We start from the raw sequence: 72,089 nt of genomic DNA, 5'->3' as shown, positions 1-72,089 counted from the left end.
ATTACCAAGACAGCACATTCAATATAGCAACAAGAACGTAATCCCTGATTGTTATATTTCTGACCAAAACAACTAAATTGCAATGACGAGTGCCTCATGCCGATCACTGTAGTAACCCTAGTAACAAAAAATATTCATTACATCGCGGCAGATGGCATTACCAGCTAATCATTCAGGTAATCATCATCACCATGCTGCCTTTCTGAAGCATGAGTAACGTTATTTCTCTAAACCAATTCAACCACTTCAAACATACTGAACACACACTAACTTATAACTGTCACTTGAAAGACACTTTTGTTAACCAGTAGCCATAAAGACAAAGCTAAACACCAGAGTTAGCATACAAGATAACAAGCTAGATTTAGCAGCAAGCTAAGTAGCTCGACTGCAACATTGCACGGCTATATGCGCTATCGCAAGTATTACTGTGACCGCCGCCATCATAGCCTTGCGGTCAAAACAGAGAATGCAACGTATATCAAGCAGGGGTCCTTACTTGTCCAGCAGAAAAGTCCTTACAAATCCCGCAGCTCACTCCACCTCTGAAATGACGCTCCGATATTTATCCTTGTTTTCTCTCTGGCTCTGTCCAATCCTTTCTTTTTACACTGCTTTTTTCAGTCAGTCCTTTTATTTCTTCTCTTTGATGTGGGCAATGGTGGGGCATTTTTCAGCTCTGTTGTTGTTGTCTGTTCTCCACCATTGTTTACAGTTTGGGCTTGAAATTATCTGACCAGGTAAGAGCAGGCACTGCGCCTGTGCGGGGGAGGGACACTGCCCAGTATGTTCTGGCAAGAGAGGGGGACTGCAGCAGTATGCACCAGAATGACTGACACTTCTCAGACAATCCCCATGGCTCTGATTGGTTGTGTTGACCTGGGAGCAGTGGATTCTTGCAAATCAAGTTACGGCCACTGGGTGGACCCACAGACAGTGGATCTTTACACAGCTGACCTTTATCTCATTCTACTGTAAGATCAGAATGACAATATTAGCAAATATAACAAATAAAAAAGTTACAGACCACGGCTCTAATTCAAACTTGCGGTTGTTTTCTCACCCATGTAGCTCTACAGCAGAAGACAAGTGTCAGGTCACTCTAAATCTGGCAGCAGTGAAGCCACTGGCTGGTGCCGGTCGAGTTTTGAATAATAGATAAGACAAAATGTGTCTCATTAGCCAGACTCTACTTAAATCCTGCTGCCACTGGCCATTTTAAATGGAGGGAGGAATAGACAAGGAGGGTATAAAAAAGGAGATGGATAGGAAGATGGGAAAGGGTAAACATGTACTGGGTGGACAGATAATGAGAAAGCAATAAAGGAAGAAAAAGGGGGGCATATTTGTGACTGGCAGACTGCTGCATCAAAACATTGGCAAAACATAATGAGAGATAGGAATAGAGAATCGTCTCATAAATAACTTTGAATTATTTGACCAAAAATATTATTCCCTGCAAACAGAAACAAGCGTGACTGAAATTTGCACAGGTGAGAAAATAAGTGAGAATAGAGTGACACTCGAACGCTGGCAGTGCAGTGTTTTCATTATGTATTCTGTCCGTTTTTATCTGCTTATGTGTCGGCCATGTAATTCCCAAAAGGTTGTGTGATTCAAAATGGTGTTGGAAGCCGGTCATTAGTTTATGGTAACCGACTCCATTATTAAAGCTCTACCTATGGATTATTTTTGATCGAAATTGAATGAATCATTTTCAATTAATCAGTTTAATCTAATGGCACATTTTTCCATTATTTTGATTGATTTGATATGGATTGACACATAAAACAAATTGTAAAAAAAATTATAATAGTGGCATATTTCAAAACAAGCACAATTTCCATCTCAGTGTTGTGTTATGACATTAATAATGATAAACCCTGTTTGTCAGATGCCTGATGAGAAAAATTCAAAAGGATTGCTGTGACAGATACATGATAAGGCCGATCAGGAGGTCACAATCCCAGGGTTCATAGCACCACAAAGCACTGGAGGAAAGGCCTAAAAATATGATGCTACTGAGCGGACCAATCGCAATCCTTGCAGCTCTCATTGCTGCAATATGGAGATTCATTACTGGGAGGTGCCTGTGAAGCTACAGCTTAGAACACGCATCTACAAGCACAGAGGCGTAAATCAAGCTCGTATATAAACTATAATAAAGCATGATTTGCTTCCTTGCAATGCTTTGATGCATGTTATGCAAATCGACATGTTTACTCAATCGATTACGTCGACGCATCGCCCCAGCCCTATACATTTTCTAAACTGCTGTTAGCTGTTGCTCTCTGTCAGCGGAGCGTAGAGAGAGGCACTGGGATGAGGCAGTTGAGAATGTGCTTAAGGTCACATCCTTTGGACTGTTGCGGGTAATCCAGCCCAAGTCCTTCACAAAGAAATCTGCAGTCCGGCAACATCAGACAACTTAAACGAATCATCCACAGGCTTGTAAAGGCAACCAGGACAGACGGGGAAGGTCACATTTTTCCCGTCACGTTACAATCTGTTTATTTATGGCAGATAAAAAAGTGTTTGATATGTGGAAATGACTCCAAATTGTTACATAGAGCTCATTTAAAGTTATGCATCTTTTCATTTTGTTCGGTGAAATGCTCATTAAACATTCGCAGAAAAGGTCAAGAAAGAGTGAGACATGGAATCAGTAAGAATGCCAGAGAATGTGCTGCTTTTTGACACCAAGTAATAATTGACCACACAAATTGCTATGTTGGAGAGCAGAGATGTTTCTTGAGCCTATTTGGCCGGAGAGAGAAGCTCACATGGGAATCATGAATCATATAACTCAAAATTATACATACAACATATACATACACCTAAGATTAAGCCTATTTTATGTGTGAGATGAAATCTACCAGTGATTTAGCAGCTAACAGCTCTACCTGAGCCTCCACACGTCACCTGGTCCACCAGCAACACATGAGCAACCTCTCCCCCGACATTTCTCCTTTTTATGACAGACTCTCCAGCTGGAGATTTGCTTCATCCTTCCCTGCAGATTCCATTGTTAAATTGTCAATAAATCTGCCTACACTCAACCTCTGCCTCGCTGTCCAATTTTAGGTCCTGACCCGCACCACAAGGCATAACAGCCGAGCCGAGGCATTTTGGTGCCGCTGCAAACAGTCTGACCTCTTTCCTCTGGTTCTGAAACATTGTTTGCATCTACAAGGCTGTGGTGCGTACATAACCTCTCCATAGTATGAAAAACAAACACGTAGCTGCCTTTTTTTCCCCCTATTAGTCTGTCTCTGCTCCTGTAGGAACTCAACTGATTGCTCTGAATGTTTCACTATCACTCTGACTCTCTCAGCTCTAGCCAACAGATGTTACCATCACTGTTAGCAGGATATGGATCTTAAGAGTGAAAATGAAAAGTTATTGTTTCTCCCGGGTGTGATTTTGTGGCTATGTGCATGACAGCAAGTGAATTAGCTAGGTGACAGACAGAAAGCGAGAGAGAGAGTTTGTGTACCTTTGTGCTGATGTACCTGTCTGTCAGGCTTTTCTAAGCTGAATCAAAGGAAAGCAGACACACATTTGCCTCCAGGCCATGGCCAAGTGTCACACTAAACTCCTTACAAAGCAGTTTTACTGGATATGGAAAATACAGGGGGATAAAAAAACCCTCTTTTTAACTTTTGGTATATAAAAAAACATGTTTTTATTGTGTGGGCTTTTCTTGAGGCCAAAGAAACTGCATTTGCAGTAAATGCTAAGCTCAGCCCAAATCCCATCCAGCCAATATGCCCTTCCCTTAAGGAACTATTAAATACATAATTATATTTATTGATGGAGCCTGCAGTACCCCTAATGATCAATAACTCGCTGCAAGTCTAGAACTGTGTAACAACAAATGCAGGATTAATTCTATAAATCCGTCTTTTTCAATTTATGTTCCCAAGACTTTGAGAGCGGCAGCAGAGAGAAAAAATATGAATATAAAATGTTTGCAGGAGGCTACGCTTGCTGAATATAAAAGAGTAACATACATTCATCAGAAAATCACAACTAAACAATGCAAAAATATGTTACAACAGAAGCTAACAAAGATTTACTCTGAAAACCTGAAAGTCTTTGTGTGTATGAGAAGTGGCCACACGTGTTCAATCGACTCCAGCTCGAAATATCTTGTGAAGGGATATGGATACGGTTAAGTACAGTTAAGATGGTTAGAGAAATCATTATCACAAAGCATAAGGCCATTTTTTTGGTTGTACTTTATGTAGCTTCTTTGTTTGGTCTTTGTATTTTCAGCTTTTGTTATATAAGCTAGCTTTTTGTTAGCTTGTTTGCCTGTGTGTGTGCATTTGGGTCCACTTTGTTAACTTCAACAGTTTACAGCATGTAAGCTTTTATTTTTTGTTTTATTTTTTTTTAAGATTTTTTCTGGCATAGACACCTTTATTAAGCAGTAGACAGGTAGGAAATATGGGAGAGAGAGGGGGATGTGACATGCAGCAAAGGACCTCCGGCCGGAATCGAACCGGGGTCAGCTGCGTATGTGGCATGTGCCCTAACCACTCGACCACCTGCGCGCCCGCATGTAAACTTTTATGCGTAAGCGTTTATAACATTTAAGAGAAGGACATCAGGAGAGTCAGTAGACCATCTATCATTCTAACCATCCATTTTCTCTGTACTGTCGCTTTATCTCAAATACCAGCACCACTGAGAAATTAATGAGTTCACAGAGAGATCTCAGCCAAGGAGACCGTGTTTCCCCTACATCATGACACAGTTGTCATGAGTTGCTGTTTCTATGGGGAGTGCTCAGCAAAGTTATTTTAGTTAAGTCATAAAGAAAGCTTCAGAAGAAAGATTACACACTAACAGAGCCTCTTTGTGACCATCACATCCACTTGGACATGTCTTCTGGCAGCACCTTCTGCACCTCAAGATTGATACGGCAGGCGTCTATTTGGAACGTGCCAAAGTGGGCCTGATGAGATCGCTCCATTGAGGTAAGTTTTCCTCTGTGTCTCAATTATATTGGAGCCACATTTCTGCTGCATATGATGGCATCAAAAAGTGCTGCACTGATTGAGTCACTGATTTAGTCATTTGGCCCGTACACTGTAGTACACAGACAAACCATACACACTGAGGAAGTGGGCCCGCTCAAAGTATTTTAGCACAGATGTGCTGACGAATCGCAGCTTTTCTTTCGATCTTTTTACAAAGAAATCTTAAGAATGTTGAACTGAAATTAGGCAACAACGAGCAACAGCACACAAATCAAAAACCACTCTTGGTCCTGATGTTTTAGATGTTTCCCTTTTCCAGATTCAAATGAATAGGTCGCAATCAAGCTTCAGCAGAGCTTGATGACCAGACACTCTGGCTGCTCATGTCAGATTTCAAAGTGTCTTTGCTGTCACTCACAGTGCGACACTTGACAGCAACGTCAAAATCAAACTCTGACATTCTTTTGTTTGTTAAATATTATCCTGTTGGTGAATAATAATTGATTATCTGTACATTGATAATATTCACTTATATTCAATAATGCATATGCGTATGAATGTCAACTTTCAGTGCTATTACTGTGCCGCGCGAACCTGACACTGCAACATTAAAAGCTGTCCTGAACGCTGTTGAAAATATTCACCAAAACGCGTTCCTATGCAAAGTGTGTCAGGAGATGATTGGTACCTTTTTGTAGTGACACAAGTTTCACATAGCTACATCTAGGGTTGGGACTGGGTCCGAGGCAGGCCTGCAAATGGGATGGATCAGAGTAGAAACTTGACCAAGAGTCAAGGCCAAAATTATTCCTCCAGAAGTGTTTAGGAGCATGGTTCAGGCCATTTCGAGTTGATTGGGACACATTTGAATTTACACACTTTCCGATCTTGGGGTAGGGTTAGGTTAGAGGCAGGCCTGCAAAGTGAATGGGATGGATCAGAGATTAAATTTGCCAGAGATTCAGGACCAAAATTATTCCTCTGGAACTGTTGAGGAGCATGTCTCAGGCCATTTCGACTTGATTGGGACACATTTGTATTGACACTTTTTTGGATCTTGGGGAAGGGTTAGGTTAGAGGCAGGCTTCCAAAGTAAATTAGATGGATTTGAGATGAAAATTGACAAAGTGTCGGGGCCAAAAGTATTCCTCAAGAAAGTTTTAAGGAGCCCGTTTCAGGCCATTTGGATTTGATTGGTACATATTCGTATTGACCGTTTTTGTGTCTATTATTTTTGGAACACACATAGTTGGACTTATGGTTAATGTCATAGTTTTGACCTGGAAAATATTGAAAAAAACATGGGGTGTATCCACTCTAAGTGGCGATCTAAAAATAAAATATTCATGATAAATAGAAATTCCACTAAAATCCAATAAAAACAGCTGTATCTCATTCAACCAGTATAAATATATCTTATAAAGCAATGAACTGTACAAAGTTATTCATCAGATAACTGGCAGTACAGCAGACTGAATAGAATTCTTTAGACTTTCATGTCCACAATACAACCTTCATCGGTCCCTTGTCTATTTTGTCCTCTCCATCCAGTATTCTCTCTGCAGTGGGTAATGAGAATGGCGGGAAAATGTGTAAAGCCTGAGATGAAAACTGTGTAGAAATGTTTTAGTGAGCCTGTTAGGCTTTGTGTGCAGCAAACACACAGTTTATGTGCTGTGAGAGTGTTGGCTGGGAGGAGATGCTTTGCAGCAGGGTTGGATATATTGACCGCCGTAGATATAAAAGTCGTGATCATCTGGAGTTAGCACTGTGTCTCTAACCGCCTCATCATCCTGTTGTCAATAGCAACACAATCACACTGTCTTACAGATATTAATGTCACCAAAACAATCTGAGATTTTACTGCAATTGAATTAAATTGAAGAATTTCCTGAGCAGACGCAGGGAAAAAAAAAATCAATTATCTTCTCAGCTATATCTATCCTCTCCTGGCTCAACAGGCACCGACAGCACCTCTGGTATTTCACCCTGCAATGATATATGTAAATTCAATAAACTCAAATTCTCGGCTTGTGTATGCAGAGGATTACAGAGGACGAAATGACTGCGTTTTGATAATGCTGCTCCATAGTGCATGGACTATCACACCAACTTTAAAGCAACATTACGCAACTTTGCTGTACCTTAAACTAACAGCTTCAAAATCATGTTGATGGTACAGTGTCTTGTATAAAAAAGTGAATGGTGTCTCTGTCTCAACCACAACATCACCCTATAACTTTACCTTACTTCAAGATACAAGTTTTCAAACATCACATTGTTATGATGTAATGACTACATTACGTCTGACAAATTGTTGCAGACCTGATATTTACAGCGGTGGTTTTAGGGCATCAACATGTCATCAACCAAACAACCAAATCAAATTCAAGTTTCCTAAGATTTTCATATACATATATATATTTCCACAGAGCCAGCAGTCCCTTCTCTTTGGAATTGGTCTGACTTACTCACGGCTCATCTCTGTATTCTCAAGACTTATTGGTCCTGATATGGAAGAAACTACAAAAAACGAATGAAAAACAAATAAACCCCAAAACAACAAGTAAGTGGGCTTTATTGTTATGCATTTTCAAAATGACTTACACGTATGGACTGTCGGTACCAGATGATTTAACTTTGTGGACCACAGACATCCAGTTGCTGATGAGTTTGAGCAAACTATAAACAGTTAGTTGTAGGCATGGCAAGGGACAGATCAAAAGACAAAAAGAAAGAAACCCTGTCGGTCGACTCCCATCACTTCCCACCCATACTCTTGTAACTCAAGAGCTCAGACCACTGATGAGAATCGCTTTTCAGTCAGTTCATCTCAGAGATGTGATAGTTAAATAGCCAGATCCAGTTAGCCACCAGGAGTTGTGACAGTCCCATAAACTATGGTGGGTGCATTTGTAGTGTAACTACTCATGACGCAGTTTACTGCACGGTTGTGACTCAGGTCATCTAATGTAGCCAGCTTACATTCATCCCCCTAATTTGAACTGAAAACAACCTTTTGTGCATGTTGTAGACATTTTACACATCGTGCTCTATAAATTGGATTAATCAATTCCATATATTTAGCTCATTCCTGAAAGTAATTTGTGACAGTCAACAAGATCAGTCAGATGCCATTTTCACTATACTCTTATAACATTTATAATGGTCTAGGGCTGCAACTAACAAATATTTACATGATCAATTACAGGTGTTACGGCTTGTGCCATAAAATGAGGACAGAAGAAGACACTGCCTAGCTGGCTACTACAAAAGTCTGTGGCTACAACTGCTGCAAAAAATGATGTCAGGGGAGATGACAGATGAGAGTGAGACACTCTACCTGCAGTGCAGTTTGATATTGCAATAATATCCATCCATCCATCCATTGTCTGTATAACCGCTTATGTCTTTTATGGGGTCGCAGGGTTTTTTGCTGGAGCCAATCCCAGCTGTCTCTGGGCGAGGGCAGGGTACACCCTGGAAAAGTCGCCAGCTCATCGCAGGGCCCTCACTGATGGCAGAGGCCGCCATGCAAGGTGCAATTACACATCAGGAGCAATTTGGGCTTCAGTATCTTGCTCAAGGACACTTCAACATGCAGCTCAGCTCAGCCTAGAGCTGGGATTTGAACCAACAACCTTCTGATCACTAGCCGACCTGCTATACCCGCTGAGCTACAGCTGCACGCGATAATATCGCTATCAGGAATTCTTTGATCAATAAATTTCCATCATAATCGTGTGGTGACAACCTGACATCGTTTTTTTTTTTTTTTTTTTTATTAATTGATTGACCGGTTGCTACATAAAATATAGTGCAGTGTAAAGTGTTTGAAGTTTAAGGTGACATGATGTTTGGTAGTCAAGTAGTCAAAAAAACAAGACATTAAGTTCAAGCAAATCCCCATATTCAATGAAGTGAAACAGATGAATGTTTGGCATTTCTTTTTGAAAAAGTGACTCAAAGGATTCTCAAAATAGTTTTTTCCACCAATAGTTTTTTTTTCTGCCAACTGACTGATCAGTTCTTTAAGATCTTCATCATCGTAAAGCCGAGTGGATCTGAAGAGGACTGACACCAAAACAACAAACAAAGCTCTCTGCTTTGAGAGTTCTCGGACAGTCTGTGGGATCACCGGCGAGGTCTGAGGTATTATGACTCTAATTCCAGCAGGCTGGTCTGAGACTGTCAGCGTCTTTTATAACAATCTCTTTGAAGCCGGTTCCTCCTCTCTGGCCCTGGCGGAATTATCACTAATCTATCTGACAGAGGAAAGACTGAGGAGGAAAAGTGGTGACAGCTGCTCTAAATACTGCAGGAAGATGACATTTCTATCCCTCAAATACCTGCAGGCCATCTTCTTACCAGAGATAAGAAGGAGGGGAGGACAAGGAAAGCAGCTGCTATGATGGGAAAAGCTTAGCAAAGTGAGCGAATTCAAACATGCGGTGCTGACTTTGTTCTCCGGTGGTTTTGACAATGTTTACTCGTAATTTGATACCATTTAAAGAGAGCAGAAAAGCTGTGATCTGGGATTTTGACGAGCATCAGTGTCGCTTCAGACTGGAAAAGGTCACATAACATCTGAGTTCGGAGGTAACGACTTACTCTACGAGAGATGTATTTGCCTGTATATCTGGTTCATGCTTCTGAGGGAAAAATAACACTAAGCAAAGATGAATTTAGGAAACACATTTAGGTCAGATTAAAATAGATTAGTAAACAGGACAAATAAAAGTAGGCTTCAAACACTCTCAGATATTTTCTAAGGTATGAGTAGATCTGCCAGCGCATCTAGAGATCAAGCAAAAAAGAAGTTGTGGTAAAGAACTGCTCAAGGGCTGTTGTATACCACAATCATGTTTTGTATATATATTGTGATCTCTGCCCGGATATAAAAACCACAGCTGCTGTTTTATTTAATCATTTATTTATTCATGGCATAAACACACAACAGAAATGAACAAACCAGGTCACAGCTAATCGATCAGCTGTGAATTTCATTTGATTTTCCAATTAGTCTCTTTTGTTCTTGTCTCCGCATGTGTGTTCATGGTGATTTTCGATTTTGCCTTGCCTGTAAATTCACTAAGGACATATCAACATATTTTCTATGAGGCAAACTGGTTTCACAGTGTTTGGGAGGGGCGTGATTACAGGAATGCCTCTTTTGAGCATCAGAAGTTCCACCTCCACTTAGCTCACGTATTTTGCAGCATTTCAAGTTGACGCAAAATATGAAAGTACATTAATTTCTTGTGTAGAAGTGCACTGTAAAACATCACACTAAAAGCATACAGGTAGAAAGGTGGAGAAGGGGAAACGACAGGAAATCACATTCATGAAAAAAGCAGGAAACTATGATGCACGCCCGAGTTTGGAAATGCATTTTTCCCCAACAATGAAAGCTAATGCGACCTGTTTCCACGTATGTGTTTAATGCAAGATTTTGTGTTCTTTAAATTAAAAAAAAACACCTTTCTTTTTGTTTTTGTCTTAAAGTTGATTGCCAAGATATTCAAATCGCTGCAGTCAACATCTATACACACAGGTAGATACATACTTAAGTCGTCCGAATTCAGAGCAAAACCAAACGTTGGAACAAAACAGTTCAGTGTTGAAGCTGAAACAAGATCAACATTCAAAATTAGCTTTCACTGTATTCATATTCCACAGGAATAGATGCTAGAAGCATATATAACAAACCATAAAAACAAGTTATTGTCAAGTGAATCAGTTTCAGACTTCTTTTGTTGTTTTTTTCCCCCCTATTTCTCAAATTTGGGTGATAATGCAACCCACAAGCTTCCCATAGATGCATGGTTTAAATGAAATCCTGAACATTGCAGGAAAAATAATGATTCACTTTGTATGCCTAGTCCTCGAGACTCCTGTTTGTATCAAACTTAAATAATTAATATGATTAACAAATTAATATTAAAATAGAGTGGATTATTAAATTGGCATATGAACTTGAAACAGTAGAAACAACTAGCTTGGCTCAGTCCAGAAATGAGCAAAATCTGCCCCAAGGCAACTCTTAAGCAGTCAACTAATTCACATCTTGTTTATTTGACTGAATTACTTTAATTGTAATTGCAGGTTGCCAGGCACTGGTATCAATGCCTTTAAAAGCACCAGGTAAGGAAGGGTAAGTGGGAACCATCATGTGGTCTGTAAGTAGGCTAATATACACTAGGTGAGTGAGGCATCGCTATACCTAAAACTGACATGTTTTTCATTAATAACAGATTCTTTCACAACAAATTCAACAGCAGAGGAATCATGTGATGGAAACCATCTTAGATCCCACTGGCTCTGAAACAATGACAGTGTCTCTGACCACAGAGGAAAAAAATCACCAGTGACATTCAGGCTGCAGGCCAAATGGCTAATAGTCTCTGCCCTGCTTATCAGTAAACTGCACTGTCTTCCAGCCCACACACACCCACACATGCACACACGTGCACACACACACACACACACCAAGCACGTACACACACATGCACACACACACCAACAGTGTGACTCCCAGCCCTGGCTGAACCTCCCTCCCCTGCTTAGAATTGAAAGCTTTACAATTTAAGCCAGTTAAGTGGCATATTGTTGTTCACAAGGAGGAGGATGAGGGTCTGGGAGGAAGGGGCTGGAAACCAATTCAGGACTCTGTCAAAAATTTGTATGCGCGCGTGCATATATCGAGGGAGAACCTGAATGCTTGGCTAAGCTGCGAGCTTGAGTTCAAAAATGCAATTACACAGCGATTCAAAACTCCACCTGTGCATCTGAGCCTGCATGAGTGCACCTGTACCTGTACGCCTGCATGTGTGAGTCTGACTGTGTTTTACTGAGGACAGAACAAATAGCTGTGCATGTTTCTGAGTACATGTGTGAGTAAACTGTGATAAATTCACTTCTCTAGAATGTGTGAAGTGTGCGTACATGCAGAACATACATCATGAGATGTTAATTTAACAATCTCATAAGTTAAGGTCAAGAGAATGTTCAGCCAACAAGTGTTGTCCTGTTCAGCTCTAATTATTTATAAGTAAGAATGTTGTCTTGGCTACAGTTCTTCATACTTCACACTTCATCTGATATCTGACATCTGCAACCTGGTAAACCTTATCATTACGTTTTTTGTTATGAGTTAATAGCAGAGTATGAATGCTGTTGTCAAGCATGGTAAATGTGCCAGAATAAGTGTGACAGCCGACTCTCACTTTTTAGTGACAATCGGAAATGTTCATAGCAGATGACTTCTCGCTTCAAGCACCACATCATCCTATTTTCTGTATTTCAAATGTTCTGGAAGCTCAGTGCTGTGACAGAATCATTTATACCATATCAAGAGTCTGCCTTAAGATTATGGTCTCACTCTACATTGAATAAAATTAAAAATCTTTTTCAGTTCAACACATTTCAAGGATACACAGATCTTTCTTATTGGTGTGGGCAAACTTCAAATTTAAAATCGAACATAACCGGAGACGATCTCACGACCATCACCTCAAATCGGTGTGAAAAGTGCAATTGACTACATGAGAAGGGTGAACTTGGCGAAACAGGTTAACTGAACCATGGCTAAATCTCAACTGGACACCTTTAAAGTGTAGCGACAGCACTGTTTTGACGGTCCCCAATGAATTGGTCTTTAGTCTGAAATTTGTTCCAGGAAGAAGTCTATGTCTAAAAAAACACACACACATGCTCACAAGGTGAAAACCAGATGATATAGACCGGCCCACCTATTCATTGTTTTTAATTTAATGTTCAAAAGTAGGAAGCAGGAGAAAGGATGAGCGGTTAACAGAAAACAGAAAACACTTACAAAGTGGGCACGGTGACGGTTGTGGAAACAAAGCAGTCGACAGAGTTAAGTGTGAGATGTACTCTAAAGAGGTGAGACGCTGGAGGGAAACCAGGAACGGGCCTATCTCTCTAAAACATAATTAACTGAATCCACCGCGGTAATGATGCAGCAAGATCACACGTAGGACAGACCACAGACACCCGTCTCTCCCCCTCTCCGTCCCTCTCACAGTTTGATTACCATTCATTACAAACTTCACACGGCTGTTGATTGGCATCCTGTTCGAGGCGCTGTGTTTGTTTGTCTCCGTGCCGTAGGACTCATTTCTAGCGCTAATGACTTAGCTGGCACTTAATGGATGATAGAAATAATGGAGCTGTCACTGTACACGCTCAAACAAAGCAACTCAAAAACAACTGCACAGTATTGCCCCCAAAACTCTCTGAAAGTCCAGATATTCTTCGAATGAATGAATGAGCTTTAATTCTTCACCTTAGTAACGGTGTGCAGCTGCATGATCTCAGTGCAACACCTTCACCTCCCTCCCTTTTCTGAGATTCATTAGTGAATGGAGCTGGCCGAGGTGTTAAATGAAGTGTGGAACCGCGAGTGGTCGTGACCTCCTCTTAGAACGGTCTGGTGTCAGATGTGGATGGACTCTTCAACCCCTCCTACTCCCGTCTACTGACTCCTGGTCGATTAACTTGGCCTTTCCCCAGTCGATGCTGTGACCGGTTCTGAGAGCTGAATACTGATGAGGATCATAAGATGCTGTTGAAGCCTCAGAAAAAGCTACAAATTGAACCTCTGAGTTGAGATAATTTTGTCTGAAGGACGTGATGTAGTTGCACCGACGCTTGATAACATATACCCGCACAAACTGTGATTTGTTGTTGTTTATTTAAAAAACTACCTATATTTTAGTGCACCTATAGGCCATTTACTTGAAATTGCAGAAGATTTGCCGGTGGGAAAACAACGTGGGAAAGTGGTGAATGACTGCTTTTCCATTTCAAGTTTTATGAGAACATTAACTTTAAAGAGCTGCTTCATAAGCGATGGACATTTTACCAAACATAACGCTCTGGTAACCAGCTGGCCCAGTAAATCATGGTATAGTTGTGGTCTCAATTGTGCAGAGAGGGAAGAACTTCACTTTGTTCCTTCTTGTGTAGAGTTGTAACTGACAGTGTGTTTGTGAGCTGGAGATACACATTTTGCATTACTCATTATATCAGTTCATGTTTTTTATAATGTAGAGATGAACCGATCGATCGGCCAGGGACCAGAAACGGAGGGTTTAAAGCATGACCGGCTGATCAGTGTCAGATGTATCAGATCCAAAAATTTACTTTTCAATTTCAGTAACAGACCATACGAATAGCTTACAACATCTTTATTAGTTATTTAATAATCTGTGTTTAACTACAAACATACAATTTAATCTTCCATTAAAAGAGTTTCAAAAAATCCTGCTTTATGCTGTTGATTTAATTTCTTAGAAAGGAAGATAATCAGAATCAACCAAAACTTGGAGTCAGCAGGTCAGACAAAAATCAGAAATTGGAATCTGCCAAGAAAATAGCAAATGTGCGTCTCTATTATAATATACAGATAATTGTTCAAGTAAATTCAGTTGAGTGGCACCAATACAAATCTGCAGCCATACAAAAGCAACCTGACAATTCAACAATTCCTGAACAAATCTTTATGATGTTCCACCCACATTCAAAATACAAAGAACCAAAATATGTGTCACATTGTGAGTAGAGAGCACCAGTTAAAAACAAGAGAACATTACCAGTCACAGTATAAAACCATTCAGGCCTAATGTGACTTTTTTTTCTGTCAAGAAATGAAAAATGTCAGAACACATATTTATCCAAGTATTGACATTAAATTGAAGGGGAGGAAATCAAACGCACACATATCCTCCATTTTACACGAGTCCAGAAATTATACAGCCCCGCCCATTTTGCAAACAAATCCGTCTTGAGTGTGTCCTTGTGAAAAAATAAACCATTCATCAATCTGTGCAGTACAAGCAGCTCTGGTCCTCGGCCTTTCCATCAATCAAACCACTGCCCGGCCGTCCAATGTAAGGCAGAGTGACAGCGATGACCCCGCCCACCTGGTCGACTGGGTGACCTTTGAAATCCTCGTGACAATGTGATGGATATCCCGTGCCACGGGAAGAAAAACATTCCCCCCTCCAGACTGCAGGTGAGCTGGCAGAATTACATCTCTGATTAATTCGGCACTTCTTGCTGCACCCACAGAAACCTTCACCAGTAAAAAAGAAAAAAAAACTGAGAGATAAATCTACATAACCCGGATCATTTTCACAGAGTGCAATTACATTTCCAATCATATCATTTGTGACACTGAACACCCCGCCCATACTGACTTTGAGTTGCCCCACTTCCCTGAATGTGTGCTGTAAATTATGTGTGTTGTGCAATTGCTGTGGTGTGATGTTTTTATTGTGTCCGAGGAGACTAATGGTGATTTTTCAGGTCTTGGTTGGACAATAATGTTGTAAAGTAAAGTAAAATCGGAAAACGAGATGTGTAAAGTACCCAAAAGAGCTGCAACGTGCCGCTTCTTTCCAATATAAAGGAAAAAAAAAATCTATCACATGCTTCTAGTGCCTCTATTGATTAGCAGAGTCGATGGGATAACAAAGGAAACAGAATTAGCCACAGGTTCTGTAGAGGAGCGGGTTCCAGTCCAGCTACCAAGACAACTGCACACAAATCCAGTTGTTACACACATCAGATAATGATTTGTTCTATTCATATGCCGGCAAGGACTAACATTTGGTACGAAGGAGGAAGCATTACTGCTCTTACAGAGGTTTACTTACCATTACTTAAGTAATGAAAAACACTGCTTTCACAAATAAAACAGATCTATTGTGCCTTTAATATTTAATCTACTCTGAGCTGCTCCCCACACCACTGAGCCATTTACCAGTGAAACACACACACACACACACACACACCCACCCCCACACACACACACACACCAAAACTGCAGCGTCAGGTATCTGCAGTCTCTACGGTTGTTTGGCGAGAGAAATGTTTTCCAGCCTCATTAATTATCTTCTACCTTCGACTCTCTCTATCTCACACTCTTTCTTGCTTGCACACACACACACGCACACACACACACACACACACACACTATGGCGTTAAATCGATGTCAGAACAACCAGAGAGACACGCAGCAACGCACGCACGCATGATTATTTTGTTATGCGTGCTTGCCTTGTTACGTGCAGATTGTATTTCACGCGTAACAAAAAGATGCGTACGTATGAAGCAGCGCGTGCACGTCTGTCTGTTACGGTGTGTGTGAACGCCTACAACATTTGTCAAACAGTGACAGACAGACGTGCACACGCTGCTTCATACGTATGCAGCTTCTTGTTACGTGTGACAGAGTTTGCGCACGTCATTTCTGCGTATGCGCGTGACAAAAATGTTCAATCATCTTCATGCGAGCGTTAACACGTGCGTTCGCAAAAAGACGCATGAATGTTATGCGTAGTCACTACGCGTTGTGTGATTGCCGGCGTGTATGGCGGTATAATCGTTTCAAAAAGCGTGCGCACCTATCAACTGAGCGTGTCATTGCGCCTGCTTTGATGCCTGTGCAGCAAGCCGCGCCTGACGTGTAATGTAGTTTCCTCATTGACTTATAATGGCCCCCATTCACGCGCACGTTCACGCGTGATGACTGCTTCACGCCGGTAATCACATGACGCGTAGTGACTACGCTTAACATTCATGCGTCTTTATGCAAACGCACGTGTTAAAGCTCGCATTAAGATGATTGAACATTTTCTTCACGCGCTTACGCGTACGCGGAAATGACGTGCGCAAACTCTGTCACGCGTAACAAGAAGCTGCGTACGTATGAAGCAGCGTGCGCACGTATGTCTGTCACTGTTTGACAAATGTTGTTAGGCGTTCACACGTACGTGCGGTCGCAGACTCTGAAGCTTCGCAGCCGGAAGTTGATCTGCACCGTGCGCACCAGTCCGCGTACATGAACGCCTCCCGTAGTTGTTCTGTGTTCCATTTTCATCCAGTAGATGGTGCAATCGATCCAATGCGAGATACAGACATATAGGCTTTTGCATGACATGATTCATTTTAACCCCAGAGTGAGGGGACAGTCTTCCATTCCGACACAGCCTTCTATTGTTAAACAGCCCCACTCCGAAACACCGCTGTTCTGACCCTCTCCTCAAAACACCGCATTTCCGAAATTGATTTTCAAGTTTACATTACTTCCTACATCAAACACTGCCGTCCGCTCACCGGCTGCACCCACACAACTCATTGCTTTTTATTGCTAATAGGCCTACATAATTCATCTTCATTTATTATGTAGTATATTTTCGCTTGCAGCAAACACATTTAAACGTTTGTCTAATCTTTTTACACGCACTAGGTGCTGGAATCCCAACTTCCAGCCGCACCCTCACAACTCTGAAATAAACTGTGGGAATGACCCCTCTTCTCGTCCGTTTTAACATAACTTGTCTTTGTGGAAGGTTAACAAGGTATGAGTGGATCGAGCACTGCTGCTCAGTTTGTCTTTGAAAAAAAAAAGCAAAGGAGAAGACAATAGGCTACCTATGTATTTTTGATTCAATAAACATTAAATGAAATTGATTGTGTATCCATCTCTTATAGCCATAGACTATCATCTATCGACCGTGCGTGCAAAATCCAGCTGCTGACCCTCCGCTCCGCTGTCACACAACGGATCCCCCGTCCGCGGTCCCTCTCTCTTGCCCGAAAAATAATTTCCATGAGGAAAACATCGCCTGACATTTAAATTTCAGTTCCCCTTGACAGTACAAATCTCAAGAAATCTGGATGTATTGCTCATTTGTAAACACAACACTTATCAGTCTATAGGCAAGAATCTAAAGGTTTATTAATTCAATTCATTTCAAATTCGCTTTATTGGCATGAATGCAACAACAACAATATTGCTCCAAGCACCAAGAACCACGAAAAGAATACCTGGCACAGTACATGATAATAATAATAATAATAATAATAATAATAATAATAACTTTGAACATTATCACAATTAAGTTCTCAATCTGCGATGTAAACAAAATGCAAACATTAGACTTATAACCATTTTTCTACAAGTGTCTGTATTTTAATTGAGAAAAGTTTTTATATAAATTACACAAAAGGAAACGAAAATGTGATTTGTTTTACCTATTTCAGCCATAAGCGGTCATATTGAGCGCACATGATTTCGCGGGATTTCATACATTGTCTCTCTTGTCTCTGACTTTGTTAGCGGTCTCCAGCTGTGCGACTGTAACACAACATTATATGAAGAAGGACTAACACTAATAGCCTAATTGATTGTTATTTCTTCCACTTACAGAACTGTTTACGACTCGAAACAATGTTATTATACATGACGTTTCTGACCAAATGTCGCGGCTTCAAATGCATCAAATTCCCACATCCAGTTACGCAGGCAGCTGTCCAGGGTGCTGAACCAGGTCACAGACAAAGGCTGCACTCTGCGTTCTGATGTTTGCTGGGCAGATCTGTCCCCCTTGGTTTCTCTTCCACTCTGTTGTGGGAGATCTCCCACAGAGCAAAAGAAATACACATTTTTTCTCTCCCCGCTCGGCTCGAGCCCGGCTGAACTCTGGCCTGAGCCCACTTCACCCAGGCGCAAGCCTGCAGCCCCCGCTCCTGCTGACAACAGACCGGGGGAGAAAACAGACATTCCTTTGCTCAGAACCCATATCAGGCTGTGTCTGAATATACACGAAGATCGGTATAACGCATTGGAGCAATTTTCATACAATTTCGGATATTAAGCATGATAAAGTAATTTCAATTCAACACAGCCATTTGTCCAGCTGAAGCATAATGAGCGCTATGTCATTATTAATATGAAGTAGGCTTGTTTTGCGGTTAATCCGCCACATGATCCGTTTGAACCCACAAAGGAAAAAAAATATAAAAGCTTAACAATGTATGAGTGGATTGAGCAGTGCTGCTCAGTTTTTTGTTTGTTTGTTTGTTTTTTAAAGCAGAGGAGAAGACGACATGCTGACCCACAACCCAGTCGCCCCGCAGCCTTTTTGGTTATTTTTTTTTTAACAGTGGGACTATTTTATTAGATAATAGGCTACCTATGTATTTTTGATTCAAGAAAAACTACATGAAATTGATCCATCTTTTATAGCCATAGAGGGGATTATCATGACCACGGGCCCCTGCATACACACGCAAACTGTGCGCACGCAAAGGCTGTCACATTATTACATTGAATATAATAATGTCTGCAAACGTAATAAACCTCAAACACCTACTAATAATACTGACCGTGCGTGCAAAATCCAGCTGCTGACCCTCCGCTCCACTGTCACACAACGGATCCCTCTCTATTGTAATTGTTTGCCCGAAAAATAATTTCCATGAAGAAAACAACGCCTGATATTTAAATTCAAATTCCCATTGACAATACAAATCTCAGGAAATCTGGATGTATTGCTCATTTGTACACACAACACTTATCAGTCTACAGGCAAGAATCAAGAATCTAAAGGTTTATTAATTCAATAAATTTCAAATTCGCTTTATTGCCATAAATGCCACAACAATATTGCTAAAGCAATAAAGAACTAACGAAAAGAATACCTAGCACAGTACCATTATACTTACTGTGTGTGTTTATGTGAAATAATAATAATAATAATAATAACTTTGAACATTATCAGTTATCAATCTGTGATGTTAATAACAAAATGCAAACATTACAGACTTCTAACCATTTTTCTAAAAGTCTCTGTATTTTAATTGAGAATATTTTTTATATAAATTACAGAAAAGGAAAAGAAAATATGATTTGTTTTACCTATTTCGGCCATAAGCGGTCATATTGACCGCACATCATTTCGCGGGATTTCATTCATTGTCTCTTCTGTCTCTGACTTGGCTCTCATCTACGCTGATGTATATGACGTGTGTTTCGATAACCAAGAAAGTGCTTGGAGACCGTAAAGGGCATTTACAACAATATTTATTCACAGAAATTATAGAATGGGGTCTGGGGGGAAGGGGTCCGTTATTGTGGTGACTTGGTAACATCGATTCTCCACGACCACCGCTGGTCTTCCACTTGCACACTGTCCTCTGCCGGGCGCATACTCGGGAGCTGTGGGGGAAACGAGATGGCAGTCACTGCACTTTTAAACCCAATACATGCACACCACTTCATTTACGTCCTAAGATCGTTGCTCACACGATGGGGCAGAGTATCAGCTGTTCACCGTCACCTCGGGCCAACATCACTCTCGTCATTGGTACCACTGCTGTCACACCGTCCTTGGGCGCCGGCCTCTTACGCTGTCATGTGGGGAGGGGGGGGAGGACTTCAGTCACTGTACTTTTACACACATTCGCAATAACTTTCCACGAACAGGGATCACTACTACTACACAATGGAGGCAGAGTAGGGATGTAACGTATTGGTAAATACCACGATATCGTGATAACAAAAGTGTCTCAATATTATTGTGAACATGCAGGGTATGAAATGACGGCAAATACTGTAGATTTTGATCTCATTACATCCCTAGGGCAGAGTATAAACTCACATTTCAATTAGTCTGACAGTCAGTGCCCGTCTGCTGGCGACAGCTGTCGTTCTCTTTTTCCTGCTCCTTTCCCCGTGGATCTCACACTCCTCTTCCTCTGTCTGCTTGCTGCAGGTGTAACTGGGTCGGTCTGCAGGCCCCGCCCACTCTGCTGTGTTCGGTGTAGAATCAGACACTGGCAACTCTTGTCAAACCCTGGTTTAGCCCTGTATCAACAATACACCTGACATGAAAAAGGACAAGCTTAGTGTAGGTATATAAAATGGTGAAAACCAGACACAACGTTACAGGCAACACTATTTTTTTAAGCTCTCAAAACTCAGTTCTACAGGTGCTTTTCACCAGTGTGACATGTGTCTGAGTGGATCTGTTGTTAAACTATCCTTTTAGTTTCTCATTTGCTGATTAGGAATGGTTGATGGTGTGAGAGTGACAGATGAGTATGTGTGTGTGGAAGGTATATGAAAGTTGTGTGGTTCTGTAACAGAGAATAAAAAGCAGTTATCAGAACAGCAGGTACATGGTTAACTATACAGTACCAGGAATGGTAAATAACCAATAGAAATAAGAATGAATCATTCAGCTTAATTAACAACAGCCAATATACAACAATAATACAAGCACATGTAGGAGAGTTCTTACTATTGGCAACTAATAAGTATTAACGAGCTAACTGATTAGCAGCACTAACAATATACATTTTCCACCTGCTGCATCAACCCACTCTGCGGAGGCTCTTTTCGACAGCAGGGGGCGCAGTTCTGGTGCTTAATACCTTATTATCTTGTCTAAGGCACAGAATGAGTTTTATGAACCCTGTTAAAAGGTTGAGTCTTGAGTTTTTTGCCCAAAACGAACGCTAGACTTTTAAAAATGAAACCCGTCTTAATCATCACCTGGCTTCTAGTCCTGTGTGGTGGTGGCTTTGTGTAGCCCTCCCGTTGGCCCCACTAGCTGTTTCTGATGCTGCTGAGTGCTAGGCATGGATCTATTATAACAATACATCCATGCAGCAGCAGTCAGGACGGCAAAGAAAAAGAAATATAGCCTGAGTGAAGCGCTGGAGCCGCGGGCCGATTCTCGTCACTGACAACTAAAGCCTAGACTGTAGACTGTTGTGGTGGTGCGCTGACTCGATGCTAACTTTGGCTAGCGGTTAGCATCCGCCGCTAATACCGTCTTCCCAGCTGACCACAACGGCAACATAACACCGGAGGTTCCCGGTGTTGGTGACGGAGGCACCAGCGCTTCTCTCGGACTGTATTTCCTTACCTTTGTGGTCCTGGTAACTGCTGCTGTCAGGGGCAGGAGGCTAACGTTACACAGTTGAGCCCGACAGGAGGGGCCCAGTTTCAATGTTTTGTTTACAAACTGTAACAAGCAATACTCCAGACTCTACTTTTAAACTTACACAACACAAATGACCTATGTATTTATACGTAAATATTACCCCAGTCACCTTTCTCATCCTCCGTCTTCTTCTTCTTCTTCTTCTTCTTCTTCTTCTTGTTTAAATAAAAAAAAAAAACTTCTTCTTCTTCTTCTTCTTTTGAATTTCCGGCAGGCAAAGTATGGCTCACTGCTGCCTCCCCTGGTTGATTAAAATGAAAAGGCCAACTACGTGAGGCGTTCATGTACGCGAACTGATGTGCGCGCTGCAGATCAACTTCCGGCTGCGAAGCATCAGAGTCTGCGAACGCACAAACGTGTGAACGCCTAACAACATTTGTCAAACAGTGACAGACAGACGTGCGCACGCTGCTTCATACGTACGCAGCTTTTTGTTACGTGTGAAATACAATATGCACGTAACAACGCACGCACGCATAACAAAATAATCATGCGTGCGTTGCTGCATGTCTCTCTAATTGTATTGACATCGATTTACCGCCATACGGCGTGCAGCGGTCATCACGCGCGAAACGTGCGCGTGAACGGGGGGCCATTATAAGTCAATGAGGAAACTACATTACACGTCAGGCGCGGCTTGCTGCACAGGTGTCAAAGCAGGCGCGAGTGACACGTTCAGTTGATACGTGCGCACGCTTTTTGAAACGTTTTTAATGCCATACACACACACACACACAGGATTGTTGTTGGCAAAGTTTCCTTAATGCTGATTTGCTGGATTAGTTGCTTTAAGTTTAAATCCCAGAACTTGCCTTGTCTCTTTCTGTCTTTTTGCATTTTCTCTGTTTAAAAAAAATCTCGTCATCACAGAGGAATGACCCTGCAGAGTTACCATGCAGACGGTCCCAGCTGCCCACAGGCTACTCGTAGCTAACTGTAAATGAAGTGTTATCAGGGGATAAGTAACTTGCGTCCCCCATAGATAGACGCTGCTATGTCTTTTTTGGAATATAATGCATCACATTTTCTTGGGTCCTGCACGAGGTAGCCTGCAAGGAACTTTAAGAGAGGGAGAAAATTGTGGCAACAGTGTCGGGAGACCCATTCCTATATTGTTTGGTTTAATTTGTCATTTTCTAAGTGATGGTTATATAGACTGCATACAAGCAAAAAACCTTTTTGACCCAGAGGACGCCCATTGAAGATGTCTGTTAGTCTCAAGTACTGTTATATAGCCTTGAGCCCTGCTTGAAATAAATCTCAAAAACTGCGAATCATCCTTTAGTCCCTTAAATTAAGGCAAACTAAATGGATGGATGATGGATGTAATACCTCCAAGCAGGGCCAAGAATTTTGACATTTAATAACTTTTAAACTGTGGCTTCTCTTTGATACATGTCTATATTAGAGACATCAACGGTTTGTACGAGCAGGGGATCAAACACCATCTGTTAGAGATCCAGACCAGTTACAGGCAGTCTGACTCTCTCTCTCTCTCTCTCACAAACACACACACACACACACACACACACACACACACACACACACACACACACACACAGAGGTCTGGAAGGTCGGCCAGAAACATGACGTCCAGCCAGATGTTATCACATCATAGAGTGCCATCTCAGTGAGGGAGGGGCCATTAATTCTGATTAAAAAGATTAGGGCGAGCAGCGAGAAAATGGTGGATGTTAATACTAATGATCGACTTATGCTCAAAATGCATGTGTGCCAGTCATTTCATAACCTTTGTGGATTGTCATTGGATGTGCCAGTGTTGAAGCGAACACTGACCATTTAGTCGGTCGTACTGTTCTGCATCCAGATCAGAGACAGTAAACAGCAGGGACATACAATATCGCTATACAGATGACATAACATATAATAACTCATACACAGCTCACGTCAAGGTTAGGTTTGTTCAAGACCTTTTGACACTGCTACCAATTTCGGTTCTTTGACTTTGACTAATTTTTCATCACCTTGATAGTTAAAGACTGTAATGTCTCGAGGCCACTGCTCAAAATGTATGATTAGCTGTAAAAAAAAGTTGCAAAAAACTTGTGAGGTTTGCTTTTTGTAGAGATCTTTAGCTACACTGTATAACTAGCTGGCGAATGACTAATTCAGGCGACTGATTAAAGCATGCTTCCCTGGTAGGTGTTGAGGTGAACACCTGAAAGCCTGCCTTATAGCTAAAACCACTTTAGAGGAGTGTGTAAAATAATGTGCCCTAGCGAGGAAACTCTACAGTAGCTGCAGTCTACGGCGGCAGTGCTCGCTGTAAACTTTAAACTCTTACACGCATTTAGTTCTGCTTTAAAATATTCCCTCTTCCGTCTCCTTCGGGGGACCCAAGTAGGTACATGCACACTCACACGCGCACAACTTACATCAAGGCTCTAATCAAGGTCTGAAGCTAGGTAATTTTTCTAATTACGTATGGCTGACTATTAAATTTTTCACCCCGGTAACCTGAGGGTGGTTAACCGGCTGTGCCTCTGTGTGTGTGTGTGTGTGTGTGTGTGTGCGCGTGTTAAAATATGAGGCTCTTCCAACCTATCTGCTCATAAAGGTTTTACAGCACGGACACACGCACGGTTGAAACTGCTGAGAAACACTAGTTTTCCCTCTTCCCCTCGCGCGCCTTCTCCTTCCAGGCAGCTGAGGATTGTGCTCACTTATCACAGCTGACAGAGAAGTGAACGAGTAAGAAGAAAGGACAGGAAAACAGAGGAAAAGGAGGGGCAGAATAAGATTAAAGAGATGGAGTGACTGAGGTTGAAGAAGGAGGAGGCAAATTGAGAGACAGCGGCATTGGGAGAAAAGAGTGGAGGAGACGAAGGAAGGCTGATAAAGTGTGCTTGGGAGAAAGAGCAAGGCTATATGATTCATCAGTGATTAGTGAAGTATGAAACCAGCAGGGGAAGAGCTCTGAGGTTTGGAGGACGAAAGAGGAAGACGAAGAGACGAGATGAGAAAAACAGGGAAAGAGATGACAAAGAATGATACAGTGGATGTTCAGCCAAGGAGTCCTGAAGATCCTAATAAGAGGGAGGAGGTGTGTGTGTGTGCTGGTTGTACAGCCCGGAGTTATGATCTGGCTGTGCTGTAGGAGACAAAAAGGTTAGACCCCAGGAGATCTGGGAGTCCCACAAAGTCAAAGGTTTGTAAAATAGATGTTAAAATATGAGATTCAGTCAAACAGACGCTTATTCAAACATTAAGAAACCGTGATTTTAGATGCACTGTGTGCTGACACAACACACAACGTGTTGACTCTTTTCATAAATGTTGCATTGTTAAATCATGAATAAAAATCCCGGAAAACTGAGAGATTTCAATCAGCACAAGGATAATAAAGAGATATAAGACAAGGTAAAAGGACGAGCGGTAGAGGACGTGGAGGAGACATCACCAGAGCGTTTCCTTCTCTTTCTTGAGGATCAAATCAGTTCCACTTGTTCAGCAACAACACGCTTTCTGTTTCTATTTTCACAACGACAATCTGACAAAAGATGCTGAAAAAGCAGGAGAGGAGAGGAGACTGCGGTCCGTTTGGTTCAAATCTCGTCTCTCAGAAGTGCACATTCAAAGACAGGAGACTGCACAGTCATCACTACCGCAGCACACATTTCTGGAGCAAAAAAAAAAAAAAAAAAACCCACCCTGCCCTCACACAGAAACATTTATAATTACATTGTACAAGAAAAGCTCAGCTGTGAGCAGTACCAGCTGCTCCGGATGGGGACATGCCACCTATTTTAGGCCCTCCATGAGCTGTGACGGATTGACCCATCACACTCTGCTGTTAGCAGCTCAGCAGGCGGCCAAAAGTCTCTCCCCTACGTGAAAGCTGTAGTTAACTTAACTGCGTTAATGGGCTCAGTACCCTGCATTCACCTCAGCTGGGTCACTTCACTTTTCATGACCCATTTTTCCAATTAAGTGTCATACGTAGGAATCATCCTGCATTGCATCACCACAGGACAGTAAGAAAATAATGGCCACAATAAAAGGAAACAAATATCTTAATAATTATACAAATTGAATAATAAATCAATGATACAGAATCTCAAAGCGTTGATTGTGAAATATTATAATTTTTCATAATTATAGCTGTTCATACACAAACAGAATAAAATGAAATGGTGTGCAGTCTCTTATCATGAATGCTTTAAAGGTAAGAAAGGGACCGCTTGGGTCATCAATAAGCTGGAAGGGAGACAGGGTTATGATGCCCAGCCATGAATATTCAGCACTGATAGCATCACGTCACTGGAAACAGTGATGAGTTTCCTGTCTGAAGAGAACCAGAACTTCTACTGTAACCATCCACTGATAATGAAGATAGACAAAGGGCTCCTCGGACGAACCGAAGTGGCCAAAGGTCTAAAATACAAGCAGCATAACTTAAAGCAGATTCAATGCAGCTCTAGTCTACATCTCACCGATCTTAGTGTTTTTTTTGTTTGTTTTTTTGCGCCTGAGATGAAATAAATAGATCTAAAGATACACATTACTTTGGCTCTGATGTAACATCCTACTTCTGTCTGACTCTGTAACATGTCATGAGTCTTGCTAGTAACACTGAATGATCTAAATCTGCATCTAGTACCTAGTAACTCAGGTTATTAAAAAAATGTGGTGGAGTGACTCTATCACAGAGCAGGAAAAAAAAAAACCCAACCTCAAATGAAGTGTTGAGTACATCATTAAAACAAAACTTAACTTTGGTCATTATCAATCAGCAATAACCTTTTACTTACTGTCTATTGTAGTTTGTTGTTCCAGCTTCTGTCCCTGCTGTTAAGTGACAAAAAAGACAGGACAGTAACGTCAGCAGAGAGAGCATCTCCTGGAAGTAGAACGTTGGGCTTGTTTAATGAGGTGTCGAGAAAGCTGCTTAACCTAAAGAGTACAGAGGTGAGTTACAGAGCAGAAGGCAACGTGAGTCTTGCACACGTCAAGATGTTCCAGAAGTGTCAGTGATCTTCTGTTCTGTCATTAAGTGCAGCTAACAGTCAGAAGGGCAAAGCTGAGGGTTCCTTTCATTTTAGCTCTTCTAGCCTACAACTTTAGCAAAACTTTTACTGTTCTCTTTTACTTTTTTTTTTGTCTTTCAGTTTTACAGTATCTCACAGTCCTTACCTAGTGTTTTGTAGCCTATAACATCGAAAAAAAAAACCAAAAAAACATTTGCCTTGAAAAAAATCATAGAAAATAATGATTAATTTCTTTTATAATAACATGTACCAGACAAGTAACACTTGACAGTTTCTGAAATATCAAAATATTTGTAATAAAATCTATGTATGTAGGCTTTGGATCCATCTTATCTCTGCATGCACTGTAAAAAATGTCTGTAGAAATTACGGTAAAAAACTGTCAATAGCAACAGTAAAATACCGTAAAATAAAAAAATTGTATATCACTGTAGTAAATACATTAAAGAAATGTATTTACACAAAGAATTACCGTAAATCAAGAAACAGTAAATAACTTAAATTTTACGGCCTTACTAAGTAGAAAATATGGAATTTACTGTGAATGTTATAAAAAGTTTGCTAAATTCACGGTAAAATACCGTAATGTCACAAGCGTGTAATTACCCTAAAATTGACGGTATCATTCTGTCTGAATTACAGATTTTGCTGATGTTTACGTTTAAATTTACGGTACACAACCATTAAATCATACCATCATTTGTATAGAAAGTAGAATGTTAAAAAGTATGGTATATTTAAGCAATAGGCTACATCATGACAGGCCGTGGTATGTGCTTATTATATCACAGTTAAGGGGCATTGTTCGGGCCGACACAAAGCACTTAATGCAATAGAAAACTATAAATGTTGTATTATTGTCAAAACACAGTGAATTAAGATAAGATTAACTTTATTGTCCCACAGGAAAACATAGGCCTACAACAATCGTTAGAGTTTATCATATAGAGTTTTATTGCAACATTGTTAACACATCCTTTTTGAATAATATGGAAGTCCATTTCCGCCACTTGATGAAAAAAAATTATGAGATACTAAGTCAAAATTATGAGATAGCTAAGTCATAATTATGAGATACTAAGTCAAAGTATCTCATAATTTTTGTCAAGTGGCGGAAATGGGCTTCCATAAAATAATAGTATATTTTATATCTTTCTTTTGTATAGTGAAAACACAATTTCTATTTTTATTTTATTCTTGTACATGACCTTTTTTTATTATATGTAAAACATGACATTGAAAACGTTGTTGTGTTTGTAGTTGTTCGTGTCAATAAAGCTTTGAGAGAGAGAGAGAGAGAGAGAGAGAGAGAGAACCGCTGAGTTAACGGAAGCTAGAAATTTTGAATTTCAGTTCACCGCCATTGCTTCGCGCCCACAGGAGCAGTGTTTGTTGTTGTGACAGAGAGACAGACACACAGCTAGATAGATAGATACAGACAGAGAAGACAGACAGAGAAGAGAAAGAGAGAGGACCGCGAGTTAACGGAAGCTTGAAATTTCAGGTCACCGCCATTTCTTCGCGCCCACAGGAGCAGAGTCTCTTCTTCAGGTAAGCACATTCACAGCTCATTGAGACTGTCTGATTAACGTTAGCTAGCCGCAGAGCCACATTAGCTCTTATTCGTTGACTTTCAAGCAGAGGAGTTCAGGTAGCTATATCTTAAAAGTTGCTGGACATGTCACTATCTTCTTTTTGCCGAATAAAAGAGTCACTTAAGGGCTCTGAGAAGTCGCTAACGTTAGCTACAGCTAATGTTGCTAATGCTAGAAAAATGTTTAGCTGTAACTTCTGTAGCAAGTCGGTTAAGACTTTGATAATGGAGAAATTGGTTTACTCTTAATAAAAGATGATACAAGGAGACTTGGATGTATTACGAAGGAAACATTTATTGACACTTGATCTAGGCGAATTCAAAGACAACATAACAAGTGAGAATGATCCCTTTAACACCTTAGCCATACAATTTTTTAACAAATAATTTCACCTTCTCCACAGCACGGTGCAGCTGGATAATGTAAGGCAATCAACTTTGCAGGAATGCGGTATGGCCAGTACTCTGATTCGTCGTCATCGTTATCAGCACTCATCTTCAGTGAGTACATTTAAATAGATTAGCTTCTGAACTGGTGCTGCCATTAAATGTTTTTGTTTCTTCATACCTGTCAAATACTTACATGGCCACATCAATAATTATGTCTCCCATATATGTCTACTACCCTGTTATCTGTAGTTCCTTAAGGGTAAATCCTCGGAACTATCCTTAAAAAAATCAAAATCACTGATTCGATGTCAAATCCAAAGGATTGTGTGTTTTCAGCTGTAGTCACTCTCCACAGTTTCTCCCTCAGTCTCTCTCAATCTATTAGATCTGCTAAATCTGTTAACTGTTTTAAGCGCCTCCTGAAATCATATTTATAGGATGGCCTTTTTATGAGATTTTTTAAACCTACTCTTCATTCACCATTTAATTTTTTTTCTGTTCCAACTTCTTTAATTAATGTTTTGTTTTTTGTTGTTGTTGTTGCGGGAAGCACTTTGCAACAGTGTAAGTGCTATATAATAATAATTATCATTATTATCATTAACAATGTTTTCTTTGTTGTCTTTCTTTGTCTGGTTGCAGTGAGATTCATGCCAGTCCACAGTAAACACCTGATTGAAGACTGCTGGTGAATTTTCAAGCAGGAATGATGACAACACCTGCCCAAAGTTCCAGTTTCCTTAACATTGTAACATGTCTGTATGAGACTCTGTCCCACCTGTCTTCAGTCAAGTCTGGACCCAATGACTCAAACACCAGTCTTGTCAAGGTAATTAGAGGTAAGCTATGGTTCATGTCAGTGTAGCAAATGAGTAGATGCAAGCACTCAAACTACACTCAATCGATCTCCCTCAAGTGAACGGTGCCAGCAGCTTCATACAAACATACAGTAGGAAAAAAAAATCAGTATTATGGACAGGATTCAGGATTTAGGCTGCAATTCGACAAGGGTGAAACAAATAGTGATGATCACTTAGTCCTGAAAAGTGACTGTTTCTACTTTTCACACTAATACAATAAAATAAATGAAATACTCCTGATGATCTGCAAAACTATATTCCAGAGTACTGGTTTCATTCTATGTATAGCTCATTGGAGCTCAGTTTAACAGCAGAAGGCTGAATTTATCTCTGTAGGCATCATGCTCAGGCACTGCATCAATCTAACCTTTGCTTTGTTTCTTTTTTCTGGCTGCAGAGAGGATCATGCCAGTCTACAGTGGACACCAGATGGACAACACATGAGTCTTCAAGCAGAACTGGTGACTGCTGAATGCTTTAAGTTCCAGTTTCTTGAACACCATGTCCATGTTAAGAGCCCTCTTCAGCCAAGTCTGGACTCAGTGACTCATTAGTGTTGATCAACACAGGGCAAGTGGCTCCTTTTTTCATGACGTTTATTTCTTCTACCATGGACTATCCTTCATATGTATGGACACACACTGTCTTTTGAAGATGTCAACACTGCCTTGTGAGTATACTAGACGAGTTCTGTTTTTCAAAGAGAATGTGTATATGCAAAGAGATGTTCTTAAAGTTTATCAATTATAGTCTGTACTTTGGTTTACAATGGGCTTAATTGGTTATTTCCTTTATAATTTACCATTTGCATTTGCTGACTGTAAAATCTACGCCAACAAACTGTAATTCCATGTGTGTTGTACCATATTTTTTACGGTGAAATTCTGGCAACCACAGCTGCCAGTATTTTACCGTAGTTGAACTTTGCAATAAAATACCGTAATATATCTTACAGTTTTACCGTGTTTTTTCACTGATGGACTGTAACTAGGTTTACAGTATATTATTTTTAAAAGAATTTACCGTAAACAGGTTTATATGATAACTGTTATTTTTACAGCAAATTACCGTAAACAAATAACAGTTCTCTAATGTGAAATTTACAGTTACATTGTGACCGTATTTTCTACGGTAAAGTTCTGGCAACCACAGCTGCCAGTATTTTACCGTAAATTCTACAGAATTTTTTTTACAGTGTGTGTGCCTCAGAATCACTTTACCTTACTCCCCTCCTCTCTCTGTTTCTCTCGCTCTCCCCCCCTCTCTCTGTTTCTCTCTCTCTCTCTCTCTGTTCATCAAGGGTCACTGATCTGCAGTAGAACAGATGGAGCGCTGTATCCACATGAGAATAGTGACTCAGTTTGTATGGAGATTTCCAGGTGTTGAAGGTATGGGAAGAAGATTTCAGAGTACATAGACACACTTTCACTGGATCTACCAAACATTTTGGGCCACTGAAGGGACTGAGGCGTCCCCAGCAATTAAGAGAAATCATGTTTCAATTACAGTTACAGTTACCGCAATTTCCGTTTTGGGCATCTGCCTCCCAGCAGTAATGCATTGTATTATTACTATCGCGCAGTAGCCTACATCTTGACAAATGGGCTATATTGTTAAACATTTTATCAATTCTAAGCTTTGGTGTGATAAAATCCTCTAGTCTGTCCATGTCGACACGACCGTGAGATTAATTATGTATGTGGCAGGTCTTGAGCCAACAGGTCCGCAGACGGACGAGCTCTGTCCGCGGTGCTGAAACACTATTATTCAGGCATTAACATCGAGCTGCAGAACAAAAGGACACACGTGGCCTACAGTTTAATTCAGTGTAATCCAATGGCCCTTTATTGAAATACCAAGGTGAGACTTCTAATTTAATTTTTAAGGTATTCAGAGAGATGTTATTTGGTCTGTTACCATAAGAGCCTGTTGGTCAGTGGTTTTGTGACACACAACATGTCAGACTGACAAATCATGTTCTCATGTCAAAAGACATTAATTCAAGTATTGCACTCTTTGCAAGTTACCTAGTATTTCTGTTTCATGCTGTACATGTAAATACATAATGTACAGAAGTATGGCGTTATCAGTTCAGCTCACACAGTTTCTTGATTATTCGCTTTGTCTATAAAATAACAGAAAATAGTAGAAGTCTATTGTTTTATCTGTCCGTCAATGCAAAGGGAAAATATTTCTATCACATAGGACAAAGAAAAACATCGAATGGATTTTAAAAGCCGGAACAAACACATTTTCCCCACATTTTTCGATGAAAAATTACTGAAACAGAAACAATGAAAACATCCCATCTCACAATGTCACATTGCACCAAAAGCTAATGGAGTCTTTTCTGAGCTGGGTCCGTCTTGGGCATCCAAGTCTCCATCCATGACTTAGGTTTAGATATTCCTTTTCATTCTTTTCATTCATTCTTTATGTATACAAGGTGTCCCAATGCAAGTATGCACTCTCTTGTTCATGGCCGCCTTGTGTACATAGGACAAAAAAAAAATATATATATATAATCAAAGCAAAGGTAAACATATGGTAATACATGTGTAATACAGTATGGATAAACCATAACAGAGTCAATAAAAACACATACACTCGCACTGCTTCAAACCATAATATAACATATATACAATATATATAATCTAAGCTTACCAGTATCAGTAATTGTATGGTTAGTAGGTTTTTTTTTAAGATGAAACTTTAATGCAAAACTTACCTGTAGTTTTGCCACTTTTGAGGTCTTACCAAAGTAAAGGATTCGAGCACTGCTGGGTGCCAAACCTTGTTATTCCAGTGTTGGGTAAATAGTCATTATCTTGAATAAATGTGTCCCAGAACAAAGTTAATGTGTCTACCTCCTACTGTCACCTCCGAAAGAATCCCTCACTGCTGCACAGTCAGAGGGCTAGATTAAATTTCAGACCTCATCTACTTAGCAGTCCAGTGCAGGTGATCATCAAACGCAGGAAATATGCTCTGAAGATAGCCGTGTATGCTCTGAAGGTATCTTTAAATATACTGATCATGCAAGACAGAGCCATTAAAACACGCAGGGATCACCCAATCCATCTTCCACTCGCTTCAGCTCTCACACTTAGCTGCAGCTGCATGTCTCAGCCACCCACCACTTTCCCCAAGGCAAGGAGTCACACTCATCCACAACCCAGTGTGACAGCTGAGGCGAAACACATCAGGGTCACTGCATGAAGTGTGTGTGTGTGTGTGTGTGGACCATGAGGTTACTGCATGCAACCTAACATTTCATTCACATTTATAAACCTGGTCACATTATGCTGTTCTCATTAACACGTTGACTGTAACAGGAGCCCAAGGCGCCCCTGCAATCACACCATACCGAGAGCAGTCCCATTCAAAATGAACCGCAGAGGGGAACGGCTCCAGTGGCTTCACTGCTGGTCTCGGCTGATAAATGTAATTGCAAATTTGAGTCTACTATTACTCCCGTGCATTTGTCAACTATCTTTACCTGTGCTGCGTTTATACATAAGCTTGTGCAGCTGTGTTTGTCGTTGCTATATTCCCCCCCCACATTGCAGAGCGCACTTAACTGAATTTCCAAATGTTCGGACATTGTCACCACAACTCTACCACAACAGAGATTTTCTCTAGCTTGTTTTAAAAAATGCAACAAAGCATGAAATCAGTGTCAATCTGCTGAGCAAATTGTGTTACTCCTCACAAAAGGGCTTTTAAAGGAAGTAATCTTGAGAGGAACAAAATCAAAGTACGCTGCAGCTTTTATGTGTCCTCTTTCTCCAGTCCAAGAGATAAGAGTTTTTTTTTTCCCTGCTATTTCTCCGTCTATGTGTGTTAAGAGGGCCGCAGCTTTGCCAAGATTTAAAAAGGTCAAAGTCAGCGATAAGCGTTCTTTGTATTATTGACTGTGCTGGGAGATAATAACATTAGAGGGGTTTGCAACCCTACATGCTCATGATAATTGCACTCATAACAACATGATTGATCATAGCAACATTGGAACACACAAAAAAACTTTTTTTTTTTTTTACTTAAAGCTTCAATATCGCCTGCTTTTACTTTATGCAAGTAGTAATCAAGTCTTTTGCGGGATACATTTAAGCTTGAAATAGCTTTTAGACTGAATGTGACTGTCTTGTCACAAAACAGGACGATGTGATGGGGATTAAAAGAGCTGAAGGAGGGAAATGGTTTCATCACGCAAATCATCTCATAACTAACTTTGCATCCCATTCTCATACATGAACGGCTGGTACACTGGTTGATTAACAGCTTCTCCCAAAACAAAATGTGTCATTGCTCAGAAAACAACATGACCATTGCAACAGAACAGCGACACTCATGCTGGACCTTTGTTATATAGTTGCAGTATGGTGAGGTTGAGGCATTAAAACTGATGGGTTAGGTTTAAAGGAGAACGCCGGCCATTTTTAACCCATATCCCTGTTGATTGAGGTTACCGAGTGCTGTCATTAGGAAAAATGACGAGAACATTTGGCACAATATTTACCGAACCTATGGGGGCAGACATAACCGAAAGTTAAACTTAAGGATGTCTGCCCCCATAGGTTCGCTTAAGCTGCCGTCCTGATATCTGGTCAATATTGTGCCAAAAATTCACGTTATTTTTCCTACTAACAGCACTCGGTAACCTCAATCAACAGAGATGAGTTAAAAACGGCCGACGTTCTCCTTTAAGCAAGAATGCTACTTGGTTATGTTCAGGAATACAGTGCTGTTTGACTTAAAGTTTATTTAACTTCTGTTACAAACGTATCTACGTTACCAATTTAATTTACATTGAGTTATGCACATCACTTAACTTCACCAGCTAGTAAGTCAAAATAACTCACAGTTTACTTCTGGTTTCACACTGGGCACAAACGGTGGTCTCCTGAATGAAAGTCCTGTGCTGTTATTTCTTTTGCAGACTTCATGATTGCTACAGCCACTAGAGGTCGCCACCTAACAACAAAAAGAAATATGGGCCATAATAAGCTGCTTTCATTTTCAACCTATAAGGTCATTTTTGCTGATGATGACAGGCCCGACCTTTGACTGTGAGACAACTGCTGGTGGTTGTTGGCAATGATGATACAAACTCACTTTAAAAAACAGTTACTAGAACTAGTAAACTTTTTGTTACATAAAGAATTGTGGGGGAGGTGAAGGACTCAATGATACCCATTACATTTAAGGCGTTTAGCAGATGCTTTTGTCCAAAGTGACCTACAGTAATTCATGAATACATTTAGACACTGATGGCGGTGGCTGCCATGCAAGGTGCCGACCAGCACATCAGGAGCCGTTTGGGGTTCAGTATCTTGCCCAAGGACACTTCGAAATGCAGACCAGGACAATCGTACCAGTGACCTTCCGACAACAAGTTGCTGCCTCTACCCCTGAACCACAGCCGCCCTGCCCAGAAATGTATTTATTTTTTGTTTAAACCTTAAACATGAAAAGGTCACTGAACACAGATTATAAAATAACTGTCTGTACAACAACATGAGTCATGAAGGGAGGAGGACAATCACTCAAAGAATTTTAATAGTCATGTAATCATCACATAACCTTGATAAACCTCCACTTAGTTGGCGTGGTGTCTCTCAATGAATGCAGTTGTTACTGTGATGTCTCCAGACAGAGGAAAGACAGTCACGCAGCAGTCCAACTGGATCAAAGTTCTGTCTCTGAAAGATGGCCAGACAAACAGCAGCCAGTGGATCCAAAACAAGGAGAAAAACCCCAACAACAAAGGCGAGGGCAAAGCAAAACAGGCTGGGCTAGAGTAGAGAGAGGCTTGCTTAGTGGTCCGTCTTCTTGCCATATTTGTCAGCAGCTGCAATAAAGAGAGAAAGAGAGCATAAAGGAGAACAACAGGGGAGAGAAGTGAGGCAAAATGACCGGAAGGAAAATAACAAAGTTTGAGATGAGATGGAAACACAGTAGAACAGAATGAAAGAACTGGTCCTTTCCAGGTGCACACACATGAGCCACGACCAGGGTCAGCATGTCATAAAGTTGTTTGTCTTTCTCTGTGTTTTTGTTCTTGTATTCCCTTTGTCTTCTAAGCTTCATAAATAATATAGATGTCACTCCATCTTGGGTTACAGCTGTCACTCATCCTGACTGACTCATGTGGCTTGTCCAACGACCCTGAATCTGACGCCCACTCATCTGATTCTGACAGGACAGACCAGGATCAAAGAACACGCAAGGTCAGGTGATTTATCCTTTACCCATTCCAACAACCTCTCCGGTGCTCCTCCTGCCTCCATCAATCTCCACCTGAGTACCAAACGTTCGTCCTCCCATCCTTCCTTCTCTCACTCCCTTGTTTTTCCACTCCCTCGCCACTTTTCTGATTCTACTCGTCCTTCCTTCGCTCCCTCTTTCCATCAATCTCACCGCAACTCATGGCACCGAACTCACCTGCGTGTATAACGGAGAAGACTATCAAGACTGTCCAATGAAACACACACACTCGCTCGGGTCAGTCCTTCAGAAGTGCTCTGTGTCGCTGCACACCGGGGAGAGAAGAAAGGGAAAATATTACTCACACCGACACTGAAAATTGGTGATAAACAGCTGGAAATAGCGAAGAGGGAAGAAAATACAGGAACCACACAATGCAGAGAGAAAATAAAAGACAGAGAGGGAAGGGTGAGATATTGGTGTCCATGTTGTGATGGATTTCAAAGTGTCCTAAGCTGGGGGTGAAATGAACAAAATAAAACAGCCGTCGTTTCCGGAGTGAGAGGCATCCTGAGGATTTAAGGCGAGTTTCCATATACTGTCCAAGAGAGCTGGCTCCATCAAGTAAAAAAAACAAAACAAATGAAAACACACAAACAGATCATCAGAATACCTCAATTGTTTTATATTCAATTCTTCTGTCTTTCAAGTCTTGACAAGTGAGGTCTCTCTTTTGTTATCTTTTTATGAAGGTCGGAGTAGGGGCTTGGAAGGAAAAGCTTTGTTCTCACTCCTACTGAGACAAACCGAGTCATTCATCAATCTTGGCAAAGCAGAAAGATAGTAGTGTGTTAATATTCCACGAGGACGTGCAGGCAGGAGGTTTGCACTCTGCTGTTCCTGTTTAATATTCATGATTTCGAAAAAACAGTGTTTCTACATGCAATCTTTTAATGATTTATTTTTTTTTTTTACATAGAAGACTTTTTGATTGCCGTCAAAAACAGATCACGTCTTCAGAAGTCTCTCTCACATACACTTAGAATGAATCAGTTGTTTTCCATGACTGTAGTTTGAGGAATGTCACGTCATTTCAGCTGGTGTAAAAAAAAAAAAAAAAAAAGTCCAGGTGAAAGACTGGAGCTGAGGAGAAGACAAATAACAGCCTCATCTGGACAGCTATCCGAGCTGACATTTCTGCTCAAATCATAAGCCCGTCCGTGTGTGTGTGTGTAGCGCATGTGTAACAACCCTTTTGGCGAGCGTAGACAGATAACATTTCAGAGTGTACTTCATTTCCGCAGGTCTGGCACCGAGTAAAAGAAAGATCGGGATCCCAACAGCTAAACATTATCTGCGTTCACCTCCTAAATATCACTCTTCCTCAGGCAGGAGTGGATCTGAGGCACGTTGCTCTTTTTTCCAAAACAGAACCTTCAGCGCACTCCAGCCCCCCAGCCCTTTTTTTTATTTATACTGTCCCTCCATCCAGCATAGCATCCCTCCAAAACAATCCCCCTTCCTGTCACCCTCTCTGCCTTTGTTGTTCCACCTCTGAGGACATTTCTCTCTACATTGCCTGTCCACCCTCTGTTTCTCTCTCCTGGAACTGACAATCTTCTGATAGTCAATGGAGGCCACTTACCCTACTTTTTCTTAGATCATTGCATCTCTTGAGCTCTCGCCCTCCTCTTTCACTTCCTGCTCTGACACTCTGAGTGCTTCTTCTCTACACTCCCTCTATAGCGTTAAATTGCTGAAATACATCCCTTGTAACTTTTGACGCTCACAATCCAAGTTTTTCCTTCCCTAACTCCCACTCATCTCTCTTGATTCTGCTGCGATGCCCAAAGTGAGCGATGAAAATCTCTCTCTTTCACTTCTGTGACCTAAACCGTTGTGGAAAGACTCCAGGCTGCGTTTAGCCATCTGGCATTCTGAGCAAATTCCATGTGGTTTCAAAGTACTGAATATGAATAACTACAAAATTAAAAGAAAGGTTAAAGGACAGGTTCACCTAAAAATGAAAATGTATCTACCCACCCCTCAAGCCAATGGAATGCCAGGTGAAGTTTTGGAGCCTGCAAGACATTTTTGGAATTTCACAGCAAAGTCTGCAGTCTCCGCAAGCTGATCGCAAACTGATTATGAAAGATATCACTGACAGTGGAACTTGTGCAGCCACTTCAGACACGGTACTCGCGGCTCAGCAGCTGCAGTTAAGATTTTGACTTATTATCATTATAAATAAATAATAAATAATGTCTTTTCAAATCTGTTTGGGTAGATAATGACTATATTTTAAACAAAGAAAGACTTGCTTGTTTTTTTTGGCACAGCTGGATACAATGTGGAAGCTTAGTAGTCATGCTGGTGCTCCTGCTGCCACTGGATAACAGCCATTGTGGTGGTTTGAGAAAGAGCTGTGCATAATAACCTGTTGATTCAAGTTAAAAGACCCCCACTCAAGTGTAAGCAATGCTGTGAGACTCGAAGAGAAAATGAGCGAGAGGAGGCAAACAAGCGCACACCTCCGTCAGGATGTGTTATGTGCTGTGAATCTCCTGTGTGTTATTCAGATTTAGAGACGGCGATAAACTCCACCTCGGGCACTGAGCTGGAATCGTCCGCAGTCCCTTATCTCACGCTATGAAATACCTTTGCCAAACACACACACACAAACACGCACACACACACACACACACACAGAAGCTTTGGGCAGAGGGGATTACCCACAAAGACGTTAGATTACGCAGATACAAACAAACACATTGATGCTTGGACCGGAGGAACTGAGGAAATCGATAGGTCATCTCCTGCATGGATAAAGGAGAGGAGTGGTACTGTTAGATCTTTGATCCTTTTTTTCTGCGTATGTTCTCTGTGTGAATCTCACCCTCCACCCTACTACCAGCAGAATGTTCAATCCCCATCTGTTATCTGTAAGGAGGGGAGACAAAGACAAAAAAAGAGAGCAGGTGAAGTAAAAGAGAAACATAGCTTGAGGTAACAGATGGTTTCTCATCAGCTTCTGGGTTCACCACAAAACATGAGGCCAGAAGTCAAACTGTCACCAGAACTGCAACTCTAACTGATATATTGATCCAGATGTATGCTTTGCACAAGGAGTTAAAGGGCAACTCCACCAATATAACACAATAAAGTATGTTTACATGTTCAGGGAGGAACTGCTGCATATGTGAATGAAGTCATAAAAATCATATTGTGGCTCTTGAAGACGCTTCCTGTAATCTGACAGATTGGCTCCTGTGATGTCACTCAGTGGCTAAATTGCATTGTGGGTATGGTAGGCTCATGTTTTCAATCAATCAATAAAGCATAAAAAGAGATGTCACCTTATTTTTTTCCTACACGCTTCTTCCTTTTAAAAAAATCAGGTGCCTGCATTACCCACAATGCAAGTTTGCCACTGAGTGACATCAATTGAGGCGATTCATCAGATTACATGCAGCTTCCTCTAGAACCATAAAAAGGCTTTATACTACATTTCCACATGTGTAATAGTAGGGCAGTGAGGAGGTTTTGATTTCACCTGCGTCCGTTTGCTGTAGGAGGATTACACAAAAAACTAATGAATAGATTTGAACAAAATTTGAATGGTGAATAGGTGTTGGCCCAGAATAGACACCATAAACCTTTGTTGCGGATCAGGCTAAAGGGACAGGAGGGACGGGAGAAAGAAGAATTGTTTGTTGTTCTTACAATTACTGTTTGAAAAACATGGTGAGGACCTAAATGCAGACAACACACGAAGGCAGGACAAAAGGCGAGCTTATAAAACAAAGCTGAACGGTACAAAACCCGAGAAAACCAGATAAACCAAAACGAGTCACGAGGACAAAAAAAACTGTGGCAACAAAGAGGGCTGAAACAAAGTGCAGACAAAAGCAAAGTACAAATCAATGAAAACAATAAGGAACAAAAGACCAGAAAAGTACCAGCCATGACGAGACACTGGAGAAGACGTGGGTGGGAAACACAGGGTGGCATCGCAGGGGAAGACGGACGAACACGGAACAAACTGACAAGGACATGAGAGAGAACAAAAACTATGTACAGACACACTTACGAGGGGATCAAGTACAGGTGGAGTGAGGCAGGAAAAGGATGTGTGAGGGAAAGGACCAGAAAACACAGGAACACCTCTACCTCTTGGAATATACTCTCTAAAATCCCCTGCCAAGTGACCTTTATAGTGAATCATGAAATATGTTTTGTGAATTGTTGTGAGACATTTTTGCTCGAGTGGGGTAAGGCAAAAGTCGATATTTTACTTCACTGTTTGGGGGGGGCAATAAACAGAAAACATTCTCAAGAGCCTTCCTGAACTAGATACCCCTAAATGTTTTTAAGGACAGCCCAGGAAATGTTCCAGCCCTGTTTGTCGTGACAAAACCAGTTTTTTTTCCCCCCGAAACCCCTATAACCCCTCCGTAATTTCCGTCTATGGTGTAATAAAGTTTCCAAAATGTCACATGAGCCAATGGAAAAGCCATTAATTTACCACATGCATTAAGAAATACTCTCACAACTGGCGACATTTATGCTCTTGCTGCTAGCTTATAGCTCAGGGCAAGTAAGACTTGTCCACTTAATAAGTTGGGGCTAATATTTGAATTCTTTCGGGGTGGCTTCAGGCAGACTATGAATTGTATTTTTAGCAGCCCAAACAACATGTCCAGGCTATCATCTGCTGTGTAATTTGTTTTGCCTTCGTAGTACCCAGGAGGAAGTGATAGTAAGACTGTCAGACTGTCAGCGTGTTTCTTACAGGAGAAGCTATCGATTAGCTGCAGGTTAGATATGAGAAACTGGTTTCTGGCTGGAAATTGCCTTTTTTTTTCCTGCTTCCTGTCTCCCACGTTCCATGTCTTTCATGTCTGTTGTCTCAGATCGATGGAGACTCCCGGGGCACAGGGCAGACAAAACCCAGTGCTCTGCGTGTTTTTCCACACACACACAGACACACGCACACACACACACGCACACACACACACACACACACACACACACACACACACACACACACACACACACACACACACACACACACACACACACACACAGGCCTGCAAAAGAGAAATATGCACAATACACACCCATGCATTGCTTCATTGAATGCCTTCTTGTGGGGGAAGTGGAACAGATACACAGTCATACAACAGATATAGTGTGCGCAAAAGTCTGCCAAAGACGCACAGGGATACCTTGCTCTCTAATACATCAGCTCATTTCAGTCCCATTCAGTTCCTCTTCTCTACCGCTCTGTTCCTCCAGCTGGCAATTAAAAAACACATTTTCACCCTATTTAAGTCTCTGTGGTCTTGTTGGATTTTGGAGGTTATTCAAGGGAACAGAAAGACGTTTTGTGGATTCATTAATCAGATGCAACCTCATGAAAGGTGAAGCAACTGTTGGCTTGGTGTTACAACAGAGATAACAGGGGCTTTGTTGCATGAATTAATTCAAAGGAAGAAACGATAGGTAAAAACTGACGTAATTTGGGGACAAGAAGCGACCTCGCAGTGCAAAAAGGGGTCACGTTTTGTGACAACTCAGTTCCGATTCAGGTAGCTCCAGACAAGACAGATGCCATGTCGCCGGGGGTCTCTGATGACACCTTGACATGAAGGATGAGGACATGACAGCTATTGTCATGAGAACACAGAGGATCAACACTGTCACATACATCTGTCTGAGTGACAACATGGTCTGTTTCTCAAAATCTTCATTTAGTGGAATTTCCCTCCGGCATCTTCCCTTCTTCCCTGCCTACACTCTTGCTTCTAAGAGAATTTTATCTTAAAAAAAAAACAACAACAAAAAAAACCCCCAAACAATAAAACAAAAAACTTTGTGGTAAGTAGTGGATGCAGTCTGTTTAAAATTATTCCCATCAACATGTTTTTTGTGCAGGAGAAGGAGAGGCAACGTGTAGGTATTTTTTTGTTTTACACTTTATTCCTATAGCACCCTTTAAACATTGTTACAATGCGTTGAACAAAGATAAACATGAAATACAATTTAATCAGCAACACAATTAATTTTTATAGAGCTCGTAAAAGTACAATAACATTAAATTTAAGGGGCACTATGAAGTTTTGGAGAAGAAATTCAAACTCAGATTTTAAATATTTGCAATATTAATGAGGCAATAATACAAACTCTGGAATATAATTTTTTGCTGTTACTGACTAAACAAGCTGCTCTCAGAGGAAGTAAAATATCTTTATACTACTTCTCCTCACTTCCTCTCTTGTAGGCATAATAATCACTACAGCCCCTACAGATGACTGCCCAACAGGAGACTTAAATACGGCTCGCAGCTGTCTCCATAGTTGACCTATATGGTCGATAACAAAGACTGTTTTTTATTGAGCGAGTGAAGAAAATCTTCCAGCCGCTTCAATATTTTACCAGCATGTGGCTGCTGTTAATTTTGTGCCCTGGTTGGTGGCTGCACACTAAAAGTTATTTGGACTTAAATCCCTCACTGTGAGTATCCACTGTGCTTCGCTTTTAACACCAGCAGAATATCATCACAGTGTCTCTAAAGTCTCTGCAAAGCAACCTTTTCAGACTACTATAGTTCTCAACATGATCCAATTTACAGGCGTAAACTTGTAGTTTCAAAGGGCGAGATCTCTACTTATCACCACTGCGGTTGCAAACAATAAAGCAGGAAAAGTCATTCAGTTCAAAACAAGTTAATTAGTACACTCAACACTCCTGGCTTTGGGGATTTGGGAACAATGGTAATAAAAATATATTTTCAAGTGCTCTTTTAAGAACTGCTGCTTTTAAAAGCAATATCAGTTTGAGATGAATTAGATTTGTTACAACATTATGGAGAGAGCATTATTTGTGTACGTCTCTGTGAGTGTCTGTGTGTGCACGTGGGTGTGCCGATGACGGGCAAGTCTCTGCAGCAGTTGAGACAAATGTTTAATTACATGGGTTCAAAGGCACTCCATTATAAGAGAGCAGACAGAATGGAGGGGAGGAGAAGGAGTGGAGAGCAGGAACATAATCCATCCTCCTGTGAGCTCTGTGTGGCTGTCAGACAATGTTGCAAGGACAAATTTAATTTAGTCGAGGGATTTAGCTCATTCGGTGGCTGACTTTGCTTTGTGAATGACTGGTTTCCTTTGGCTGCGTCGGGCCGATGAAGAAACAGAATTAAAGGATCCAAACTCGTTCACCTTTGCGGCTCCAATTTGAACATCTAATTAACTTTTAAAAACTGGAAAGAGACTTTCATGGCCTAATGAGTTCGTATCAGCCTCGGCGACAATTTGGGGGATTGAACCGCGCTTACACGTTTTTACTGCTCCAATTGATAACGCTGAAACTGTGAATTATTGCTTTTTAGAGAGCAAGAACACAAATACAATTTGGTAAATAGGCAGAGAGGATGAGAGCAGGGAATACAAATGGGATAAAAAAGATTAGTCTTCAGTAAAAATGAGTGTATCCACTGCAGGAGACTAATAGACCACATTAATGTCCTAAGAGAGATAAAATACCAGGCCGGGGAGTGCGTTTGCAGATAAAACTTTGAGCGCCTGGATGAAAGCTCACAGGTCGAATCCATGACCCTGCGGGAAAAACTGCTAAATAAATCGCTGGGAAGGTCTGTGAAGAAGACGACCCAAAAAACGCCTTCTTTCCTCTACAGATATCCCTTGTGTGTGGAGAGATTCCTTGGCACGAGGGCATTGCTTCATAACATAACAAGACTGCCTGCCTCCCTCGGCCCACCAGAACCATGGAGCAGCCGGCCCCATTGCACCGAGCTGACAGGTGCAAAGGTCTGAGAGAGTTTAACCACTGTGCTGTTATCCCAGCCTGCTGCGGCTTGTCCCCATCTGGGCCGAAAAACAGATAAGAAAAGCTGAAGAAAGTCAAAAAGTGAGAGGGTGAACATCCAAACCGTGTTGCACACGGGCCCTGTTGGTTCAGCTGCCAATCATTTCAGATGGTGTCATGTCGAAGTAAGAAAAACAAAAGTGGGCAGAGGGAGGATTGGGAGAGAGCCTCGCCCTGTTCTCATCTGCCCATCAATCTCATTACAGCGCGATTGAGAGAGATGACAAAGTCAAAGAGAGTGGCTGGTGGGAAAAGGGAGGGCTAGCAATTAAATGTCAGAGCGAGTTAGAGAAAAAAAAATGTGAGAAATGAAACTCTGTGTCTGTAAAGTTTGGTCCATCAGGCACAGAATGAGTGAGGAGAGAGTGGAGGGATGCTAAAACTCATTAGTGAGAATGCTGAGACTAAAGCCTGGATATTAAAGACAGCTGCCAGCAAGAAATAAAAAAGAAAAGCAAGATTAGATGTGAGGAAGAGAAAGAGGAGCAGACTTTTGACTTAATGAGTTTAGTTCTGCTCATCGCGCTCATCCGTCTGAGTATCAACACACAGTTCGCCTTTTTAAAATCTGAAATTAATATCTTAAGTACCGACTGTGAGTTTCAAGAGAGAAAGACGTAACAAAAAACGTGAAGATAAGAGTGACAGCAGTGAGCCAAACACTAGAAAGTCATGTAATGCTGTGTACACAGTCCAAGACCTGGAGACAGATCTTCTTTCACTTCACACGCACCCTCCCACTTCCTTAAGTCCCACAGCCAAGCTCTGAGCAAACCAAACACATAATTATAGTTTCCACTGATCAAACATGGAGACGAAATTAATTAGGCAGCAGCCAAGATGGTAAAAGACTTCTTTGATACATGTATCACTCTCTGTTCCCGACATCTTTCCGCCTTCTTCACTGTTTTTCCGTTATCACTCGGCAGTTTTGGACGTCGTTTTTGTAAACTACGCTGATTTTTTTCTTGCAAACTTTCATTCTATAATATGGGGATCCCATATGAATACGCGAGTGGAGTATGTAATATGGAACTGGGCCATAGCCAGTGTTGTAGAAAGTACCCAAAAGTTGTATTTGAGTAAAGTCGAGGATATTGTGGTCATCCACCTTTATAATGCTAATGTAAAAAACTTAAAGTATCTGATATTCAATGTAGTAAAGTATGTTTCAGGTCGTTCTCACTCCCAACATATCAAACACAACATCCCGGTCAGTGGCCCCATGGTTTAGAGTATGAAGCTGTAATTATCCCCTAATATAATCTCTGGAAGCGTAATTCTTTTGCAGCAGTGGCAAGAAAAGTCAGGGGTTGGACTGGTTATATACAGAACTCTGCCCCAAGAGAGTGGAGTTCGAGTCATGTTTGTGACCAATTACCAAGTTGATTTGTTTTTAAGTTACGTCAGGTGTGTGAGATAAACTACAACTGTATTTATGTAATTGTGTACTTTTTTTTAACCCACAGTATGATCTTTTCTGAAACCTAGCTTTTGTGCTGCTGCTCAGCTGCTATGAGCCAGATGCAGAGCCAGACCTTCTGGATGTTACAGTGAGGTTTTTCTTAGGACTCAAATGAAGAGATCGGAGACAAGAAGTCAGTGAGTAAAGGATTTATTGTACAAACTGTGACCTCCAGAAGGTAATGTGGAGGAGAAGACCAGGCAGGGTTGACTGGAGTCGGCGTGGAGGAACTCAGGAGAGCAGACCAGCCGGAAGCACAGCAGAACGGCGCTAGAGGTTTTCGCAGGAGCCAACAAAGACACGGGCATTAGCGCAAAGGCAAAAAAGTACTCTGAGTATCAAGAGAATACTAAAGAGTGACACTGTGTAGTCACCATACAGGACGTAATAATCTGGCGCCGAAGTAGTGGAGAGACCAGGGTAATTTAGCAGGAGGATGAAAAAAGAAAAACAGCCAGACTGTCACAGCAGCACCGTGACACCGGAGGAATAAACACCCAGAGAGTCATCTCGGACTCTGCTCTGATACGGAGCCGACTACTGACGGCAGGAGAGATCAGAGATGACTAGTGGATTCATCTTCACTCCTGTTTATCAACCTGACTGCAGCAGTGATCCGTGGAAGTCACCTCCATTATTGAGTGTTTGTTTATTGTAATGTTGACCTCTAACTGGAGCTTGAGTAAATGTACTCAGTAACATACCTTTACTGGGCTCGGCAAATTATTCAGCAAAGGAAAACTTTTAAGGGAGCGCTGATTAGAAAATGTATCTAATCAGGGAACTGAACCTCACGCTTGTTGCTTCACCATGAGTTGCTGATTCAGAGGCTGTTGAGAGATGTTGTATGCAGTATGTTCCAAAACAAACTGAAAAATGTAGAAACCACAGACAGTTTGCATATTTGTAGACGAAATAATGGGAGGAATGAGTGCTCTCTGTTTACTAAATCCCAAGTTGGAGAGTACTTCTTTCTCCACAGGTTTATTCTTTCATTAGTTCTCCACACAAGAGTGATTTTTTACTTGCATTGGTTCAGTGTCGCCTTCTGCATATTTATTTTCATTATCTCCCCATTTTCCCTCAGACTTGCCACAATGAGACTGACAAAAGACGGATAGAGAAAGGCTTTTTTTTGCAGTTTATATCACCAGGACATCTTCCATCATGGGGCGGCACTTGTAAAGCAAAACACACAGATGGGTGGACTGTGATTTGGGCTTCAATGCTTATGGTAATTATCTTGTTATCTGTGTATGATGCTAATAAAGGCAATCTGCACTATGCTTAAAAACCACTTTACCTTTATATGAGTAGAAGTATGAAAGTTGGGGTTTCATCCCATCCACCCCCTAATATGGGATGTACAAAGTCTGCAACCATAACACTCCCTCCATTCTTTGCCGATCCCATCAGATTACATTTCTCCTCCAGAATCCCTCCATCCATCTGCTGAAATCCTATTTTCATGACAAACAATAAGACACACACACTCACTCCATCACTGCTGCCTGAAGCTGCCAGAGAACAGTACGAGGGAAGGGACGGAGTAAAATTAAAAATGATGAGGTGGGAAGAAGCAGAGAAAAGTTCCTGCGTCTGATATAGCGTTTAATTTGTCAGGCTGACATCATATATGCTAGTTCAAATTATCTTATGTCTTTCTATCCAACTAACTGGCTGGTAGACTAACAGCAGTCAAAGCCTTGCATTTCACTGTGGCTTTAATTTTAGAATTCTTCTACCGTCTCCAGAATCGACTCTCTCCTTTTGAAATGACAAATCTTCACCAACGAGGAATAAGACAAATAATTCACCCCTCTGTGAACGGTTCAATAATACTTTTGAAAGTGAAATGAAGCGGGCAGCCATGTCTGAACATGTTGTTGACTACACCTGTGACTTTGAAGATTTGAACTGCTGCTATGGTAAAAAAGTAGAGCAGAGCTCGCTTCGGGGAACATACAATCCTGGGCGTACACCAAACTGTCAACAAACTCAACCGTAACTCGGTTATCCACGTATGAGGAACCCAGGGACCCAGATGTGAACTCAGCATGTGCTGTCACAACACCACTGCCCCCGAACATCAAAGTAAGCTGCAGCGGATACTGTGGGAGTAGTCATTTGACAATCAGTGCTATCGCTCACGGCAACGACTCACCCGAGAATAAACCCCTCTCATCATAACTTTGATTGACCTACTCTACGCTGTATCAGCTGCTTCCGTCTCTCTGCAGCTCATGGAGTGTAAAGCAGCAGCTGGGCTGCTTTTCTTAGCCTGCAAACAGACAGCCTTATACACAGTCACTGAAAACTGAGGCAACACTAGGCACCATGTATAAAGGACGTCAGTCTGGTAACGCAGAGGAAGCCACCAAAAAAACCCAGAGACCAGAAGCCTTCAAATTCACAGTTCTGTTCTTCTTCTACTGGACTCCGACTAAACTTCTTGTCATGTTTCATCTGTTTGCGTGTCTGGTAAAGGCCAGCCCAAGATCTAAGTCATTACGTGTGTCATTATGGAGCATTTTTTGCTATTCACATGTCGTTTAAGGTTGTCACTATTATGCCTCTCAACTTGTCATTTTATGCAGGATCATTAGATATCATACAGAAAAAATGTCAGGTGATAGTAGTATATAAAGGAGGAGGATGCTGTGGACAGGTTACACAAACTGAGGACAGTCACCTGCGGTCATATTCCATCTAAAACACAACATCATATATGTTCGAGAAAATTAGGTGGTGGAGGTTAGCAGCTACTTTATTTCTCCATTCAGCGCTGCACTAAATTCCCAATAACTGTTGCACTCTTGTAAAACATTGAGCTGTGGTGACTGCAATGGTCTGTTCACTAAACATCTGCAAATTTGTTTAATACTGATGGATCCTTAACCTTCAAAGTGCCATCGTCTCAAATCATATTTCTTATGATTTTGTTGGGTGTGCCAGCTTGAGACTGAGCTGGCACGGGCATATCTAGGCACACCAGTACTTAAGCTACTTGGTTGGGTCATGGATGTTATGTTACGTTTTTTTCATAAACCTAACCAAACCACTACAGTTTCATTCACAACGGGTTTACTATTGACACACGAAAAGCTTAAAATTCATCTACATGACACAGGTAAAAGTGGTATGGCCTTCGTACGCCATTTCATGAGATCACGTTGCTCGTGTGCTTTTCACCTTAATCATTAACAGGCGATAAACAGTGAGTTCTTTCAATTGAGGCAGTGACTTAACTCTGAACCACAGAAACTCAGATTTGGACATGATGTCTCTCATCCTAGCTGCTCTACAGTTGGCTAAACAAAACACAAAATGCATTGCAGTCTTGCATGCAGTCTAGCAGTTAGGTTACAAGAGCTGTTGCTGTGTGAGCCTAAGGATCTAGTTGGTGCTTCTCTACCTTCCACACTAGCTCCTTCATTATTAGAGGTAACATTTCATGCTCCGACTGCCAGTTTTTATAAAAAGAGGTCAACAGGACGGGGCCCTAAGATTTTCCCTGCTGCTGGATGGGTAACAGATCCCTCAAGAATAAATTGATATGAGAACAGACCCGCAGATATACAGTAGATATATAAGCTTGCACAAAGAAACACAATGAACACAACCAATTTCCCAGCGCGTGGGATGTGAGACAAAGCAAATACTTCAGAGTGCACTCTAATAGCACTGCTCCCTTCTGAAATAAGCCCGAGGTAAGAAATTGTTTTGTGTGAAAGGAAAAAAAAAACAATCCAATCACAATGTCCCCCCAAGAGAAATAATAGGAACTTAAGTAGGTTATGTAAATCCTGCCTTTGAGAGGCTGAGGACAAGTGTGTGACACCACATTGCACACACAGCCTCACCTTTCTCCCACTGATGCCTTCTTTTATCAGTTTCTAATTCAAATCCATTCCCTTCCTGTCACCTCTCAGATAATGCCACTAATGTCGCTTAATGAAATTATGCAAAGGTACAGCTCTCCGTCCTGTTCTGAACATATTGAATTATCTGTCTGAGGGGGGAGAATAGGAGAAAACCCACGAGATGGATGACCTCTTCAAATCACTGGCTCACCTCTCTCGTTCTCTCTCTGGGGGTTGATATGGTTTTAATGAAACCCTGCTCCTACAACACATCGTGTCATGGTGGGAAATGAGTGAGGAGTGATGTGTGGAACAGTTTTATTTACTTTTAGCGAAGGGTGAACAACAAGAAACAGGAAGAGAAAATCATTGCAGTTAACTTCTTCCCCGGATCCTTCCACGCAGTTTTCTGTAGTCTTTCTCTGTGGCTTAAATTGTGTTTTGATAGACTGCTTAAAGACTGCCTGAACAAATAATTGAAGGTAGAGCAAACAAGAGATGACAGTTGCTGAAGAGTTCCACCTGGAGCTGCTCCGCTCAGCTGGAGGATGAACACAGGAGAGCAGATGAGGCGATGATTTAAGAGAGCCGAGGTGTAATGCGCTACAGTATACTGAGTGGGCAGCGGTCTCTTTAGCGATGAGAGCATTGTCATATTAATAGGAGCTTGTAAATGTGCGTGTGGAGATGAGTGGATATATCTCCTAAAAAAATTTTCATTAGGAAACAACCTGCTGCCTCCTGATCTGGAGTCTGAGTCATCGCATCGACTCCAGAAATGAACAGGTGGAGGTTCCACACTCATACGTCCTCTTTCACAACTATATAACTTGTTGCAATTGCATCGAGTATATCCCAGGCTGCGTGTCATACGCCTCCTTTACAAGTATCAGACTCACCAACCGAGCTACAATCACTGCCCCCACAGATTAGACTGCACCGGTGAATGAAACAGTGATAGACAGTATGGTTTTGCCTTGTTTCCTTCCTGATCATCTTGGACCTTGTAAAAAACCAGCAGAGCAGAAGGGTGTTCAGCCCCGGAGTGTGGGATTTCTCTGCTCAGGATATCCATGACAGCCTGCTAATGAAACTGTGTATGTGTGTCGCAGTGGTAAGCCGTTCAGGAGACGCAGCTGTGAAGCTCTCCCAGTGCAACCGAACTCATAGTAGGAGACAGACTTCCTACAAGACGGAGCCGGGGAGAGAGGTAATGGTGGCTGAGAGGTTGGAGTCTGGAGTAGCAGTGGAGGAGAGGAGATGCACGGGAGTGCTACATTGCTTAAATTCATGTCAACGTGAAGATGTAGAAATGAACAACTGAGCATGTTCCATATGTGAAAAGTTGTCATTCATTCATCGTTCCCTCAATGAACTGTAGCTCCCCAGTGCCAGCAGCACTCATGCAGCCCCAGACCATGACACTCACATCACCATGCTTGACTGTAGGCAAGACACACTTGTCGTTGTATTCCTCACCTGGTTGCCGCCACACATGCTTGCCACCATCTGAACCAAATAAGTTAATCTTGGTCTCATCAGACCACAGAACATGCTTCCAGTAATCTACGTCCTTAGTCTGCTTGTCTTTAGCAAACTGTTTGCGGCTTTCTTGTGCATCATCTTAGAAGAAGCTTCTTTCTGGGACGACAGCCATGCAGACCAATTTGATGCAGTGTGCGGCATATGGTCTGACAGGCTGACCCCCCACCCCTTCAACCTCTGCAGCAATGCTGGCAGCACTCATACGTCCATATTCCAAAGAAAACCTCTGTATATGACGCTGAGCACTCAACTTCTTTGGTCGACAATGGCGAGGCCTGTTCTGAGTGGAACCTGTCCTGTTAAACCGCTGTATGGTCTTGACCACCATGCCGCAGCTCAGTTTCCTGGTGTGGGCAATCTTCTTATAGCCTAGACCATCTTTATGTGGAGCAACAATTCTTTTTTTCAGACCCTCAGAGAGTTCTTTGCCATGAGGTGCCATTTTGAACTCCCAGTGACCAGTATGAGTGTGTGAGAGCGATAACACCAAATTTAACACACCTGAGACCTTGTAACACCAATGAGTCACATGACACCGGGGAGGGAAAATGGCTAATTGGGCCCAATTTGGACATACTCACTTTTGTTGCCAGCAGTTTAGACATTAATGGTTGTGTGTTGAGTCATTTTGAGGAGACAGTAAATTTACACTGTTATACAAGCTGTACACTGACTACTTTACATTGAAGAAAAGTGCCATTTCTTCAGTGTTGTCCCATGAAAAGATATAATAAAATATGGACAAAAATGTGAGGGTTGTACTCACTTTTGTGAGATATTGTATGTGAATTGTTAAATTCCAACTAATGTACTCCTTAAATGCCACATAAAAATAAAGTGTAATACAATATTTGCATCCAAAATCTGGTGATGTGGAAGTTTTGAATAGCACAAAATGAGAATTCTCAAGTAAAGTACAAACTTCCAAAATAAAGGACTTCAGTACATTTCTTACTATCACTGAAACTTTCAAATGGATGCTGAAATAATTATGAAGTCCACTTAAAGATGTTGATTATTAGATGTCTTGATACATACAGTATTCTGTGTGTGATACCACCACAGGGCCCTCCATCAATGTTGTGTTAATTACAGCTCAGTCAAATTAAATGAGATTAAACAATTGCATGGCTCAAAGCCTCAATGACTGATGCTCTCGAGAAGATGGAGTTATAACACAAGTCATTTGTTAGATAAATGTCAGGGGTAATGGGGGAATTGAATTAATTCAAACACTTTAATTAATTACATATGCACACCTACTGAACTGAGGAGAAGGGTGTGACAAAAACCTGTCTGTGGACCACATTCACACTTAAGATAAAGACAGCTGCAGTCAGATAAAGTGCATCATGCATAAAAAGAGACTTTATAAAGGAATGTTCTGTTTCACACTTAGATTAGCGCTAAGATGACAAAGAGGAAGAGGGGAGAATGATGGATATAGTGACACTGTGAGAAAAACAGGCAGTGTCCATTAGCTCCTTCATTTGCATGAGCCGTTGCTGCTCATTGACATTCGAGGCTGTCCACGAGCATCAGCAACATCCAGAAATGAACACTTACTCCCACTTAATTGCATAATTGATTTTAATGTTGCAAAGAGGAATGGGAGAGAGGGAGCAGAGGTTGGGGTGTGGGGAGGTATCATTTCAGCCGTCACCCTCCCTCATTTCTCTTTCTTCACTGAGTCTGTCATTCGGTTTCTTTTCTCAGGATGGCTCGGGTCAGATTACACAAAGAGGTCTGATAGAGACAGGTTATTATTGCTGATTGCAGGTTTAGTAAATAATAGCTGGGACTGTGGGGCACAATGTGTGGGCGGCAGGCATTTTTTGTTTCTGGTGTTTAATATGTAAAATGGCTTATACATTAATATAGCATATATTCTCTGTTTTTACATTTTCTTTTTTTTTTGTTCCTTCCTCTTTTCTCAGACAGAAATGTGTTTTATAACAACCTCAAATATTTTTCTTAAACACATTGAAGATCTTGAAATTTAACATGGTCAAAGTCTGTATCGTCAGAAAGTCTTATCTCCCACACAAAACACTGCTCCCTATCAGTAGTCCATCCTTTAATCATGTGACTTTGTGACATCACAATACATCATCATGTCACACATTTGCAGAATTTATGCCCAGTGGCTAGTTTGGCACGTAAGAATTGATTTAGCGCAGCTGCACTGTTATTGTTAGCGGTGCTGGTTCAGGGTTGTGTGAGCTGACCAATTAGAGCAGACTGGGTGTTCAGGAGGGGGGCCTTTAAAAGACAGAGGCTAATACAGAGTGTTTCAGACAGAGGAGGAATACAGAGCTGCAGCTCTGGACAGTATGAGAAAACTGAGGGTTTTGTTTTACAATAAAGTATGTAAATCTATTCTAGCAGTAATTTAAATAGAAATAATGAACCTGAGATTGAGAAAAATAGGTCTCCGTTAATAACTACACAGCACAAATGTGAAAACCTTCTGTTCTAACATTGCATCCCATATATTTACAGCAGTGTAGTCAGCTGAGAGTTCTGTGTTTGGTATGCGTTTCTGTTAGTGACTGTGTCGAGGCTGACATCATGTGCTTACCTTCTTTTGAGTAAATTTGACATTATTATTCATGTCACTTACATGTGGCAAAAGTTTATCATTAATGTTGCACTGTTTTGGTCACAGTAAAGGTTGATCGGCCGATACACCCTATTTCATTGTATAGAGTTTGCATGCAAGAAATATTTAAAACTATATATAAAACAAAACATTCATTTTGAAGTTCAACAAACTTTTCTTTGGCATTTTGTAAAACTTCATCTTCAAATTAAAAACATCAAAGTTTGCGAAGAGACAAAATGAGAAAATTGTCAAAAAGAAAGAAGAAGTATTAGAGGAATAATAAAAACTATGAAGTAAATATCACGTTTTCTGAAGTATAGAGAGCTTGATAAGGAGATTCATTTGAGAGAACCATCTGGCGGGTGTCCGACGGAGATCAAAGATATTCTGACTTTGAACCATTGTTCATTTGTTTCCACTATGACCTACACACACGTCTTACCAGCGTAAAAGGGCTGAAGATAATTTCAAAGCTAGTTAATCATCAGTTAGTCACGATAAGGATGTAGATCAAAGCACAGTGTGTAGATGTGGATGTCCGTAGAGAACTGATGGGATGGGTTTCAAGCACAGCTGCTGCCTCTTTGTTATGAAAATGAAGACTGACCAGATTAGACATGACATTAATGTTGAATCAGCCAGACGAGAAACAACACGTCTCCTGTTTCTGACATTCAGAGTCAGGCACGTGCACACGTAGGGCCCAAGGGGTGCTTGAGCCCCTGCCCTTTTTGCCTCATACTAAAAAGTGCCCTTTTTGTGTGTTTTTTAAAGGAATAAATACATTTCTGTTGTGGAAACGGCAGTATAAAAAACGCCACGGTTATCTAACGAACGCATTTCCTTGTAATACGGTGTTGTGTGTGTTGAGCCTAAAGCCGCTTCTCTGTCCACTGCGGCTCCGCTCCGTCTCTCACAGAGGAGAGAGAGAGAGAGAGAGACCCACCGCTGGCTCATGGAGAGCTCCACCAAGCACATAGATGAGACGTGACAGTGGAGCGACTTGAACCTTTGTGAGTAATAAACCCATTAACCTAACTTCCTTTTAGGGGCTAACAAGTCGTCTTCCACTTATTCAACGTGCTTAAATATGAGTCATATTTCAGAAGAGCTCCCATTTGTGCTTGTTAAAGGGATAGTTTGGATTTTTTGAAGTGGGGTGCATATCTTTTGTTGGTCTGTTCCCTACCATAATTGCTGATCAGCGCAGCCTCAGTTTGGAGAAGCAGAGAGCTGCTCCAGCCCAGACGCTCAACTTTGTATGGCAGTGAACGGAGTCCAGATGCAAAGCGAATTTCAACCGCCTAAAACAAGGCCCACCTAAAAAAATCTATATCAGTTCAAGTGTATGTTGTATAGAGAAAATTCACACCGCTTTACATCGCTGTCAGACCGCCTTTTCTTTTGGCACTACATTTCTCAACCGTAGACCCTCCGTATCCCTATCTTTTTTTAAAGCTCTTCGTGTGGCTGTCAGACAGGTAAATCAGTCCACCACTTCTACCCTAAAAAAACTTGACAATTCTTTGAAAGAATGAGATGAAACTTTATAGAGACATTCATGGTCCCCAGAGGAAAAAGTGCACTGACTTTAGTGATCATCTAAATATTGGTGATCACTTAACTTATCACGTTTTCCTTCCTCGCTACTTGCTCATGGGGGAAATGTTGGGTCTTTGTAAATAATTAAAATAAAGAATATGGTTAAATCTTTTGCAAATTCAGTTTTATGTTAATAAAATTGCTTTTTGTTACGTCTCGCTGTCTGCCTCAGTGTCTTGGGTTTGGGTCTTGTTTTTTTTTGATAACCGTAACACACTGCGTTGGTGTCATTTTTATTCCCCTGTAACTCAGCTTCCCTCCATTAAGAAATCAAGAATGCTGCAGCTAGCTCTGTCCTTAACAATTGTACATCCTCCAATGCTGCTATATTTACTTAACTGGCTTTTCATTACTCTTTCTTTGATTTAAAAAATGTAACGCTTGGGTGCAGGCCTGCCTGGGGAGCTGCACCTGTGTACCTCTCTGTCATGGCAAAGTCATTGCTTTCATGGTGTTGTTTGTAATGCACTGCACCTCCAGCACACCCATAAAGTGCTGAATATTTCCGACCTTTAAGTGATCGTGCATCAATGAGACCTTGACGCATTTTTCACTTTTTCCTTGAGTTGAACAAGGATTGGGTCCTCACTGATATCTAAGCCGGCTATTGTTGTTTGCGCCCGTAATTGTTCTTTATCCGCCTTTAATTGTTTGCGATCAAAATATGTTTTAAGAAAACATTAAATGAGTCTTTATGTTGCTTCAAAGTGAGATTTTAGACAAACGATATGAGAGTGCGTCCTCTCACACACTTCAGGGAGTTGAAGAGAAGAGAACAAAACATTCAAAACAACACTGCTTTTTTACTTTTTTAAAAAAAAAACATTCCCTGGGGTGTGACTTTGTTTGGCCATTGAGGGGCACTGGAGTGTGGGATAACAGAGAGGAGGCAACAGATAAGAGGACAAAGCCTGTAAGAGGACGATGGGAAGAGGACAAAATTAATGTGAAAGAAATATTGCTGCATGTTATGGATGTAATACAGACAATTTGTTATATAACAAGCTGCTCAGAGAGAAAGAGCAGAGTTGGCTCCATCGTGGTGCTGTGGACTGACTCACTGTCTTGGAGTCAGGACAGACTTCACACAAAAAGAACACACACACATGCACACACACACACCCATGCACGCACACACACACACACACACACCCACACACACACACACACACACACACACACACACACACCTACACACACACACACACACACATACAAACACACACAAGCTTTGACAAGCTTTACAAATCTGCATGTGTTCCAGCTAAACAAAATCTAAGATTTTCACTCAATCAAGTATTTCAAAGGCTCTATAAAACAAAGTAACATCTGAAATTTAGCCAGAAGACCTTCCAGGGCCCACAGCGACATTCCGCTAATTGGAAGCTGACGTGGCCATTTTAATTTTACTATAATAACAGAATCCTTGACTTCGTGGTTCACCTTCAAGCAGACCTGTTGTGTTTGCATCTGAGCAGGGAGATTTTCCTTTTTGTTCTTCCTTTGTTAACAAAGGCATGTTTGCTGTGGCCTTTGTCCTTCGGTATTCTTCAAATCCACAGTTTCTTTTATAGCGACACACCTTCACCAAGTACAAAAGAACATGCACTGACCTCTGAAACAACCCATTAGCTGCTGCATGACAACGGCACTGAAATTTTCAATACAGCAGCGCTGAGAGCCAATGGTGTGTGTTTAAGAGCTTGCAATTAAATGACCATAATGCTCATATACACATTCAGAGGCAATCTGCTTGCAAAATTATACTTTTTAGAATTAATAGTGCATTAATATTGCTGTGGGATACATCATATTGATTTCTGCTCATGTCTCTGAAGCATAAAATTAACTTGTGAATATACATGAATGCCTTTTATTATTGGAAATTGATATTAGGGCTGCAACTGATTATCATTATAATTGCTGATTAAACTGAAGATAATTTTCTCATTAATTGAATAGTTGTTTGGCCTATAAGAATGGGAACATTTTTTTAATTCAGTGATACCCAAAGTCAGAGATTATGTCCTCAGATATTCTGTCCACAACCAATACAGTTCACTGTCAGAGAGAAGTCAAGAATTTAGAATAGTCACGTTGAATATTTTCACGCTGAAATCAGGGAATTTTTAGTTTTTTTGCACATTTGAAATTATGATTAATCGACTGTTAGAGATTCATTTAAAAAGTTGACAACAAATCCATGAATCAATCAATTGTTGAAGCTCTAATTTATACGACATTAAAAATTAACAATGCATTTAATTTCTCACTGATGGAGAAAAAGGTGAATTTCTTGTTTGCTAATTTCTCTGAACTCTTCTAAGAAGAAGGAGGAAGGCTCCATTTCTAGGAAAGGAAGTGTGAAAAGAGGCCAAAACAATTCCAAACAATGCAGTGAATTTTGTAGTGGGGAAATGCTAATAAGCTGCAGACGGACTTGTTGCCAGAGGGCCCTCGGACAGATGCCAACGGCCGACCAGTCGAGTATAGTCTCTGAAATTTCCTGTTAGAGTCACAGTGAGACTCCAAGTGTCTACTGGTGTTAATGAAGGCACGGCAGCGTGAATGTGAGGCCACTCTGCCTCCAGGCTATGGGATGCCACTGCTGATTCTGACCAATTACAGTCAATAGAGCAGAAAAGATAAACATAGTGGCTCTCTAACACTGTTTAAAGAAGTTTCTTTGTGGATTCACCACTTTTTACTGCTTGAGGTCAAGGCAGCCAGTTTATATAGATCTAATTAAATCTATTATTTCAAGATATACATTTGGATGGATTAGTTTTTTTGTGGCCGAGTTATCCAGAAAGATGCTCTGTTTAGCAGGTAAATGATCGCCCAAAATATGGCTTCATGTTTATTTAAAAATCATTATTGGACCTTCTGTGGAAAGGCTCCTGTACAGGAACAAAGCATCAAGACCAAGACAAAGGAAGGACAAGACTGTGACAAGACCAAGACCAAGGCCAAGGCATGACAATTCCAGCTCAAGGCCAAGACCAAGCCATGACAAGACAGAGACAAGACCAAGAACAAGATCTGACAAGACAAGACAGAGACAAGACCAGGAATAAGACCAAGACCAAGCCATGACAAGACAGAGACAAGACCAAGAATAAGATATGACAAAACAAAGACAAGACCAAGACCAAGGCACGATAATTGCGAGTCAAGTCCAAGACCAAGTCAAAACCATGACCAATCCAAGACAAGATCGAGGCAAGACCAAGAAGATAAGTCATAACTGAGGCAGGACTAGATCCACATTCATATAGAAACATCCATGAAAAGACAAAGACAAAATTCCTCCTCATTCACTTTTATTGCAATGTGTTAGATGTGTACCGGTGTACCATGAAACATGTCTTGATAAAATAATCAACAAGCATTGCAGAGGGTAATTTTGAGTGTGGGAATTGGACTTTGTTTTCTGTGTGCAAGGAAATACAAAAAAATAATAATTCAGTGCTGATTTTCCAAATTTTACCATCAGCACAATATAGTTCCTTTGGGCAAATATCCGGTTTTCTGGGTTTCTTGTCCTCCCATAGAAAACCCTCATTAAGTACAGCCTGTATTAAAGAGCACAGTGATACCCCTGCAGTCATGGCTTTGACTGGTCTTGAAATGAATTCCAGAATCCTCTTTGTCTGAGACAGCAACAAGACCAAGTAAATTGCGATCGATTCAAAAGAATCGAGACCTTCAAAAAGAGAATGACAACACTGCGACAGACTCCTCTGAGCTATCTTCAGCCCTTAAAATAAATTATTCTTTGTAACGGTGCCAATTAGATTAAAGCACAAGATGATCAACGCAACCCTTCAGCATCCACATTCAGCAGGCAGCCAGTTATCATGGGCCTCGCCACCCATATAGATAGGCAGTAATAGACCAAAGGAGACACACTAAGGTCACTTGTGGAGAAGAAGCACTCTCTCAGTCATCACTGGACATTAAAGGCTTGAAACATATTTATGCCCGTTGTAACAAAGTACATGAAAATCCAATTATTAGAAACCAGATGTGATACTTCACCTGTCCACCAGGAGAGGCAGAGATTCAGATTGCTGTACTGTGGTCATTTTAATTCAAGTTATCTAACTGCTGCTGGACATTTTCATCGCCTGAAATCAGCTGTTTTTGATGTAGGAGCAATTGTGCTTCCCACGCAGGGCACAATTTTAGCGAGGCACTTTTTATCTTCGCATAATCAAGGTCATGAAATTATTATGCCTAAGCTTTTTGTAAAAAATTATACAGACTGCTGTTGTTTTTTTTGCATTCATACACATGAAATACAGATTATTTTTCAAATTCAGAGAGTGAGCAAGTCAGAAGGCTGAAAGAATCATGCATCTAGTTACTGATTACACCTTTTATTTTGTGCCATTAAAGCGCTAAGAGAAGCGTTATTCAAGCAAAATGTGTGAAAAATGAAAGCAAAACAGGTGGGAAATGAATTATGTAAGAAATACCTGTGGATGTCTGCCTCTGACGTTAACAAGGCACGTAATTTATCCAGAAATGGCATAGCCCATGTCTAGGCTAATGAGAGGAACAGCCTGCATATAGACAAAAACAGCAGCATATAGCTGGTAGGCCCATAAATGTTTTAAAGTAAAACTATTCCATGGTCAGATTAGTGAGTTGGAGGTTATACATCGGTCATAAAATACCTGTCAGACCCATAGACAGCTTCAAGAGGGGAAGGAGCGAGATGCATAGCTTCTAGTGTGTTGAATGAGTGAAATAAGGGATTCATTGTCTTCACAAATCCAGCAACACATGTCCAGAAACCAGCATGTTTAGTCCTTAGGATTTGTCCATCCTGAAGGCAACACACCCAGGCATAAACAGAGTAATGTAGTTTATGCCGTTCAATGCAGCCAGGACTGCACAGATTTGTACATTGGGACAAATCGATGAATCAATCAATGAGACAAAACAACACATGGAGGCTCGGGTCAAGACTCTGCTGTTCACTTAAATCTGAAGGAGAAGCATCATTCCATTGAGGATAATGATGTAAACATCTTGGCAACAGAAGACAGATGTTTTGAGTAAAATAAATACATCTATGTCAAACTGGACTGACCGTCTTTGAACAGAGGAGGAGGCTTAAGACATTACTTATCACCCACTTACAATACTGAGTTCTCGCCCCAGACAGCTTAACAACCATTCACACCTGGGCTCACCTAGCCTTAGCAACCCACATTAAGGGCCGTCCAGATGAGAACGCTCACGTATTGCATTGTTTTGGCCGACCATCCACACGGATCCTGAAAACGTAGCGCCTGAAAACGCACTCTTTTGAAAACGGGTCTCAGGGTGGAAAAATCAGAAAATGCAGCCCTCCCATTTTCGTGTGGACAGTGAATCCGCATACTTTCCAAAATGATGACGCCATCGCCCCACCCCTCGACCTCTTGCCTCCGATCTCTGAACCCCGCGACATCTCATAACAACAACAACAACAATGACGGACTACATGCTCGTGATCGTGCCACAGAAGATATTGAGCCTTTCTTGCAACTTACTCGCCTTGTAGTTGAGTGTGAGTCGCAGCAGCAGTTCGACCTCATTAAGGGTCCACGCGAACGATTCTGGTTTCCTTGCACTAGCCATTTTCGTCTTCTTCTTGTGTTCGGTTTCTCCGTCTACTGTCTGTTTGTTTATTGCGCGCAAGCTTAATGCACATGTGCCGTCTCTTCTTCTCCGCTTTTGGTGAATGTCAAGCGCCACCTATCCACCTGTTTCCTCAGAAGCCTATGGGGGCTGCCATGACAGATAACTACTTCCGCCGGCGGTTTTCTGTTTCCGGTTGCCTTGCAACTGCATGATGGCCGCTGCCGTTAAGCTAGCCCTAAACAACTAGCGTTAGGTCATAAGTGCTATAGTGTTTTTAAAATGAGCTCAGGTACAACATGTGCCGTTGTTGGTTGCCACAATTATTCATGAAGATTTAAGTTTTTTTCAGAAACGTCTTGTGTAGTACATCAACAACTTAGTCAAACTTGTCCGTGCCCTGCGCCCTACACGCCATGCTGAGGAAGGAGGAACGGAGACTAGCGCGGCTCGCGGCTTTGACACTAAAATAAATATTTGGGTTTCTGAATATCTTCCACAGTATAGCTGCTGCATGACTGCATGACTTCCCTAACCCGGCAACGTCCGAGCAGCCGCCTGTCTCCACGGCTTCACTTTCCTTCAGCATTATCCACGCTGTATGTTTAGCTTGATTGACACTCTGGCTGGGCGCTACTGCTGCCTTCAGAAATAACTCGCTGTGTTTCTTCAACAGTACTTTCCCTATGTTGTTATTGTGCAGGTAGTTGTATGCTTCTGTGCTTTTGTAACTGCGTAATTCTCCACCGTCAACACCTTCAGAAAATATAAGATAAGCATTAGCCCGACGTTAGCTACATCGACGTAGCTAACGGTTAGCTACGTCGATGTAGCTAATGTCGGGCTAATGCCGGGCTAATGCTTCATGTCATCTGTCAACTCCGTGAGAACTGTCCTCATGACTTATTAAAACATCTGTTCTGCTTATCCACCGCCGATTTTTATCCATTCTGTCGCTTTCTTTGTGTTAAAAAGCCGGTTTTTAGAGCGAGCATGACAGCTACGCTAGTGTAAACGCCGAGGTCAACCAGCTCAACCGGAAGAGCATAACCGAATATCGCTATGAACCATGGGTAAACTCACGAAGTCAGGAATAAGGTGGATAGGCCTGGAATATGAACTACAGCGTTTTCGGTCGTTTTCAGTGGATCCGTATGGACGCAAATATTCTTGAAACGATGCAGAGGAAGACGGAGGAAAAAAAGAAGGTTAAAGCCCCTTAGGCTGGTTGGATCAACGACCCACAAGTGGCCCTTACAACTCTGAAACTCAGAGCTCACACGTGTCCTTAACAACTCTGTAAGGTCACACCCACACAGAGTTTAAAAGTCTACAGCTCTCCTCCAGTTAATTAGAACTGAAGAAGCCTCTTAGATGAGAGGTGAAATGTCAGGCCCAGTCCCCTACGCTACAGCACCTAGACTAATCATGACTTGGATGACTGAGAACCTTCATCAACATCTGTAATCATATTTCTGTCAGGCTACATACAGTATGATCTCAAACCTGTGTATTTTATTTTTGAAACCTGGTCCCCACAGCACCACAAGAGCATCGGACTCCTGGCAGTGAATCTGCTGTGTGCTAGGGGCAGACACCCATTGGTTTATTGCCCTCTGCAGTTGAATAAATGCCTTGTTTAGTGGAATCTGTGGAATCTAGACAAGACTTGTCTAGTAATAGTTGGAAAGTGGCTGGCAGCAACATTTATTAGAGGCTGGGACTGTAGGCTCCTGCTTCAGAGTTCAACACTAAGAAACACAATTTGTCATACTTTCAAGTGTACTCGTCCAAAACAGCCACAAAATAGATGCTGTATCAAATGCTGGTTTTAGGTGGCTAAAGGTTAAAGCGAAACTCTCGCCAAAAAGCAACCAAGGCTTTATTTGGGATTGAATATGAGTCAAACCTTCGTGTAAAAGCATAATTACGACTCATATTCAATCCCAAATAAAGCCTCGGTTGCTTTTTGGCAAGAGTTACGCTTTAATGTCATGGGTTGTAATGGATGGAAGAAAACCAGAATTACCTTGTACTGTTAAGATGAAAAGGACACAGGTCAGTTGCCAGGATAAAATGTTAATGTTTTTGCAAACCACACATATGTCTATACTGATGTTTCATAAGCTAAAAAATGCCATATCATAAGACACTAGCGTAAGTAAGACAGTATCATAAGAACCAATGGACTTTCGAAACTATGAAAGCATAAGCTCAGTGGGCTAAACAATGATAGTCGTGATATTCAAGACTGATATGCCTTACCAATCGCTTTAAGAATGAGGAGTAGTGTCCTGCTAAAAATGCAAAGCGCCGGTTCCAATTGGTGGAAGTCAACCATTACACATGCATGGTTTCCCGGCAGCTAAGAATTAGGTGGATAGTAAATAGATATCTGTTCATCTGTTGCTGCTGTAAACGATTACACTGCACAAAAGGGTAAGAGATGTTACTTTTAGTTAGAAAAATGTATAAACCAGTGACAGGGAAAAAACAAGTCTTAACTTTGTTTCAGGAAAGGGATGGTAATGTTTATATGCCAGTCACTGGACTGCATCACTATGATGTTTGATTCAGCAGCTAAAAGGGTGCTATGAGGATGAATAGACTGAAGAGGCTAAAGGATTAGAAATAGCAAATCTTTTTGTCACTGGAATGTAAATAATGATGCCTTTATTCAATCTATTACAGGGAAATGAGACCATCAGGGTTGCCCCCTGCAGTTTATGGCTTTAGGAAAGACACTGCGTTATAATATAGTGAAGATAAAAGATGGTTATTGAATATTGAATATGTGACCTTTTCTCCCCTCTGCAACAACACCTCACACTTCCTCCACTGAGTTTGGACAGGTACATTAGTTCTCTTTTTGGAACTCCACTCAGGCTAATGTTTTTTAATAAAGACTGACCTCTGAAATTGCAGTTTGTTGTAGCCAGGAGCAATTACTAAATGTAAGTTTTAGATTTTCTGCCTTAGGCTGCAGACTTCAAGGGAAGTCTGTATGACTGTGATTCAATATGAACCACTGGCTGAATCGCTCTTTTTTCATCTTCTTTTTTTTGGTTTATTATGCAGCAATATTTAGAAAAAATCTGTGAGGTTAAGGTTGAATATTTTGTAGATTAAGGCCCCAGCATAGATTAATGTAGTTTACATGAGAGTCTGTCTTTGTGTCTCTGCAGCCCAGCAAACATTCTAATACTGAAGGTCTGTTTGTTCAGACTGATGTTCACACATTCAACACAAACTCACGCGAGCAGCCAGGAAGATAGTTCATTTGTTGGTTGCCCACGGGTATCTGACGCACACACAGACACACAAATATACACACACTGCCTGCAGGTAGTGCCAGAGGTGGCCGGCGTTCATCTCATTTGTGTCTCATCTATCCGCTGAATCATAATAACCACACAGACGTAGACGCGTGGCAGGGAAACAAATAGGAAGAACCACTGAACCATTTGGTCAAATTTAATAAGGAGGATGCAGAGGAGGGCAACTTTTGTTGTCTAACAATCTTTTTTGTTCCTGGCACGGCAGCTGGAACTAAAATATATTTTATTTTGATAAATATTCTCATTGTGGTCTTCCCAAAGACCAAGTATGAAAAGTTTTCAGTATAATAGATTTGCTTTCTGCTGTTTTATTACTTCTAAGATGGGTTCAAGGTTACAGGCATCAGCTGGGTCCACTAAGACATTTCAGTGAGTTTAAATGACCAATGAACAGGAAATACAGCCTCCACTAATCTCTGCCCACAGTGAATAAACCTGGTAACCCCTGAGAAGCTACATACCAGAACAGAGGCCACGTTAGTCTTTATGATTACATCCTCCTGTAAATAGTCTTATGTTGTTCTGTGGAGGAAGATTTTTTAATCTACGGCCCACAACATTGCTAAGTCCCAAGCTACAGCTTTCATGTTAGCATGCACTAACAGACCATGCTGTCAGGATTGAAGCTAACCCTTGAAATAGCCCCATGTTACTGAAGGGGCTAGCTTTGATCCTCCTGTGTGCATTAGCCATGGCTCTATCTCGTTCAGATGACAGCCTGAAGGCTTGGCTATCTCTCCGCTCCATAATGACATTCCTCCACATTTCTGACACATGTGCAACACTAATTACACCAAACATTACTGTATATTAAAGCTAAAGCATCATTTCTTACTGTAGTAGGAACTCTAAGAGAGAAAGAAAAACAAGTTCTGTTTTTGTCAACCAGCCATTAAATGCTGGATCATACACTAATGAAGAAAAAATACTCGCTTAGTAAATCAATATGTGACTGAGCTTTGTCCAAATCTTCATGCCAGAGTGGTCACAGTGAGAGGATAGTTATGGATCAGATTTAGAGAGAAGATTTTGGAAGAAACTACAGTAATAGAACAAATAAATACAATTAAAAGACAGAAAAGGGAAGGAAAATCGACTTACAGCCCTCCATGGGAAATGCTTTCCATGTGTGTTTGTGTGAGATATGTATGAGCAAGGACAATAAGTCAGACAAGGAGAGTTTAATCTGTTTATGTAAGCAGCATTGGTCAAGCAGATTAAAGGCGGGTTAAGACTGTTGACACATTCACCTGACCTTTAAGCATTTTATTGGCCTCTTTGGGTGGCTTCATTCAGCCAATCAACGTGTACCAAGAAGACAGTTCAAGTAGGAAACTTTTTGACTTTTGCAATTCGTGTATGGATTGGTTTCCCAGGGCTTCAGGAATGGGATTTTTGGTGGGCTAACCCAGAAGTTGTCATTGCCCAGGCTCCATCATTCAAAAAAACCTATGGGATGTTTCCATTGTATTTTGGATTATTGTAAGAAATAATCTGTGTTTAAAAAAAAAATCACTGACTTTAAGACAAGGGTTCCGGAAGAGCAAAAATGCTAAATTATTTCTGGGTTTCAAAGTCAAACAATGGGAGGGAATGAAAAGTAAAACATGGCAAAACTTCAAAGTAAAATAAGAAACCACAGACACAGAACCAGGATCATGACAGGAACAATCAGATTAACATTCTGAACTGCGGGAGCAAAGAAATTGAAGGGGTAGAGTGATAGAAACAAAGGTAAAACAAGAGTGAACAGGTGGGCATTCAGTTAATAGAGAGTGCTCTGGTGTTGTGTCTAAGTCTGTTACTGCCATCTGTATGTGATCCCCTTAACTCTGGGACACGAGTGGTTGATACAGCTGTTGTTACTCTGCTGCTACCATTATAATGAGATCAGGGTTCCTAGTTCAAAGTTGGATTCTTATGATTGTGTCTTGCTTTTGACAACTAGCAGTAGCCTTGTTGGTAACACTAGTGGTCGCTAAAGCTATCAAACACAAAGAGCAGCTCCTTGTTTCTGAGGTCAGGAATGAACTTTTGATCACAACTTTTAAGACAACATACATGACAAGTCCTTAAAGTGCTTGGAAAAGGGTGAATTTGAACATTCACAAATGTGTGACAACTCAGAAAAGGCCATTTGCTGATGAAGATCATTTAATATGATCAAAAGCTCCAGAGCAGCTACCAGTAAAGACCTTGCGGTAAATAATACTACATTTGATGTAATTTCCAGTGGAAGTCGGCAAAATAAAAACATGTAAATTAAGCGCAAATGGCCCACTGTGACTAAAGGCGGGTACACACTACAGGATAATTGGGGCGATTTTTGTCCCGATTTCCCCCTTACGATCAAAGCCAGCAAAGGCCCGATTATCTGATGTTTGCAAAGGACATCGTGTCTGATTTTCCTGTGGTGTGGGGTGTGTTAAGAGTGATTTTGTCCGGTCAGATCTGCTCGGAAGGCGTCAGAAGGAGAGATTGTAAATAATTAACATGTTTAATATTTGCGACTAGAAATCCTGTAGGTGTGGGGTGTTCTGAGCGGAGCCGAGCACGCACAGCGTGTAATGTCACGTGTACCGGACCAACAGCCAATCAGCCTGTGTTTCTCCGTCAGCCTTATATTTACCTGTTGCCATGATGACGCGCAGTACTGGGGGCCAGAGTGTACAACGCTGCTCTCAAAGCTATCTGTAATACTCCAACTCGCGCTGTAACGCATACAGCCCACACTCTCGCCGTCTCCATTACTTTTTCCGTAGTCGTTTTGTTTTGGTTTTGTTTTTTTCAGCCAGTAATAGGCCTAAAACAACCACCACTGCATCTTCCGGTTCGTCCGCCATGTTTGTTTACACTGAAGTCACGTTTGACCACGTGAGATTTGTATTATTGAGCGTGAAGAACCTGATACTCTGCTGAAGAATCGGTTAGTGTGTGGTGTGCACTACGGAGAACACCACACACTATAAGATCAGCAGAGAGAGATCTTGTGCGATCTGTCTTTTGTTATCATCAAGTGCGTGGTCTCCTAATCTGTGAAGGTTTGAAAAATCCTGTAGTGTGTACCCGCCATAAGACAACATAGCCAGCTAAATGAAATATAGAAGGGGCAGGAAACAGGGTGATCATCACACACACACACACACACACACACTTCATGCTGAGACACCCCAACACATGGTGATGTGGAGGCAGCACCTGAGGGAGAAACATTGAGAGCTACGTATTTCATTTCTGTCTGTAGGCAGTGACATTAACAACCAAAGGTGATTTAACTTCCTAATTCATCCACCTCCTTTATTTATGAGCCAGGAAGGCTTTTTAGCACGCGCTGATGGATCTCTCCTGCTCTTTATTCTCTGCTCCAGGGGAATTTGGTGGAAGCATAAAAACTGAAATGAAGGGGAAAGCCAAGTGGAGAAAAGTGGGGAACAAAATAGTGTTGCAGAGGTGTGACAGGTTCCTGGATTGTTGCTAAGTCACCCAGGACAGTACATTTCATTTTAGAGAAAGCCCTATATTTGTTTCTTGTTCCCAGTCATCACTCTATTTCTGTCTTTCTCTCGCTGTGTCGATTCACCAACATCCTTTTTTTCATCATGAAGTGTCGTTCTTATCTTAAAGTTATCCCCTCCTCTAGCCATCTGTCTTTCTACAAGGTCTTCGCCTTTATATATCTGTGCGTGCACACACACACACACACACATCCAAACACACACACACACACACACACACACACATGTCTTTTCCCCCCAGTGTCACTTAACTTCCTGACATTTGGCCTGAAGCCTGCTGTGATCTTCACTTCAGACACTTTGCTCGTCATATCGCCTGGAGAGCAGAAGCGCCAGGTTCTGACAGACACAGAGGAACACACACATGCACACTCAATGGAGGTGTGTGCACACAATTATTCATCTGCTTCATCTTCATCTAGTGTGTGCTGTGTTTACCTATACCTTAAAAAGCCAGTCTGGTAACATTTATACCATGATACCACATGGTATGTGGCCCTGGGAGGAGGAGCTGTGTGGAGCTGGGTTTAGGCAACAAAACCAATTCGGTTAAGGTTAGCAAAAAATGTTTAGGGTTTTTTACATACAAGAAAAGGAAACACAGGGCACCCTGGTAGCTCACCCATCAGAGCGTGCACTGTGTATGGAGGCTGAGTTGTTGGACCAAGGTTGAGTCCAAGCCTGTGGCCCTTTCCGATATGTCATCCCATCTCTCTCTCCTCCATCTCTAAACTTGAAGCTATCCTGTCCAAATAAAGGCTAAAAACTAATATAAGGAGGAATTCTGCTTGAATTGGCCCAATTATCAACACAATAACAAAAGACATAAGTCAAACTGTCACTGATTTATCCACTCATAGTGACCTCAGCATTGTTAAACTTTTTTAAGGTTATGTTTACAGGCAATGTGGGCACTGACAGCACTTGGTTAAGGATCCTAATAGAGGAAGAGTCCTTCGGGACTTGAAGCGCCAGACATGATTTAACTGAAACCACGATCAAAGCACTTTTGGTGCCTCAACCACAGACGGGTTAGTGGATATGAACCTGCTGTCAAACGCTTGATCGCCTCGTTACAACTCAGGTGTGGTACATAAATGTTTAATCCGCTGAGAGGAAAAGAAAGTTACAGAAGTTGTGAACATAACTGAGACAATGTTGACGTTTGACACCACAATGTAACCAGAAAACAATTTAGCAATTTTCAAAGGTGCTACCTAGGAGACAGATATGTGTGTATAGCTGTGAGAAATATTGTCAGAAAGAAGGCACTGTGTCCATGTTCATGTCCTGGCTTGCATCACGTGTTTGTAACCTGATGGAATACTCACATTAATATCTGGGGTGTAAATGTTGAGTTCAAGTTTGCCAACATGCCACAGCATCTACTGTCATCACTCACATTTCTCATCAGCACATGAGATTGTGTTTCTGTTTACAGGAGAGGCTGATGTGTAAACCCACCTCTTGTTTTCTCTAATAGATTCTTGATTGGTCGGACCTCTTGTTGATAATTGTTGTGTAATCCATCTGAGAGCTGCGCCAACATCCTACGCTTATAATTATAAAACGCATGCGTGTGTGGGTGTTTTGGGTCGGTCTGTACTCACTCACGAAAACAACTGCTTGCTATGGCAACAGCGAAAGGTCCTTAGTGTTAATTACAAGTACATAATGGCTCCTCTAACTTCTCTTGACCCCCTTTTACACCCTCAGACACCTTTACGGGGATGATTGCTAGATTGCCGCTTTTGCAACACCTCCGTGATCGCAGTGATTGTCGTTTATATCTCTCAAAAACGACCAGCTTCACAGTGGCGCAAGACAAAGAGAAAACTGAATGCTAGATTAAAAATAGATTATTTAAGGTGATGCATTGTGGTCAGGATTATTGTAAATCAGTTCAGTTTCTAGAGTCTTACCTCGACTTAATGAGGTGCAAAAGTTACTGATCACGCTGAGCTATGGGCTGTGTTCTCCTCCTGAGCGCACTATCCATCTTACTAATGTATTTCTATTATTATCTTGTCGGGATTGTGTTGTTGCTTTTTATTCTTATTGACTCTGGAAGTGTGTGAGGGGATCAAGGCCAGGCAGTAAAGCCTTTAAAACTACAACACCTCTGTTGAAAGGAGGACCCGTTCCTCCACACACTCCGTCGTGTGTGTTTTATTAAAGAATCCGTCTCTGTCTTGTTTGTGTAGTCGGTTTAATTACTTTTCTTCCCCCACCAGTGTTTTGTTAATGTGAATAGCGATGTTGGCACCGTACAATATTCTTTTCAGGCCGGGTAATTTATTAAACAGGCGGTACCTTAGTTACAAGAGCTTATCTGTTTAGCTTACTTTGTTTCAGAGAGAGGACACTGCATTACGCCCGTGGCCTCACTCATCTGTTTCTCTTTACTCATTATCGTCCCTCTTCCTTTGTTCTATTTCATTTACTTTCTCTTTTTCTCTCTGGATTCTTTCTCTGTTTCCTTTCCTCCGACGTATTTCTCCTTCTCAGCTCTACTTTTTCCTCCTCATACTCTCATTTCCTTCTCTGCTTACAGCTTTATGCGATTCCTGACACATTGAGTTCATCAGACGGAAATTACACGGCGATAGTTCTGCATGAACAACAATGGGGGGGGGGGAGACAACACTGATGCTCTGCACACACAATTAAAGCCAGTGGGAATCAACTGTGAGTAGTTTTCATACATTCATATTTTATTAAAGAGGTTTAGATATTACTCTCACACTCTCTCCCTAATTGTTCTCTGGTGGCTTCAGTCTGTTGGTCCAGCAGCTTTATTATCCTGCGGTAAATATTGACATTTTGTTCTCTTCTTCCTGCCAACGCTGATGCTAAGAGTCAAGGTTCATTTGAATTCGGCCAGCCACATGCCTTTGCATTCATTGGTGAAATTAGTGTACGATTCTGGATTTGTTTTCCTTTTTTCAAAATTACGTTTAGCAGTGAGTGAGGGAGAAGTGGTTGTTTTGTTTATTCTTCGAGGAATGTTTTTTGGAACACATTTTGACTTTTTATATTCAGATGCAGCTGTTGGACCACATAACCAGATTGGGATTGGGTTTAACACAGCCTGGCCCCTGGCTGACGATGGCGGAGCCGTCTGTAATTGATAAATGTAACTTTTCATTACTTTACCAGATCAGATCAACAATATGAGAGTGCCAACACCAGCTAAGCAGGCTGGTAAATCCCACCATAGCCGGTCAGTAGACAAGCAAATGTATTGTTTTCGTCGAATAAAAACCTTTGGTGCCGTTCTCGCCTCTTCTTTATTATAATACACCCTCCAGTTCTAATATAAATGATGCTACAGCAGCATCTATGCTCACCTCTTGAGGAGCCGCCACTGATGTCATTAAACAGTCTCGTCTCTGTAGCTGCCAGCAGTTCTTCGTGGTTCACCCACTTTGATTCTGAAGCGAGCGCATGTGTGAAGTCTGGCAAGATGGATTTGTGAGATTACATGATGACAAGGTAAACATCTTCTCTCCAGCTCCTACAACTCATCGACATACTACAGCACCCTTTATTTCCAATCTTTTCAAATTATTCAATACTGTCCCTTCATATACCCTCTATACCTGGTGCTGAGTGCCTGTTGAAATTCGATTTTGCTTCATTCAAGCTATCAAGGCCCCTCATACTTCTTTTTGGCCGGCGTCCAGGCCTGAACACCTTGTTCTTTGCTTCCACTGGCAATTTAGTTTTGTACTCAGCATCACCTCGTCACTCTCCTTGCTTTGCAGTAATCGAACAGTCTTCCCAGTCTGGTTCACACGGTTTGAATGATAATGTGTCATGTACTCAAAACACAAAACCAATACTGTGCATTGACATCTCTTATCTCACTTATATCCTCACTTTTTCATATTCCAGTCCTCGTCACATTAGCGTCACAGACTTTTTATTGTTTTTAAGATATTGGTAATCCTTTGTACTGTTGCACTTATGGTAAGAGAAGCTCATCTAAATATAGAGTGTAAAAGTGAGTAGCTCCCACTGAAAACAGAATAATTCATGGAGATGGAAATAGGTTGCGTGTGAGCTGGTGTGTGTGCATGCGGGTGTCCCTGTGCAGGGAGATAAGGTGACAGGCAGCTCTGAGGTCAGTCCGGCCGTATCTCGCAGACAGTCTCGCTTGCCCTGCGGGTGGTTTAACCAGACGTCTGCTGAACTTGCATCGGATCCTGCAGGGCTCCACATGTCTCCCGCCACTGCCCTCAGTTGACCCGGGATCCACAAGCAAGGATTTACATAATATATGGCGGGATAAGAAGTCTCGCTTTTATGTCAGAGGCCGGTATCAGATCAGGTCTTAAAGGTTTTGGAGATAATATTGTCTCAGTCACCAGGGGCATGTCCTTTTAAACACTGATTGGAGATTGGGGCTCGGGGACTTGACCCAACAGCATATCAAGCAGATCCAAGTCCCAGTTAGAAGATTAAAGGTGAGAGTTTTACTGCTGAATCCACACTTTGATATTCCATATTTAAGTCTTACAGTCAAATTAAATCTGTGTTTAAATTTCAAATTAAATTAAACTTCAATTTATGGATCTTCTTTCCCAAGTAGTGATGATAGAAACCTCTACAGCAGCTTCAGGTGTTTGCTGATGAATAGACACTGGTAAACTACTGTTCTGCTTTATATCAAGGAAGGTTCAATAAAAAATTAAATTTAATTCCAAGGTTGCATACTCTAGTTCCCTTTTAATTTTCGAGTATGAACTGATATCAAAC

At 41.4% G+C, this 72,089-nt stretch overlaps 2 long non-coding RNA genes across 2 annotated transcripts; both read right to left on the bottom strand.

The window, feature by feature from the left end:
* Positions 1-19,867: 19,867 nt before the first annotated feature.
* Positions 19,868-20,609, bottom strand: LOC115569075 (uncharacterized). The gene is made up of 2 exons (XR_003981481.1): positions 20,462-20,609; positions 19,868-20,210 (listed from the first exon to the last, which is right to left on the bottom strand). It is a non-coding gene; the product is annotated as an uncharacterized LOC115569075 (long non-coding RNA).
* A 14,772-nt stretch (positions 20,610-35,381) lies between these two features.
* LOC115568537 (uncharacterized) lies at positions 35,382-37,630 on the bottom strand. Its single transcript, XR_003981420.1, has 3 exons — positions 37,517-37,630; positions 36,109-36,196; positions 35,382-35,515 (listed from the first exon to the last, which is right to left on the bottom strand). It is a non-coding gene; the product is annotated as an uncharacterized LOC115568537 (long non-coding RNA).
* Between the last annotated feature and the right edge of the window lie 34,459 nt (positions 37,631-72,089).

The sequence above is a fragment of the Sparus aurata genome, chromosome 18, assembly GCF_900880675.1.
Source record: "Sparus aurata chromosome 18, fSpaAur1.1, whole genome shotgun sequence".
In the NCBI taxonomy this organism is placed as follows: domain Eukaryota; kingdom Metazoa; phylum Chordata; class Actinopteri; order Spariformes; family Sparidae; genus Sparus; species Sparus aurata.
Note: the sequence above shows the minus strand (reverse complement) of the source record. Positions and strands in the feature narration are given on the sequence as shown.